This window comes from Strongylocentrotus purpuratus, unplaced genomic scaffold (genome assembly GCF_000002235.5).
Source record: "Strongylocentrotus purpuratus isolate Spur 01 unplaced genomic scaffold, Spur_5.0 spur5_scaffold_10, whole genome shotgun sequence".
NCBI lineage: Eukaryota > Metazoa > Echinodermata > Echinoidea > Camarodonta > Strongylocentrotidae > Strongylocentrotus > Strongylocentrotus purpuratus.
Window position 1 is genome coordinate 23,840,776 of NW_022145595.1, and position 60,408 is coordinate 23,901,183.

General features: G+C 37.6%; 3 protein-coding genes across 10 annotated transcripts; 1 reads left to right on the plus strand and 2 right to left on the minus strand.

Moving 5' to 3' along the window:
* The first annotated feature begins 3,872 nt into the window (after positions 1-3,872).
* Positions 3,873-27,173, plus strand: LOC100888728 (protein bicaudal C homolog 1). The gene is given in 18 exon segments (XM_011667272.2): positions 3,873-4,999; positions 10,893-10,972; positions 11,400-11,612; positions 12,249-12,482; positions 13,136-13,342; positions 14,270-14,401; positions 15,704-15,866; positions 16,450-16,620; positions 17,038-17,163; positions 17,166-17,942; positions 18,443-18,684; positions 19,215-19,345; positions 19,930-20,135; positions 20,749-20,915; positions 21,355-21,520; positions 22,036-22,214; positions 22,775-22,874; positions 23,189-27,173. Coding segments are annotated over 18 exon segments (3,444 nt in total). The 5' UTR covers positions 3,873-4,980; the 3' UTR covers positions 23,320-27,173.
* Positions 27,174-29,929: 2,756 nt separating this feature from the next.
* LOC594035 (peptide methionine sulfoxide reductase MsrA) lies at positions 29,930-34,133 on the minus strand. Its single transcript, XM_030979829.1, has 5 exons — positions 34,001-34,133; positions 32,849-33,063; positions 32,156-32,328; positions 30,839-31,096; positions 29,930-30,270 (listed from the first exon to the last, which is right to left on the minus strand). The coding sequence occupies exons 2-5, from the start codon at positions 33,008-33,010 to the stop codon at positions 30,039-30,041; spliced, it is 825 nt and encodes a 274-aa protein (XP_030835689.1). The 5' UTR covers positions 33,011-33,063; positions 34,001-34,133; the 3' UTR covers positions 29,930-30,038.
* A 1,557-nt stretch (positions 34,134-35,690) lies between these two features.
* Positions 35,691-57,959, minus strand: LOC594043 (heterogeneous nuclear ribonucleoprotein H3). Of its 8 annotated transcripts, none has more exons than XM_030979837.1 (11): positions 57,836-57,959; positions 47,682-47,811; positions 46,883-47,038; positions 46,092-46,232; positions 44,244-44,382; positions 43,252-43,433; positions 42,791-42,922; positions 40,281-40,447; positions 39,586-39,865; positions 38,519-38,647; positions 35,691-36,887 (listed from the first exon to the last, which is right to left on the minus strand). In XM_030979837.1, exons 2-11 carry the CDS (start codon positions 47,761-47,763, stop codon positions 36,769-36,771), a joined length of 1,527 nt encoding a protein of 508 aa, XP_030835697.1. In that variant the 5' UTR covers positions 47,764-47,811; positions 57,836-57,959; the 3' UTR covers positions 35,691-36,768. The 8 variants fall into 8 exon arrangements, with proteins under 8 accessions (XP_030835697.1, XP_030835696.1, XP_030835695.1 ...); XM_030979836.1 differs by having other exon boundaries at positions 38,525-38,647; positions 39,604-39,865; positions 42,746-42,922; XM_030979835.1 differs by having other exon boundaries at positions 39,604-39,865; positions 42,746-42,922.
* Between the last annotated feature and the right edge of the window lie 2,449 nt (positions 57,960-60,408).

Here is a 60,408-nt window from a genome sequence, read left to right on the forward strand (position 1 = left end):
CTGTATCATTTTGAGGAGTGATAACTCGTTGATTGTAATAATGAAAGCTCAATACATTATCGTTTCAAGAGTGGGTCCATCCCATTTTTATTTCTGGATTAAATCAAGAACTTCACATGATTCTTCTTCATCCTGAATAGCATCCATTACTTTGACTTCATCTCTGTAACATATTAAGGAGTGATAAGGAAAGCTCAGGATGTCATCGTTCTAAGAGTGTGTCTATTCTCTTCTTCTTGGGCCCCTACAGGTTACCACATTTTGTGATTGAATTTGAAAATAACTTTGTATGGATGCACCTTCAGTTTCTTTCAAAGCTAAAACGCATTGATAGTTACAAAACCTGCATTGTTTATGTTTGCTTTCTCAAGAAGAGAATGGTTACGTTTGGGTGAAAGCTTGCTTGCTTAGAACCCTTAGCAGTGTATGAGCATTTCTAGGATTGTGAGAAGTCTTCAACCAAATTAATGAAAGACTAACAATTTGTTCTACTCGACACCCACGGATCAAGATATCTAAGAAAGGAAGTCCTACCAGCATAATCATCTCCTAACAAATTCTGCTTTTGCGTACTTGAAAATGCAATATTTTGTACAGAGAATGAGACAATTGCTTCTCGGAATAGTATTTAACACTTCAGATGATTCCAATGACTCAGTATTTTGTGTAAGTGTTCACCTATGCCCTTTTCCTACTAAGAAAAATAAGAAATGCAATTTTATATGTGTTTGTTGTATGTAAGATGACTTAGATGCATATTATCTGGGTGGAATGGGATCTGCAACCTCCACAAGGATAGCAAGATTCTGACACATTCAAATTGTTTTAAATATACTATTTGATATTTTCAAATGGTCCTGAAAGTAATTGAGTTTTGTTTGAAATCTTATAGTGTAGGGAAAATATCACTCAAATTTTGAGGAAAATGATTAATATGTAGTAATGGAAAGTGACTGTTAACTTTCAACAAGTAAGAATTTTAATTGTGCCACAGTACAAATAGAATAATAATAAATAATCACAGATACAATCATAACTAAAAGGGGTAATTTCAGATTAATTCCTTATTATTGTCATCACCCATATAATCCTGCTTCCTATAACATTTTAGAGAGATTTTTTTAACCTTTACTTTCAGAAGTTAAAAGAATTACCTTTTATCTAATGTCTTTGTAAACAAATAATTGTCTAATGAATTGAAAAGAAGTGAAAGGCCTATTTGGCTTCTGCTGATATGAGTAATTTTGATAGTGGTCAGCGGTAAGGAAGATAAAAGAAAAAAGTTGTCATGGTTACAAATATAAACAAACATTGGCAAACTCGTAAAAGACAAAGCTTTTGAGGAGTATTCGTAAAAGTGAGTCAATACTTTAATAGCTTAAATCCTTTTCATTCTTTCTGCTTCATCCACCTATATTGGTCACAATGATCATGTGGTTTAGAATACAAAAGAAAGCTTTTTTAAAGAATTGGTAAAGGTAGCACTTCATTTGCGTTAAATAGAAGATGAATTGTGAAGAGATTAATGAAAGTGGTGAGGGAAGAATTCAGATGTATATATGGACAGAAGACAATTTTCACTTGTGATATCCAAACAGCAGTACAATATATATTAAAGTCAAACCTGCTTTAGCGCCCACCTGAATATATAAGAATTACATTTCTATTTCCCTTGAAACAATGATTATTTTTTAAATAAGTGCTAAAGGAAACCTGTTTAGAAAGACCACCTCCCTACAAAGACCACTTTTTGTGGTCCCCATGGGTGGTCTTTCTATACAGGTTTCACTGTATATCATGAACAGAGAAACTAAAGAATATTAAACTGTGGAATGAAGACAGCATTGATGGTTCCTTTTCTAAAATCTAGCTTACGATTAATGTTGGGTATTTTTAATCATTATAATTAATTAATATAGGTGTGAATGAGTGGAATATTGAACCTTCGAGAGTCAGGATGAGGGGAAGGGGCATTTCTTAAATTTTAATGAAGATAGAAGTTTAGGGAGTAGTCATTATGAAAAAGAGCAGAGTGACTAGAAAGAAAGCGAGGGAGAACTGAAAAATAGTGAGGGGGGGGGGGACTCAGGGACTGAGAGAAACAGAGAGAGACAGAGAGAGAAAGAGAGAGATTAGCATTTTCCTCAGAAGTTTCATTGTATCTCTGCCTATTGTAATTCCATACTACTTCAGTGACGTAAAGTGAAAGAATTCCCACCAACATCGGAGTGAAGTGGTTACCCCAAGAATGACTTCAAAGTTTGCTTCTTGCTTCAATGAGTAGAATCAAGTCATGAGTCATACATCTATCCGGTATCCGCCCTCATTTTTTTAATAAATAAAAACAAGAGTTGTATCCACCAAGGCCCCTACATTTTTTGTTGTTGCGATATTGATCTCTTCAACAGGGCTCAATTCTGGCTTTTGAAGTTAAAGCCCATTTCTATTTTTGGTAAGCATATAAAACACTTTGCCAGATTTGTTTGGTTTTAGTTGATAAAAATATGGAATCTGTCAAAGTGTATTATATGCTTACCAAACTAGAAATGGGCTGTATCTTCAAAAGCCAGAATAGAGCCCTATACTAACAAGCTATTGTAAAATCATAATCAATATCATCTTCTTCTTCTTCTCCTCCTCCTCCTTCTCCTTCTTCTCCTTCTCTTTCTTCTTCTCTTTCTCCTTCTCCTTCTCTTTCTCTTTCTCTTTCTCCTCCTTCTGTGGCATATCTTAATGGAAAAAGCATTTTAATGTAGGGTTACCATGATTTTTTTCTTTTTTTGGGGGGGGGGGGAGACAGTTACCATAGAGTCCTCTTTGTGCCACTCTGTGACTACCAGGAGTCCAAAATACTTTCCAAAATGGGTCAGGTATGGAACAGAAATCAATCATAAAAAATAACTTATATGGCTTTCTTTCGTGAAAAAGTGTGTTCCTTTTTATCATTAGGTGTGATGTTTATATTGGCGAGAAATTGAATTAACCTCACCTTCAGAACAGAGATGTCTCGATCTGCTCAGCATATAATTGTTATCCGAATTAATGGTACATAACCTTGGCGTTAGTGGGATATATGCTCTATTCTAAGTCTTCTTAGCCTTTATACTGTTCTCTTTTCTCCTAATCTTTTCTTTAGCCACCCACGGTTAATGTCTGTTCTTATATTGTTGTTCAATGTCACCCTTGTCGATCCCCTAATACCGTTGCACATACCTTCTTATTTTTTATGTGCGCCCCTATTTTTTTCCTTCATTTCTTTAGTTTTTTGGGGGGAGGGAGGAGCTAGGAGCAGGGAAATTGTATTGTATAGTAGGGCAAGAAAATGACAGATTCCAAGATGAACTAGCTAGATTTGAGATAGGAAAACTTGAAAAAATCATTTCATAATGTAATAATTCTACCATTACTTTTTCTTTTACATGACTTATGTACATATATATATATATATATATATATATCTTTAGTATGTCTCTGTTTACACTTCAACCTTTTTAATGTTCATATAACAGAATTCAAGACAAGTTCATGATACGTTGATGTTTATGTAACTTGAAAATGTAAAACATTTTGACATGATCAAGGAAGTTTCTTTAACTCTTTAAGGAGATTAACTGTAAGTATAAGTAGCTCACATGTCTTTTCTGTGGGAAGGTGTCGTTAGCTGCCTGAAATAAAGCAAATGACCCCACCATTAGTTAAAGAACTAAAGGTTGAATACCCTCCTAAGCGATTTCCATATTAAGCAATCGCCTACTGGAAATGGTTGGACCATGGGTGGACCATGGGTGGACCCTGTATTTAAGCGTAGGGGAATGAGAGGATTCAGGAGTTAAGGGGTTAAGGAATGAAATCTTCTGTGTATAGCATGGCTTGAGATGGGTTGAATATAAGAGGAAGCATTTCCAGTGTCTTTTTATTCAGCTTTGTCCACCGGTTGGCTTCCTTCGCAAATACGTGCGAGGAGAGTGGGTGATAGAGCAAGAGAGAAAGCGAGAGAGGAAGGGAGAGGGGAAAAGAGAAGAGTCTCTCTTTGTGATCATTGATGCATCCAATCACTTTCTGTGGTGAAGTACAGTGTATAGATTCACCTACAGAGGGTCATTGTGTCGTTTTTTGTTGGCAGAGACTTAAACCAGAAGCTTAGTGCTTGGGATAAGAGGCCAAGGAACGTAATGAAGAAGAAAAGCTCGGTGAATCTGAAGAAGAAAAGTAACTGATAAAGAGAGGGAGAGAGAGAGAGAGAGAGAGAGAGAGAGAGATGAGGCAGTGATTGGATTGTGAAGTTGCTGAGAGCAAAGAGATCTCTTTGCTGAGAGTGTGTCTTTTCACATGCATATACAAGGCATCAGGGTGCTAATGTTTGCGTTTCCTCTGAGCGGGGAGACACTGGATGGAATAGTATTGGGAGTATCGGTGGTCGTGCTTCCTTGCATAGTTTGTTGATTAACACAAGAAGGAGAGTACGTGGGGTAGAACTTTCCTAGGAGACCGTACTCCACACGATGCAACTCCTTTAGCGCTGCCTAGATCAAGTGTATTGTCAGTATTTTTGTTGGAAGACGGTTGCAATTCCCTGAACTGCGTGGAGCTGGGTCAGAGACACTTGTTGGCTTCATATTCTGACAGCGTGTCGTGTTTTCCTTCAAATATATCGAGAGAAGAGGAAAAAATGTTTTGTGGTCACTTCACAGCTTGAGTTCTCAGCGAGGAAACTAGGTTGGAGGGACCCGACCCTTGCGAAGCTCCTCCCAAGAATTGTCTCTCCAACAATGACAGTGATGTCAAGTTCAGATAGCTTGCAATCTTGTTTGTGGTGCTAGGATCTGAACTCATGCATAGGATTTCACAATAGATCCTATGCATGCAGTGTAGACCTCTGACAGTTTAAAGTGTAGAAAAGAGGAGTACGGTGGATTACTATTTGATATTGACTAACTTGGAAGGTTTACATTTGGAACTTTACCACTACCTCAAGTTTTGATGAACTCCTTTAGTTATGGTAAGTGTCTTCTTATTTAATAGACTGAAATCCTTTTGAATGTAGCATATTTTGCACATTATTAGCAAGGTGCAAGTTTCTTATCGAAATTGAAATAGCTATTGAATATTTATTGGTTCCCACTGTAGTCAACAAAGATAATATGTTGGTAACTTTTAAAAGAAACTTTTCATTCATACTCAAGATAGTAGTACAAATACCGCAGATCACACACAAAGGTATGTAAAAAAAAAAAAGTGGCAGGTATGGCCCACAGCAATGAATTTACCAAAGCAGGGCCTTATACAGATAAACATAAAACATAACGTTGTATAGATACGATACATAGTTCAAATGAAATATTACCTGAAAAAAATTATTTTACAAAAATAAATGGGATATAATAAGTATGTGTTTTTGGTAGGTATAATATAAGTATTACTGTAAAATATTTATGTATTGCTTATTTTATGATTGTTGTTAAAAAACAAGAAATTCTATTTTTTTAATGAATATTTAGCATCTGGATCTCCATACATTTAGTACCTTAATTCAGACTCAATTTATTTAACAATGTGATAAATATTACTATTTTGACCTAACCACAAAGAATAGCATAAATATGTTCTCCTTCAGATATATTTTGTTGCAACTGGCAGAAAGAACATTATCTTATGAACCAACTTAATATTGTCGGTTGAGAGCCAGAAGGGTGTTATTAACTCATATACCGGTACTTTAATACAGATTTAATGTCCTTCTGGTTCTCGATGGATTGTATGACTAAATTGAAAATAATGAGTTCTTCCGTCTACATATAGTGTTATTCCTACTTTCTCTATTAGTTTGCCTATATTTTCTTTCTTTCTCTCTCTCTCTCTCTCTCTTTCTCTCTCTCTCTCTTTCTCTCTCTCTCTTTCTCTCTCTTGAAGACATCTGTATTGTTGTAGGAGAAATAATAGGACACAGACTTGCTGAAAAGCAGTCTTTTTAGACTGATGTGAGTTTTACCGTGAATAAATAAATTCAATTCAATTCAAAAGCTTTTTAGTAAAATAGCTAGGAGTCACATAAACACTCACTAAATTACACAAATGCCAAATGGTATGGAAGAAAAACATGTTTGCCAGTTATGTGGCTTTACCAAATTGAAAAAAACATTGCCCGAATTGTGAAAATGTGAATAGTACTGGAGGTTTTATGCCATATCCATTTCAACCTGTGGTTCTTTTATGGACCTCCATGTTACTGGAAGAAGCACTGTTGTGGTTTCCTAGCTCAATGAATCCTGATAATGTCTTGAGTCATCCAGAAGACTTTGATTAGAATGACATTGATCCTTTGTCATGCAAAGAAGGCCAGAACATGGGCATGAGAAAGGAAAGAGACTGAGCGTCTTTTGCTATGGTAATCTCACCTGATTTCAATTTGTATCTAGTTCATCAGGCAGCTGAAACAGACCTAATGTTTATACTGTCTAGTGCTGTTTTGCTTTTTAAAAACAGAAAGGCTCTTCTATCTTCTTTAGATTAAGACATATTTATGAATTATGAAATGAGATCATAGAAAAATAACTTATTTTATGATGAAGATAAACTGTAATATTTCTGATTGAAAAAAGTAACTCCCAAATGTTCCTTGCAATATATTTGTGAAGTTGCTGGCACCATGTGGATTAAAAAGATGATTTGATAGATCATGAAATTATATTGAATTTTAAGCTTTGATTGTTGTAAAAATTTAGATAAATATGGCCCATTTGAATATTTGTTTTCCTCAAACAGGCTATTGTATTTTAATTTGCTTTCACAAAATGTGAGAGTATTATTGACAAACTTCAATTTGAATCCAATCTTATTTATTTGATATTAGTGGTTCAAATATAGAAAAATATTTTCCTTCCTTTGAAATTGGGTTCATGATGTGTAACCTTAGATATCACTGAAGGATATTGCACCATGATGAAGAAAGGCATTTTGTGATTGAAAACTCTACCATTTGTGATATTGGCCTACTTGCCTATAAAACGGAGGTAGGCAGAGTTTTTTTTTTTTTTTTTTTTTTTTGGGGGGGGGGGGGGGGGTCGACTGCAATCTTCAAACATAATTTCTTATTTAATTGGCCATGCTTAGTTATATGAGGTAAAATCTGGGAAGAAAATAATCTGAGGAAGAGAAGAAAAAAAGTAGTGATAAAAAGACATTCCACAGACAATAAGCATATACAAGGAAGCAACTTTGGCAGTTTGTTAATATGTCTGAAGATTTAGCTCGTGTTATCCTAAGTACTTTGCTAATGATGTCAGACTTTACTACTTTACACCCAAAATTGCAGGGGTACATCCAAATCCTAAGAGTAAGCCCATATTTAAGAGGTGATAGGCAAAACAGGTGAAAAAAACTGATCCTTTTAAACCCAATTTGTTGATTATTTCCTGGTCACTATACGATCATGGAAAAGGAAACTAGATTTGATTATTTTTTTCTCACTTTCATAACAAAGTGCTGTCCTTATCCTTTCTTTATCTCTCCGTCTTCTTTTATTTGACTATCTTTTGTTCCTAGCATGTTCCTCATCATTATATGTCTTCCTCGATACCGTTTCCTCATGTTCTTCCTCCTTTTTTGTGTAGGTATAAGAATTTTGCTTTATCATTTTTTGGTACAATTTCAAGTCATTCAGTGTTCCAATAACCAAATGGACTGACATGCATCGTCTTTGCAGGTGCCATATCCTTTTAGATATTCTAGTTAATTCAATTTCAGAATTTAGAAAAGATACTCTGTATTATAATACCAAGCTTGGCACATTATATGAACTTTATTGTGATTCATACTATAGTGATTTATTATATTGCCAACCTTGCACGATAATTATGATAATGCTATGACACATCAGAAATTTCAGAATGCAGTCCATGTTTTTTTCTACTTTGTTATGGGCAATCTAACCTCTAACAATTATTTTTACCAAAGATATTCAGGTAGATGAAAGTTATTTTTTGTCTTCTGATATTTGAAACGATTTGATATATATTATGAAATTAAATATAGTTTGATATAAAGAAACTTTACACTAATGGACAATAACAAAACTGCATGGTGATTGAAAAAAAATTCTCTGGAAAATTCTGCATTTAATGTTTTTCTACTTGATTTTGGGGACAGGCAAATGCAAGTTTGATGACAAATAACATGGAGCTGATTGCTCATTATCCTGCTGAGTCTGAACAGGAGCCAAGCAAAATGTCACAAGTTTAATTGTGAAAGTGCTTCAAAAAACTATGAATTTTTGTTGATTTACATAGTATAGTACAGTTGTAGAATTATCTGAACTGGCTCTTTAAAATGTATGAACAAATTATGGGATGTTAAAAATAAGTAAACCACAGCAGTTCCTGGATATATCCTTTGAATGTTGCAGTGGTTATAAATCATGTGGAGTTGATTTTGATGATTTGTATTTTTAGAAGTTCAGGGATGGTCCTCGGGAAGGATAAATTTATTTTAAAAGATGAATAAGCAAAGAGAAGGCCCATTTGTCCAGCCCCAAAATCAATTGTAAAAACTATTGTGTTTTGTTTTTTTGACTGCTATTCACACTACTGGAAAAACCACAAAAAACGTTGGAGTTTGCTCATTCTGGTTCAGCATGCATGCATGAATTGCCCTGCTTGCAATCACCTTGCTTTGTGCAAATGTGCACATGTGGCAAACAGGCAACCATGCAGAGAGGCAAAGACAGCAATCAAAGAGTGGTTAAATACAAATAATACCAAAAAATAAAACAAATGAAAGGATAAAATTATGAAATAGCAAAATTGGAATGGTTGCCCACATAAGGTTTTGTATCTTATCAGAAAATCAAATGTATAGATTCATACCCTTCGGCAGTAGGCAAGTACAAAATCAATTTGGATTTGTACACCTTTATCACATGCATTTTCATTTGCTATGATAGTACTGTACAATAAAAAGTTGTATAGGTAAATTCCTAATGATTTGTAGACTAGCCATTAGCAACAAAGAAAATACTTGCCATTCCATAAGGGTAACTCAATTGGCTGTAAACACATGGAAAACAAGCAGATTATGAAATGAAGAGCACTATTCTATAGAGTGTATGGTATCAGTAATACCATTCCCTTATTTAGAAGTTGGTTACTTAAGTAGACTATTAAGTCTTCTTTAATCCTCACCAAGTAGCTACAGGATAAAGTGAAAGGGAGAAGTTATAGGAAAACAAGATTGGAACCTATTTCCTTGTTTACAATAATGTCAGATGTAAGATTGTATCATTTTTGTAATATACTTGTGTTCTTTGCATTGAAGTCATCAAAAATGCCTTACAGTATGCATTTAAAGCCCATATTTATAAAGTTTTGTAAGGCTCCAAGGAGGGGGGGGGGGGTTATTTGTGGTTGAAATTATACTTTTTTTTAAATTACTTTAACATATGTAAGATTGTATCTTTTTGTTATATATATTTGTTACCCCTGCATTGAAGTCAGCAAAATATGCCTTATGTTATGCGTATAAACCCCATATTTATAAAGTTTTGTAAGGCTCCAAACTCCAAAGGAGGGAGGGGGGGGGGTCTGATCTGTATGAGACCTTGTGCTATACAAGGCATTCAAATCATGTTCAAACACAGCCTCCTCTCAGGGTCCATCCACCAACAGAAACAAAACTCACTTCACAGAGTCGAGGCAAACCAAAGTGTTTGATCACCGCTCTTCAAATCACTTGTTAGTTCACAGTGGACAAAACATGATTGTACATGATGTTCTTTGGAGCCAGACATGGTATAATTATTGAGTATCTGTGAATGTCCTTGGTGGAAGCTTTGCCAAAGATGTCACATAAAATGTTTTGTGCAATGGAAGTCCATTGTATGCAGATGAATTGAATGTTTAAAAGCAGATAAGCTAGATCACAAGAGGTGACGTTTTTAGCCTGATAGCAGGAAATAGATGTATTGTTACCATATGTAGATAATGTTGTGTGTAAATTCCTTTGTATTGTCATGTGCCTGGCAAAAGGGCGCAAAAACATGAATAGAAATTTTTGATTATTTGTGTTTGTAATTTAAGGATAAAGGAATAATCTAGAGAAGTTTTTAACATATTACTGTGAACAATTTAGATCCAGACTTTATGCGCTTCTAGTCGAAACACTTTAGAATGCATATTGCTCAGTGGCTGCCGGGCTCACAATCAATTGGGCAAAAAGAATATCCGTTTCGGTTTAATAAAATTTGGAGTGGACTATTAGGCTATTATTATTATTATTTATTATTATGTACATTCACTTAAAGTGCATCTATTTTAAGTCATTTAACAATTACTGAATTTGAAGAAGAGAATTTTTTCTTCTTCCAAGAGTGGGGATTACAACTCTGTTTCTTTGTCTTTATATGAATTTTTTTCTCATAAAAATGGGAACATATCAAGGGAACATTTTCAATTTCATGATGTTTAACATTTTGTAATGATCAAAGTATTCATGATTATATAGTGAAAGCGCATACAATCGTCTAATAACTAGGAGATTCATAAGAACTTTACAAAGTATTTTATCATGGAATCATTTACAGCATCTCCTCCTACCCCTTCCTCATTCCACTTTGACTCATTTCTGCTTATAGTGTTGAAATCAAACATTGATAATCATTGAAATGATTAGCAGTTTCATCAAGTCTTTTAAATTCATTACCATAAAGTTCTTTTCAGCTCTGGAAGTGTAGCTCCCCTCCCCCATTTTCACTTTTCTTTGAAAGGTTGAAATATTTTTTAAATTACTGTCGGGGTCAACTCAACGAGCTTTGACAAAATAGCATTATCTGACCTTTGTCATATTCTTAAAAGCTCTAAAGTAATCCCAATGAAATTCTTTCACTTGTGTTTCACTTTCAGACCCTCACATAAAAGTGGCGGGGAAACTTTTTCATGTAGCAGCTGCCAAGGAAAAAATCATGTCGGTTCTAGACACAAAGGTAAGTGATAAACCATTTAAAATTAGATTGAACAGAAATCCATGATGCTATTCTTTACATAACCTGTAATTCAGCCCTCGAGCCGCGGTTGAATAAACCATTACTACTACTAGTACATACTCCACCTTTTAGATAAACCTGTTACATATATTGGAAATTAATATATTCATGTATTTTATAATTTTAAAGATACTGCAAGAACTACGCACCAAGTGAATTCTCTCGACCATAAACCATTCCTGTAAGCTCAATGTATTAAAGTCACAGAGTATACTCTGAAGATTATGATGTCACATTGTAAAGATATCTTAATAGTATTAATGAAATTGAGGGACTATTGCAATTGATCATAACAATTACTCTTGTGGAGTAACATTCTCTAATCTGTAAAAACTATACCAATCACTCCTATATGTACTACTTTTAGAGTAACCGTGTGACGCTGAAGATGGACGTGTCGTACACGGAGCACTCTCACGTTATTGGCAAAGGGGGCGCCATCATCAAGAGGGTAATGGACGACACCAAGTGCCACATCCACTTCCCGGACTCTAACAGAGGCAGTCAGCAGGAGAAGAGCAACCAGGTCTCCATAGCGGGACAGATTGCTGGCGTGGAGCAAGCACGGGCTAAAATCAGGGTGAGTAATTACTGACATAGGAAAGGATGGTGGATGATGTATTTTTTGTCATTTTGTGTATTCTTGTAAAGTGGTTTCAAAGTTCATTTACCCTAAATCTTCATATTGTTATTCAAAGCCGGGGTAATAATATGATTGCAGGGTCCTCAGAGAGAACAGTGTTAATACTGATGAGGCTACCATGGGTAAACAAGACATGTTGTTGCTGTAAGTATGTATGCAGTGTGACTGAACTAAGATTTGTTTCAGCAATATGGACCTTGATGTTGAATTTGTAAGATTTGATAAACTAACATTTCACAGTGAAACCTTTTTTTAATTTGATGACAAAAAAGTAACACTACTCACCCATCAATCACCCTAAATCAGGATGGATATTTTTTTGAGTGCTCATCTTGGTTAGATGTGGACCTATCTTGTATGCAATGATTTTTGTTCATACTTGAACTTTACTGGAATTTGTTTCAACTTTTCTTTTATGTTCTGATTATTTATGGAAAAATGTACATGTTAATTAAGCTACTACATTTTGAAATATGAAAACAAAAGATTCTCAAAGAAAAGAAGTGTTACTATGAATTTAACATTTGAATTTGCTGATGTATTCCAGACTTTTCAAAATATTTTCTCCTCCAGGAATTACTACCACTAGTGCTAATATTTGAGCTGCCAATTACAATGGGGGCGGTCCCCTCCATGAACTCCCCCATCGTGCAAGAAATAGTACAGACCTACAAGGTTGCTGTCAATATGAAACAAAGGGGCCGGGGCTATTCCACTACAGTGACGGTGAGGGGTGCAGCTAACAACGCCAGAGGGATGAAGGAAGGGACAACCAGGTTAATGGAACATTTGACTGGGGCAGCAGGGGTGAGTAGAGCAATAGGTCAAGTAAGAGCTTGCTGAGAATTGGAATGGAATTGAAATGATGATATCAATGATGATAAAATGAGGAGAATTCCCACCAAAGTTACAACATGTGAATCATGATAATGATTGTTAGAACTAATCTTAGCCATTTTAAGGCTAGTCAAAGTTTATGCATTGATTTTCCAGGCTCCATTGAATTAAGCCAAATGAAGTTTCACTTCATCGAGAGTAATGTGTGTTTAATCCCTGACCTTTGTCTTAATTTTCCAGTCCTAGCCCATATCTGTTAAAGGGGCAGTTATCCCTTTATTGCTTTTATTGCTTCTTTAAAAAGCCAATTCAAAGCATTGGCCAGTAGCCATAGCCTATTTGGAATTGTATGCAGTGCTCTATTAAATTATGTTTCAAATTTTAAACTTGATCTGTTTGTTAATTTTGTCAGGGCACATTACCAATAAGCACACAAATAAAGATCACACAGCCGTACCACCAGTACATGATGCTTCTAAATGCTAGTTATTGGCAACAAAGTAAATTTTTAATATGAAAATCACTCGGGGGAAATTGTACAGTACTTACTATAAACTGTAATATTATAGATAACTTTCAATGCATTATTCACTGTTGATCTACTTGTCTGTTATGTTTGTCAGGGCGCATTACCAGTAAGCACACAGATTGAGATCTCACCACAGCATCATCAATTCATGATGGGACGGGGAGGATTAAACATCAAGCAGATCACTCAGTGTACAGGAGCTAGCATTCACTTTCCTGATCCTAATAGCTCTCAGAAGAAGAGTTCAGTCTTCGTCTCCGGCAGCATCGACTCTGTGATCGTAGCCAGGCATCTGTTGATGGTGAGTGCCCCAACTTCTCTGCTACTGCGTCTTCACGAATAGGGACCTTATTTTCAAGATAATGTCATTTGAACCAAATCCTAGATGATCAAACATAGAGAAATGCTGTTAAAAATGTATTATTGTTTTTGAAAGACTTGACAATTCTGACTAAGATAAATTCAACACTAACACTTTTTTTTTCATCCTATGAGTCTATAGAATCAGTTACATATTAAAAATAATATAAAGTTTGTGTTTGCACAAGCTAATGACCATTGCAAAAATATGTACAGACCATGACATGTCTTTTGAATAATATGGTATGTATTTTTGACAAAGACAGGAATATGATGAGATCAATTAGAGACACTTCATTCAAGATGCACCCAGATAGCTACTTTATGGCATTTTCACCCACAAGTTCTATCTTTTAATCTATAGTCTACCTGAGCCAGGTGGCTCGTGTATTAAAGCCTATGGGAATGATGGCATTCAGTAGTCAATGGGTTAAAGTGAGTGGTATAACACCTGGGGAGGGTTTCACAAAGACTAAGATCGACTTTAAGTTGGACTTAACTATGGCATGTCGTCCCTGCTTTCACCATTGTTGAAGGGAAAAAGTCTTAAATATAACTTAAGATTACAATGTAGATAACTTTTTTCTTCAACAATGAACTATCAACAAACTTAAATTCTATAGATTTGTGACGTCCGTTGAGAGACCAATGGTGAGAGCAACTAGTTGCATGAACGACCTGCCATAGTTAAGTCCAACTTAAAGTCGATCTTAGTGTTTGTGAAACACCCCCCTGATCTTGTGTACGGTGTTTCCTGGTTATCTTGCCATTTACAACAATAAGATCGATTGGCATTCTCATAGCCTCCATATATTCACTGCATATTTCACTAATGAGAAATTTTTATTGTGTGTTACCATGACTACAGGGATGCCTTCCGTTGGTGTTGATGTTTGATATGAGGGAGGAGGTAGAGGTTCATACCACCAAGCTGGCTCAGCTTATGGAACAGCTAGATATCTTCATCAGTATCAAACCAAAACCAAAGCAACCAAACAAAGTAAGTCTAACCTGGAATATATTGCTCTCTTTCCGTTATGATTTTGTTATGTCCATCTCAAGTATTGGACTGCAGGAGAGTTTTAACAAGTTGATATTTGTACAAAATGACTCCTTAGATATCATTTTTAGTGCCTATTTGCCATTTAGATGTACACACTGAAAGAGCACAATTCTTCAAAAGAAATGTAGTTTAATTCTTTTCTAATTCTTGAGGATCTAATTGAGTATTATGATTAATGGTTGTAAAAACAGGGAAGTTGGATTGTATAGTTGAAAGAGCTAGACTTCTGGCAAAAGTGGAAGGATGAAGTGTATCATAAACAAATGAACTTAATTATTTTTTTTAAAGTCTCATCACGGAGTTGTGATCCAAAAATATTCTCCAGACAATAGTCTTCAGTAGATTTGAACATTCAATTTAGTGATTTTTCAGCTGCCAAATACAAATATTGAGTTCTACATTATTTGCATTCCCTTTGACAACCAAGCCTTAGCATGATCCATAACATCAAACCTATGGAATATGTATGTTGTTCAGTGGGCTAAGCGTTGACTTCTGCCTGGAATACTGGACACTGCACATTCCTTTCACCCAGTGCAAATATGACTGACCAGTCCTGACCAGTCAGTGGAATGTTGAGCCTGTTTGAATAGACAGTATTGACTTGTGCAAACACACCCTCTTGCACAACATTCCTTAGCAACGGATACAGTCGAGACCTGCCCATGTGCCCATTGTCATTCAGAGATATGTCTGGGCAGGGAACTCTTTCTTCTCTAATTTGGTTGCATTTATGCAACATATGAGGGAAAAAAATAGTTTTTATGAACATGTTTGATGTAATTCGATTTTCGGTAGAACAATCGTTTGCTAAAGACTTCAGCCCAAGATATCTAGGCTTGTTATTTAATGCAAAGTTATCAAAGATACATAGTACATGTATCAATTTATACATGGTACATAATATCAATTAATTAATAGGAATGTATAAGTGGCTCAGTGGTAAAGTAGTGGTCTTGTAACCGGGAGGTCCTAAGGTTGAAACCAATTTGATGTGCTGGTGCATTAATCCTCATTACCAAGTCCCTCGGAGAGGACTTAAAGCCGTTGGTTCCTTGGTTGCTTAATTACAAGAAAACTCATGCTTTCTTAGTAGTCAGGTAAAACAAACAAACCAACCAACCAAAAATATCATGTTAAGTAACTTGGTGCTGAATTTTCATGTAGAAAGATGTTTACGGTAACAATTCTTTTATCAAATTCAAGTATTTTCATGTTTTCTTCAAAATTCTATCTCAGTCTGTCATCGTGAAGAGCATTGAGAGGAACGCTCCGAACATGTACAGAGCCAGACAGATCCTCTTGGGTCAAGAGTGTGAAAGTTGTGCTGTCAACGCCAATCCCTCCCGTGGCATGAATGGAACATGCCTGCCTGTACATGGATATAATGTGGGCACTGTTGGTAAGGACTGTTCCGTTATCTCATAATGGGGGTATTTGTAATGTTGTTTGTTGCTAACTGCCTTTTTGTGTTTTGTGCTCACTTATTGTATGCATATTACAGCTTCGAGTCATGGCTAACAAGGGGTGATTTATTGATAATCAATGTGGTTTTATCTAACTTTTTTGTTCACTAAATCAAGTTATCACGCCAAAATTCATGTAAAATCATTTATACAAAGCACTTTTAAATTTTGTAATAATTTTTTTAAATTTTACTCAATCCAGATATATAATATGTTGGTTATAAGCTGTAGTTTGAACATAAGCCGTTTCATGCTCAAAATGCACAAATAGTTTCAATGCTACTTGTATTTTCTGGATCCATATTGTAAATCATTTAGTCAAACTCATTCCCATACAATGTTGCTTTTCTGCTGTGATTGTTACTTTATTGCACTTGTTGTAGAAGTCTGTACTGTAGTCTCTCCTCCTTGTATAACTGATCGGGGGTTTGAGGGCGGTCACTGGGTGCTAAGTTCAAATTTAAAGTTTGCTGTGATATATTTTGTGGCACCCTGCACCCCTCTCTGCACCCTCTCCAGGTCTTCTGGGTCACCCCCACCACCAAGGCACCATGCCCGGTCTTACCACGGTCCTCCCCGGTCTTAACGGACTAGCTAACCTTAATAACCGCAATGCACTACACCTCACCAACACGTCCACCACACCAACTCAGTGGACGTTACAGAACATACCTACCAGTCTGGCCTCAGGTTTGAAACAGAGCTCTTTCCTTGGCATGCACCTAAAAGATTTATGATGGACACTTTGCAGTTCCGTCTCAATATAATATTTTGTGTGTGGTTAGAAAGTGATTTAGTACTACATGCAGATGTTCTTATATATGAAGAAATGTATGTTATTATATAAATGTATAAATATGAAGAAAAAACTGTATATTCACAAATGTGTTTGATTTTTTTTTATAAAGAAGCTTCAGTAATATCAATGAGTTACGTTTTTTTTGTAAACCATTGCTCTTTGCATTCTGATTATCTTTGCCTTTGACTATGTATTTATGAAGGAATCGTGATAGAAGTCGATTGGTGATATTTAACTTACATATCTAGGAACTTGATCCTCTTGTTCTGTGCAAAAAATTCTTCATGGATTCTGTTTCTGTTTTGCAGGTTTGACGAATGCAACAATGACTCCAGTACTTGTACAGCAGCCTGTGAATCCTCTCCTGCTGACATCCCCTAGGGGATCCATCAGCTTCACTGCCAATGCTGCATCCAATCCTATAGTCACCAACCCTCGATGTCACCTTCAAATCCCACCGCTGCCACCGTTCCAACCGCTGTACACACCATCCCTAATGTCACTCCCTTGCAGGCAACGCTGCCAACTAACCAGGTTGCTGGCAGTGTTCAAGCTGCAGCGGCCAACCCAACGATGGGTATGCCAACGTTACAGACTGCCCTTCCCACTAGTCCCACAGGTATGCCAGTCCCTCAGGGCTTAGGCTCTGCCAATCAGACAGTTCTGCAGCCTGTTCTTTCTCAAAGTATAGTAGGAAATCCCACCGCTGCCACCAGTATTCAACAGACACCATTACAGATTAGTTCTGCTGCATCCATGCCGCAACCATCGACAACCCAGACACAGGTGTTCCCTACACCTGCATTACTACCTCAACAGACACTTCAGGCCACCATGCAGCAGATGCAAGGTGCCCTCAACCAAGTGCGCGTTCAACAGCAACCTCCTCACCAGATGAACGTCAACACCAGCCTTCCACCTCCACCTCTTCCCCAGGATTTCTTCAACAATCTCAACATGGCCAGTACGGCTGCTTCATCAACGACCCAGCCACCATTCTCCGAAGCATCCTTGTACACGACAACGCCTCACAAGCCGCCTCCGCCCCCAGGGTTCGCCAAGCGCGATCCAATGACATCACAGCTAGCTCAGCTGGAGCTCAACGATATCACTGCTAGAAACCAGTTCACTAGTATGTGCAATAATAACAACCACATGAAGGATTTGATGATGCAGTTGAAAAGCATGCAAATGACACAAGTACCAAATACAGGTATGATTGATATCATCACATATGGCTAAATATATATATATCCATTTTGAAATTATATCTCATTATATATCATTCAAATTAATTATGTATTATTAGTAAGGCGTGAGTTACAAAATGTGTTCACTGGCTGAAATCCTTAAACAATTTCAAAATTCACTTAAGAGGCAACAAAATTGTTGTTAAAAATATATATTGCTTATTGAATCAGACTGCCATACAAGGGTTTCAATGCATTTGATATGATACCCAGATATTTCATGAATTCATGTAATCATTAAAACCATACCAAGCTATGGATAACTTATAATTCATCTGTTTGGAACGAGAAGGGTGTTAACTCAGATAGTTTAACACAGACTTAACACCCTTGTCGCTCTGAACAGACAAATGTATGGTTCATCATGCAAATCTGTTAATCTGTTAATCTGACTTTAAACATTCCACACTTTGTATCTGAGAACGTCACCTAATACTTTCTTTCCTTTCTTATGTCCATTCAGATACACATTACCCGTCCAACCATAGAAGTAGTCAACCCCTGACCCCTAGGGATGCCAGCTCCATTGACCTCATCACCACGGTAACGCCCCCATTGGGTCAGCTGGGTCAGTCCTCCGATCGGAACCTTGATCACAGCGGCAGCAGCAGTGGTCATAGTATGCCTAGAAGTCCTACAAGCTTTGTGGACTTGGTGCTGGCACAGAACAACAACTTATCTCCAAGTAGCAGTCTGAAACTTCAAGTGAGTGAAATACAATCTGTAAAAATGTTTGCAACAATTATGAATCTATTGACAAGAATGCTCAATTATAGAAGAAGTTTGGTGCTGATGCCAAAAAAAGATGTGATGTTCTTGTTGACTATGTTTACATTCACATTGTGGTGGGGAAAGTTGGCTGCTCAGAAATAATATCAGAATCAACAATGTAAGAATCCTCTAAGAATTTGCAATTTGTTATATCCATTTTAAATGAACTCGATTGAGAATATTTGAAATTGGTTTATTTTATATGCTTTATTGAAAAAAGGGCCAGTTTTTGCTTTCAAGCTAAACCGTCATTTTTTTTGGGGGGGGGGGGAGGAGGTGAGTTTATGAATATTACCGGTACTTTCCTTTTAGAATGATTCCATGTGTTCTGTGCTCATTCTGTGAGTTTGTAAATGTTGAAACACTGTTATCTTTTGTCGCAAGTCACGTTCCAAGTGCTCCTCCTATATGCACGCACGGAGTGAATTCATCAAATGTTTTTTTTTTTCTCACCCACCAATCAGAACACAAAGTTCTCACCAAACAACAGCAGCCATGACCTGTCCAGCATGCTGGGCGGAGGTCGAAGGTCACTCACTCCAGACGAATCGTCTGTCTCACTCTTCTCTAACAGCAATGGTAGTGTCACTCTCAAGTAAGTATGCACAACAGGTGATGATATCTAATCTCAAAAAGTTTTGTGTTTATTTGCAATATAGTTTTTACATAGTAGATAGTTACCTGTATGGTGAATCATTTATTCATGTATAATTGCAAAGAGAAATGCTACCCACAGGAAACACCCAGTTTCTGACCCATAGATTTGAATGAGAGGGATTTGTTTCTAATACCTCAAATTAAAACAAAATCCCACACAGTCAACTTCCTCTATTTTCCTTAGTGGGTTTAAGGTGCACTCTAAAAGAATCTTTATTACAACTAAGGTTCAAATATATCTTATGTGCCAAAGATACAGGTGTTGTTTTATACTGAACCATGAGTTTGAAGATGCTATATATAGCAACATAATGTGCACAAATTGAATGATAAATACACTTGTAGTAATATGATATGGTCTTAGTAACCCTGGGTAGCCTAATCGGTATTGATTTCTTCTTATTGAGGGCCCTGCAGTTATGTGACATGAATTAAAGCAAAACTTAGCCGAGCTACATATACATTATAAGACACTCGCATTCATAGAATTTCATAACTTTATACAATTTTTCCTTTTTGTAGTGGATACGGTACAAGGTCTTCCGAGTCGGGATGCGATTCCGACAGCTCCGACAAGCGAGCTCCAGGTTGTGAGAGGAGAGAGAGGAGACGGGAGAGGGAGCTAGAGCAGGAGCAGCAGGAGAACCAGGAGGGAGGAGACCCCAAGGAGCTCCAGTCTGCTCCATATGGAGAGGACTATGACCAGAAGAAGTTCCTGGCAACTAAAGGTATTGAGGATGATATGCCTAATGTTTCCTTAACCCATTGCCCACCGAAGCTGGGTGGCTCCTGTGTTAAAGTCTATGGGAATGGAAGAATTCAGTAGTGAATGTATTAAAATCAAATAAGAAAAGTGCATAGATGTATAATTTCACAGTTTATAATCATCACAAATATCTTACATGTGGTCATGGAGAATTTCTATTTGATGTTATGAATTGAATGGTAATCGTTCATTTGCAGGTATTGGCAAATGTGTTCCCATGACATATTTGATAGCACACAACTGCAGCTCAACATAATACCGTAATGTTAAAATGTGGGCAGAGGTGTTTCCTAGAATAGAATTTCTTTTTTGAAAAATTAATGAATAACTGGAGGCAGAAGTGTTATGAGATTATCATACAGAATTATGGGACGGGCCATATGTTATATCCTCTACAAAGAAATTTCTTTGAAATGGATGGATTTACTGTGAGCCATTTGGCCCCATATTGTAAATGAAACACACTTCAATAATAATATTAAAATTTCTTTGAAATGGATAGATTTACTGATAGCCATTCTGCCCCATATTGTAAATGGTACACACTTTCACCACAATGTATCTTTGTTGCTTAGCTATGAAGAAGAAGCCAGTGGTTCCAGAGGTTCGTGTCCCTACTGATCTATGGAGTGGTCTAGGATTCTCCAAATCAATGCCAGAGTCAGCCATCAGAGAGGCAAGGAGGACCAATGGCTTCTCTCTCTTCCAGATGGATTCTAATCCACTCCCTACAACATATGAGGTATAAAAGTGATCGTAGCTAACGTCTTTGCATGTTGATACTGTTTTGGCTTGTCTATCTATTCTCATATTTGCCCTTGTCTGTTCTTCTGTCTAATTTTTCAGATGTCTCAAGACACATCAACGTCAAACTTTACTACCTTAGCGAGATTACATTATTGAGTTTGAGAAGTAAATTGTAATCATTAAATACATTATTAAGTTTGAGAAGTAAATTGTTATCATTAATTATGTCAGTGAGGACGATTTACATAAAAAGAAGGGCTTAGTTGTGTACCAAGATCAACTTTCTCTTAAATCAATATAAACACAGATTACTAAATCTCTTCATGAGCTGTGAGGAAAATAATTGACTTGAATGAAGTATAAGTGAGATATAATTAGAATTCAAAATGCACCTTTCTTGAATATAAATCTGAATATGCAATTTTCTCTTTCAGACACCAAACCAAGAAGGCGGTGAACATTTAGAGGCTCCTTCCTCATCAACCACCACCTCGACCACCAGCACATGGCCTCCTGACAGGTTGAATGGGGATCCTCCTCCCATCGATGCCCCTAATAATGGCTTTGACTCCACACCAGGCTATGTCAAGAAGAAGAAAAGTAAGAACCAAAAATACTACCAAATTTTCTGGCGTAAAGGCTGCAACGATTCACATAATATGAGATGTCAAAGTCAGGGTGTGGCAGCGGTGGGATATCCTACTATACTTGACTGTACAGAAGCTGCATCTGGATTCCCTTGAGAAAGAACAGGCTGCAGAACTGTCTGATTGGCAGAGCCTAAGCCCTGAGGGACCTGCATACCTGTGGGATTTAATTAATTTTCAAGATGATGTTGATATTGATGATGATGATGATGATGATGATGATGATGACAAGGTTGATGAGGGAGTCCACTAATGTTTTAGCTTATGAATATGGTGATGGTTGATGGTAGTGACAATGGTAGCTATGATATTGACAAGGACGAAGACGATGTTGATGATGATCGTAGTGATAATGATGATGATGATGGTAACAATGATGATAATGATGACTTTGCTCCCAGTGATTTTATATATTCATTTACAAGTTCTCCCAAACTCAATTCTTTCATTTTTCATCCCTTCTTGCAGCTACATTCAGTGACGTAAGCTGCAGTAGCTACATTGAGAGTACAACGTTGCCCAAGTCAAGCAAGGGATTGTGGACTGCGAATGACCTCAACGCTTCCCTCTCATCCCGACCTGACCTCGGTGACATCTTCATGAACCTTGGCCTTGGAAAATATACAGATGTCTTTCAGCAGCAAGAGGTACATTAAGATTTCTCATTTACTTTTTTTTTAATTTTAAATATTTATTTGTTTTACATGACTGCTAAGAAAGCATGTGTATGCTTGTAAGTAAGCGACCAGGGGACTGACGGCTTTAAGTCTTCTTTGAGGAACTTGGTAATGAGGATTAATGCCTTACCAAAGAGCACTAGCACATCGACTAGTTTCCGAGCCCCAGACCTCCCGGTTATGAGACCACTGCTCTACCACTGAGCCATAGTGCCTCCTCCGTGTTTGTTATACCCAGATTGCACTAACATTAACATTCTTAATAACTAGTTTTCCTGATTTAGTGAGGTGGAAGGAGGCAATTAAACTACAATTAAGATTTTAAACATCTCACCAAAGTATTGCAAGAATGAATTGTAGCAAAGGCTTCAATTTTAAACTTTGCTAAATAACATCAATTTTCAAGTCTAATTTTAAACTTGGTTGCGTGGTACAGGTTCATGCTCTAAAGGGTGTCTAGGACATCTTTCAACCCACTTCCATTCAAAATGCATGGCACTGTATGTGACTTATTATCATCTCTTTTCCAGATTGATCTGTCAACATTCCTCACACTCACCGATAGAGACCTAAAAGAGCTTGGAATCACAACCTTTGGAGCAAGGAGAAAGATGTTACTCGCTATATCAGGTAAGATCAGTATCCCTATTAAAAAAATATATTATTTTCATCTACTTATCTCTTTGCCCGTAGGTGTGCATGTGTATGGTTTTAAGTTTTAATGCCTTCCTCAGATTAGTGGCCATTTGCAAATTACCTAATAACTGCTCATTTTGTTGATGAATTTATAATGAATCCAGGTACAGGTATCATAATTGATTGTAAGTGATATTTTTTTCCTCTTGTATTTTGCAATATGCGGTTTTTTTTATAAGGAAATAAATGAAAAGGTATAAAATGTAATATAATAGTAAAGAGAGATTTATGTATGCTTTGATTTGCAGATCTCAACAAAACCAATAAGGATTCCCTCACCACCCAGACATCCATTGCCAATCAGGGTTTCCATGGCAACACACCCAGCAACGGTTTCATTGCAGGACAGTCCAGTCAACACCCTACGTCGTGTTGGTAGTGAGTAGAGACCAGCTGGTTAGGGTGCCATGGTCGTCATGACAATCGTAGATTCAGCAATAACTTTGAGGCTCTCTAGCTTGGTGAGGTTCAGCAACATAAATTGCTCCATCCGGTGTGACAATCAAACCTGCTTTAGCGACAACCTGTATAAAACGACCATCTGTCTATAAAGACGTTTTATTTTTCATCTCCCTTGAAACTTGTTCTCCTTGAAACTTTGTTCTCATCGAAACCTGAACTAAAGGAACCTGTATGCAAAGACCACCTGCCTACAAAGACCCCCTTTTCTCTACTTGTCTCCCTTGAGTGGTCTATGGTTTCACTGTACAATATTGTTGTTTTCTTTTTCAAGTCCGAGGCTTCATCACTTAGTGGTACAGCAGAGGTCTCATAAACAAAAGGTTCTGGATTTGAAGCAAAATGGATGTGCATGAGTGCCTTTGGGTAATGTGTTGTTTGTTTTACAGTTCCTGTAGGTAATTGGTTATTTGTTATTCAAGAACATGACAGTTATTACATTTTGGCAGAAGCAACTTTTCCATATATTCAAGCATTTAGAAGCAAGTATTATATGCTTTGAAAATTGAAAATATGTTTCATATTTTTTTATTTTCACATTTGTTCTCAGGTTGTTGTTTTTTGTATTCAAGCTGAACTTTTATCTAAGTGGGCTGAATATATTAAAGGATTGAAACAAAGTTCCAAGAGTGCCGTATGGATTTTCAAAGATATGAGACCAGCGTGTGTTTTTTTCTTCCTCAAAGTGTGCCTTACATTTGCAAGAATATTAGACAAACTTATTTCATCATGCTTCCAAGACATTGGAGAGATTGTGACCTTAATTTTAAAACTTCTATATACATGTATTTCTGTATATGAGAAGTTTTAAAAAAAAGCACTTCCAATAAATGTTACATCACTATCACCTTGGTATTTTTGTACATTAGTTAAAGTCATCAGGACATTATAGATGAAGAAAAAGAGAAACGATTTGTTTTAGAAATTATCTGCCTTGTAGTTATTTTGATCAGTATACATGCATACAGGTTTGTGCACTGAAAAGCAGAATATGTATTCTATTTTCTTAGAATTATATTAGTGAAGACAAAAATTGTATTCATATAAATGCATTCACCACATTTACGTTATACACATTGTTCTCAAACTGAAGATTTGGGATGAGCTTGCTCAGAGCAAGATCTTTTTGACGATCATTTTTATTTCATTTATACATTCATAAAGACTACCTTGTATGACAATCAGTATTTTGTGTTTGGGCTTGGTATAAATTTCATGGGAATTGCCAGATAAAAACTAAAATCCATTTACTTTTAGTCACTGAAATTTGTTCTATATTTCAAATTGACTTCTAGCTATCTTTTTATGAAAATAGAAATGTAGAAATGCATCTTTTACTAAAAAAATTACTGCTCTTTATCTATTTATAAATAGGCCTACACCTATACACTATACCCTCATATGGACTTTTTTGAAGTATTTTTTATTTAATTACCTCAATCATTGGCATTAGAATTTGGAGATTCATTGAAATATACGGAAGTCGTGTTGGACAAAGAAACTTTAGTTGTGGTTGGAAGCATAAATTTGGACGTGACAAATTTTAGTCAGAATTAAAGGGATAACTTGTGTTTTCGTGTATTAAGCTTTACCTTTAAGAAAAAGATTCAATTGACTTGAAGATGCTATATTGTATTTTTCTAGCCCTCCTCCCTTTTTTTAATTGGCTGATTATTGTAATGTGTGCTGGCGTGCATTACTTAGTCCTTCCCACTTTTTAGACAAGAACATATTCAACGATGTCTTATCACTGATAACTTAGTATTTAATGCTCTAAGATGTGCCTATTGCATATATTTATACCACAAAGTGCTCTTTCTACATGTATGTTAAAGTAATAATTATGATACTTTTGTTCTTTAGAATGAGGAATGAGAAGTTTGTTGTAGATAGTAAAATGTTTGAACACTGATCATGAAGAATGAATGTACACATATTTGATTATTGCCAATGAATTATTGGTATTTATTTTAGATTGAATATTTAAGTTATTGATTGATAAATTTAATCTAAGGTAATTATAAACATTTGTGCTCTTTTGCAAGAGAAAAAAAAACTCTTTTCCCGCACAAGAAGTTAATAAAATTATTGTGCTCAATTAATGTAAACTGAGAATTGATATGGACTGAAGTACATATGAAGTATTTATAGTATTTATTTCACCACTATTATAAGAGTATTATCAAAGCAATAGTCATAAAATTGCATATTATATGTGCGCTACAGTTTTTTTTAATTTTCATATTACTGTATGAGAATTTCATAAATTTCATCTGAGGCATTTTTCATAAAACTTTTTTTCAATAACACCAACTGTTTTAAGCTACTGAAATTGTTGCATTTCATTGGCTGCAGAGAGCAAATATTACCTAGAATTCAAGCATTTATTTAATATTGATAACTATTTATTTTGATGAAATTGGGCCCTAGAGTCAAATAATTGAAAATGTCTGTTACATTGTTTACATAACCATAGTTTTGTGGTTTCTATTTGAATTACTGTTATGATTTTGAAATTTTGTTTCACACCTATGCCTGTTGTCCACATGTTTTGAGAGAAAATGCTTTTCACAATTATCGTTTGATAAATTCTCTTCAATGTAAGAAAGGAGAGAAATTAAGATAAAGAAGATGTATTTTTTCACATTATTTTATTAGCCAAACACAGTGAGAGCACTTGTTTTCAAAGATTTAGTTATTCTATTGCAATGGTTTTGCAAGGTTATTGAATGTAAATATAATTTAAGTGACATTTTATTTATCAAATGTTTGTGTGTGTAATCTTTCAGTATTTTTATGCGAGACATTCACAATTTCTTCACTGAATGATGATACAAACGTAAATACATGTATGTACATGTAGTATAAATCCATAACAAGTGTCTATTTTTTTATATTCATGCATTGTTTCATAGGAAAAAGATTTAAATTTTAAAGCAAAAAAAATAGATCAAGGAAGGGCATAAACTGATGGGTATCAGGCATAGTATAAACATTATGTAGGGCACTCAAAGGAAATATGCTTAGTAATCATAACTATATTGACAAAAGAGATGTCTAGCGTTGTACTCCCACGTTGCACCATCTTTTTTTCTATTTTTTCATGCACAAAACATGCAAGACAGATTAATGCATTGATGTTTTGCTCATCAAATACTTAACAAAATTCACCTGAATTGCCTGTGACACACTTTTAAAAGTATTCTTGTTTGCACATTTCTTTTTGACAAAAAATGGAAAATCTATTCATAAAAGCAAAAGTTATTATCTATTAATGGTTGTATGTACGTAAAGCAAAAAAATTAGAAACACAAGTCCCCCGAAAAACATGGTAAAGTTCAACATCTGATGTATTCATAATTGTCTTCCAATTTTATAACAATTTTAGTGCTGTGATATGTTCTTCTCTCACGCTTGATAAAACATATATCAAAATGGAAATAGTTCAAATTTACAGAATTTCCTTCAGATATGTAGTGTTATATATATTTTGTTAAGGTAATTTATAAGACTTATAAAACAAGAATTGCCAAAAAATACCACCTCCACATTTAAACCATTGAGTTTGAGCACATCGTACTTGTATCTTGTAAGTTTGAGTTTATTTCTTTTCAATGTAACAACTTGTTGATGTTAGTTAAACCATGATCAGTTGAGAGTTTCTGTTCATATAACAGTCAGTGAAGATTGTAGATTAGTATTCTGTAATGTAGAGTGACATTGAAAAATTTGAAGAAAAAAAATAATAACTTGGGTCTTGATTATAAATATGCTTCCAAAATGTTAATGGCTTGTAGGACATGGGTTCTATTGGTTGGTTTGTAGAAGAAAATAATTTATTTTAAAAGATTAACTATTAGTTTATAAGCTTCAGATATTATGACATGGATAAAATATTAAAATGTTAATAATATTGAAAAAAGACATGAAAAATAAATGCATACCGTACTCTCATTTTAACTATTGAAACACTGCATTCACTGAAGAAATCATGACAACAAAAACAAGCATTTTGAAATAAATGTAGCATCTTCAGGATGAAAGAAAAGTCAATAGGCCAGTTTCGTAATGTAACCAAATTTAATGCATAAGTCTTTGTGAAGTGCCTCAATACAAATTATTTCATTCACCTGATAAGAATAATAGTATTTCAATAGTTAGAATGCAGCTAAATATATTAAGTGTTGCTAGGTAGGTCAAGCCATAATGTTTGTCCAACCTGGCAACAACTAATGTATGCAGTTCAGATTCTGTCTATTGAAATACTATTATTCTTATCAGGTGAATGAAATAATTTGTATTGAGGCACTTCACAAAGACTTATGCATTAAATTTGGTTACATTACGAAAATGGCCTATTGTAACATTGATGATAAATATTCATAGCTTATTTTTAGTTGTGATGTAAATCTTTCATTTCTAAACATATCGGTCTTATCGGATCATCAAGCAAATTTTATAGCTTATACAGCATTCATGGATGTATCATGTTTTGTCATGGAAATTTGAACATTTGGAAATCATGGGGAACGAGATGACAATGAAAGCAGCATAAAAATAGACTTAAGTACTTGAAAGATTATAACCTTGTATTTATTTTTAAACCAAATGTGATTTCCATGTGGTTCAGTGTGTGATGATTTGTTATGCAAGGAGATTTGTAGCTGCTGCACAAAAGTTCAAGAACAACTTGACAGAAGGCTAGTATATCAAGACAAAATAACTGTTTGATGTTTTATCATATTATTATAATTATTATTACATGTACATGCGAAAAAATCTTTTTAATCAAATCAAGATTATATCAAATGTAAAAGTACTTTTGTTATATTCACTGTCTGTTTGAGAATAATCATTTGAATATCATTCCTATGTACTGTATATGTAATTTCACTTATTGTCGAGTCAAAACAATCATGTATTTTATTATCTATTGTACACTTATTTTTCACAAAATGTATTCAACACAAAGTTGAGCAAATAAAATTCACAAATGCATATTGGTATTTATTGTCATCACTTTGTCTGTAATCTTCTCAAATTAATTATTATGGATAATGTTTGAATATACATTTAACAATAAGGGAAGAACTGTAGAGAAAGAACAACAATGATGGAAATAAGGCACTTAACTTTTATGAAAAGGAATGGAAGAAAAGCATCTTTATGTAACCTACAGTAGCAAAGAGAAGGATATGAGGCAAGATAAGAACCGAACGCTAGCAATCCGTCAGTTTGTGCACAGATGTCAAGAAAAATCTATTATTGTCTAATTTTGTCTGATAGATTAACTAAAACAATTTTGGATCACACTGTTAGTAAAAGTTTAATTTCACAGACATCAAAGTTTGAAAACCAATGTAAAGTGAGACCTGCTCTATTTTATAGCTACTGCTACAGTTTGAATTGATCTGAATTTCATTCTAAAAATTCCATTAAAAAACTCTATAATTCACATTAAACAAAAGAGTCTAGACTCGCATAGACTGATTTATTTTCAGTTTGGAATTGGCTACAATGTATTACATGGATACAGAAAGAGATGTGATTGAGGTATATAAATACGCAACATAAAGATAAAATCTCCAGACAAAGGGGATAATAATAGATGTCAAGGAAGACGAGTAATCAAAAGACTGCTCACATAATAATATTTCCGTAATGATAATAATAATATTCCCCTTTTACATATCGCTTAATACATCTACGATGTCTCTATTTAAAGCGCTTTACAGATATACTATTACCCCGGTCATTGTATTCAATACTTGCCCACACACACTGTGTGCACAATCTCCACTCCCAGGGGAGCATTTTGCTCAAAACTGTACAGCACTTCCTATGAACTTGAAAATGGAACACCTTTCTCAATTCACATGAAACTATACAAGCATTTATACCATCTATTTCATCAACATGGAGGCTTTACTCAGAGGTGCCAACCAGTACGATTATCATATTTTGTACGATTAGAAGAGTGGAATACAATAATACAATATCTTTTTTTATTTTTTTATTTATTATTTTATTTTTTTAAATACCCATAAAAACCACGGAATCGCATTAAAACATGAACAAGTAAACCCCCACAGCCCCAACAAAAACTTTGCTTTACAATTTTCTTTTAAAATTTTGATGAAAGAGCAAACATTTTACTTGACTGTACGTACCTGTACATTTTTCTGAAATTTTACTGGCCTGGGGCCAACCGGCCATTGGTAGTGTTGAGTTTTCGTGAAAATCTGATTTTTCTCTCCAAAATCTGATTTTTTAGGATACTCAGTCTTATCTGTTTTTTTGTGTCAAGAGGTTGGCATCTCTGTTTACTTGATTTTAACCATTCGTAATTAAAGTTGAACATCACATAATAAACAAAAAATCTTCTGATGAGACGTTTTGGTGTTATTTTTGTTCAAACAATACTTCTACTTCTACAAAAATAAAAGGCCTATTTTCAAATATTAAGGATGTTACGGTGGGCAAACGTTTGGCAGTTTCAACGCATGTACCACTATATCTTGTTAAAACTTTTCCTTCTATTAAACAATACATAATCATTGTTACAATCGATTCAAGTTAAATTACATAAAAATATATGCACTCAGTGCCTTTGTTGCAAAATTATGATGAAGGATATCGTCAATGGCACGTTCCGCCATCTTTGTTCTCGATGAGCACACGCATAAAGTCAGCCTGAGATGTACTGAGTGCTAGACTCTCAACTTCGGCATTAAATCCCTCTACTGTGCCTGGTCCACTCATGTATCCTAGCAACCGGGAGGCGCGGGACGACGACAAGAAATCTGCATCTTTGAGATGGAGACTCTCGACGAGGGCATGCTGCTGACGGAGAAAGTACTTCTGATGGTAGCTGTAAAAGAATAGAAAAGATGAAATAGAAAATAAACATACTGTTTCAAGAGTTTGCAATCATTCACTTATAAAAATAAAATTAAACAAACCTAATTTGTCAATCAGGAAATGCTTTAAAAATACAATGCTTCATGAAATCCTTCTCCAAGTTCAACCACAGTTGCAAATCATATATTTAGTCTAAGCGATAGAGAAAATTTTGCTGCATGCATCTGACACATAGATTACAGGTTATCCAGGTTATGATATGACAATTCAAGGTAATTCGTTCATCGAAAGACAGCTGTGTTCCTATTAAAATTTTATATATGGGGATGATTTATTTATACCAAATTAGTTATTTTACTGCACTGGTATATAGAGCTATATCTATTAGGGGGGGATAAGAACATTGGCGAAAAGCCAATCATTCATATCTCACAAAATTTGAAACACTTAAAGAGCTACAGCTTCAACTTTAGATTTTCATCATATATTCTGATACAAGCCTTACATTTTCACTACATTACAAACTCCTAGCAAAGTTAATATGATAAGAAGTAGAAACAGTACAAAAGCTATCTTACTCTTCTGCGGGGTAAAATTGTCCTGCTGGTAAAATCTTTGTCACAAGCTGCGACCCCTCTCCTCGTCTCTTCTGTTCAGCCTGTAATGATGCCTCAGCATGGTGGCGCTGCACGTCGTCGTGATAGAAAATGGCTGACATGTACTGGGGTTTGTACAGCTCTGTCGGATCGTGATCCTGGTGGAATACTTTCAGAAGTGCCCCATAACTTGTCTTGGTTGGATTGAACTCTATTTCTACAGCCTCAGTGTGATCTCCCCTATAGAAGAGAGAAGGATAGGAATTATTGTTTATTTCTAATTTATTCATTGATATCAAAGAGAAAACTGTGGATTGCAGATTCTGGGCCATTTGGCTTATGGTAAGTTTGTGTTTGGTCTGCAGTCGGTTTCTTTGGTGTGATTGAGGTATTAAACTCTGTTAATTTTCTACACTCAGAAAACTTAACCGTTTCCGGTCAGGATTCATTCTTTAGAGCTAAACTGATCACATCTTGCCCTTCAAATTGGCAACAATAATATTTTTCTGTTATTGCTAAATTGTTCTCATAAAATGTAATGTCTCTGAAAACAATATTCATGAGCAGGAACGTTGTTGAAAACTGAAAAATTACATATTTTTGTTGAATAACAATGATTTTGAGTTTCTCAGTGTTCCAGATTTTAGGATCTTAAAGCTTATTTTCCTTTTCAAAATTTCTGAAATCAAATGCAAGTTAGTCATGTATTGTATTGTATTTATTAAACTTCATTGATGTACATCAATATTCTGTTTATAAACATATAATCACTTTACAATGTAATGTAACAATCAATATTCTGTTTGGGAACATAAAAATGGATACAGTATGTGCAAAAAAATTGACCTTTCTACTCATGATCATGGCTGCATCTGGCATATTTGTAGGGCTCTGAATAGAAAGTTATTGAGGCAAACCATAAAATGTGAAATGATTGACCTGAAAGGTTAAATAGAGCTTATATCCTTATAGCCATTCAACTATGAACATGGCGGACAAAGAAAGAGGACAAAATATACAGTTCCTCATTCTACCCTCAACAATTGCTGTGGTTGACAAAGGAACATCCCTTCACTGCTATTATGTAAAAATGTGTATAACAGGTGTCACATGCATATTCACCTGTTCTACACAATTTTACATAATAGCAGTGAAGTGATGTTCTTTTGTCTACCACAGCAATTGCTGCTCAGAGTAGAATGAGGAACTGTATATTTTGTCCTCTGTCTTTGTCCGTCATGTTCATAGTGTCAAGTCATTCAGCTAAACCGTAAAAGGATTTACAAATACAAAACTTACAATATTCTGTAATTGGGGTTATCCAGCTTTCCACCGGTGTAACCTGCCTTCACCCGGACCACACCCGGCAACGCTCCAAAGGATGCCTCTACTCCCCAGAAACATCCCATCCCAAACGTAGCTTTGGTAGTAGAGACGAGTGGCTCAGAGTAAGGCACGGTAGACGGCTCAATCTGGGTGATAAAAATGAAGAGAATAATTCAATTTGTAAGCTGCATATGGTAAGGGACAGAAGTGTCTATCCAAGATCAAGCACATCAATTAAATCAGATACAAGGTAGTCTAGGTTCTTTATGAAACCATCTGTTCATAGCCAGAAGGGGAATTAAATCTGTAAAAATTGTACGAGTTAACTCCATTTTGGCTCCGTTTTAAAACAGATAAAAACTTCATATAATTCAACATAACATAAGACAAATTTGCCCCTTTTCAACCCTCTCTGGGTCTTTGCCTGTCTGTTTGCTTGTGTCTCTCTTTCTCTCTCACACCCCTTCTCAAATGAGTTCTCTGTCCCTCTTTCTCTCTCTCTCTCTCTTTCTCCCCCCTCCCCCCATCCCACCTCTCTTCTTCACATTCACCTTCTCTCTCTCCCTATCTTTCTTTCTCTCTGTGTCTGTATCTCTCTTTCACTTATGACCAATGTTCAATCATAAATTAGCAATCGACAATACAAAATCCATCCATGACTATTACCTTTCTGTATCTCAGGAAACTTTCAGGATCTCCACATCCAGCACCATCTGTTGCCATGGTAACACTCCACATTGAAATTAGCACCCCCATGATGTATACCGTTGCTGTGGCCAATTTGCTGCCAACATTGTAACCCATCATTGTCATGGAAGTCTGCACCATACTTCCGTCCTAAAGTCGTGGGAGCAGGTTCTTCGTCACACCTTGCAGCAGTTCTGTGAAGTCAGAATTATATCAACATTAAAGGAATAGTCGAGTTCTGCTTTCAGACCGCAAACGCCTTGCTCTTATTCTTATCTATGACATATTTCTAGTGCCCTTTTAGAACCTCAAAATTGAAAAACTTATTCACTTTATATTCAAATACACCTGTAACATATATATGGGACACTTACAATCGAACTTTGAACTTTAGAAGGTCTAGTGAAAGACAACAAATATATTGAATAATTTTAGATAACACATGGTGCAACAATGTTACACGACGCTAATCCAGATCATTAAAATCTTCTTTTTTTTTTAATTGGACGAAATCAAGCTCTCCTGCTCAAACCATATTAATGTGACATGTTCTGACAATGTGAAGTATCTTGTTTCACGCCCATTTATAGCAAGTTACCTTTCTTTGGTGTGCTCGTTCACTAGAAGACTTTTATTCAGCCTGTGCCCCCCCCCCCCTCCCACCTCCTTGAAACCCAAGTGGCATACCATGTGGGCACCCAAAATGTGATGACCAGTTTTTGTTTTTTCAATTTTATTTCTCAGAAATTTTGGAACTATCACCTTTGACAAACATACTCAGTATGATACTGACATATGAAACAGCATGCTGACAAGATGTAAATCGCATCTGTTCTGTTGACAAAATAATCCCATTACCATTGATTATACATACACAAGTTGTACACGCAACATATGGCTCAGGAGCTAGGAGAGACACATTGTGACATTACCCACTCAATTCCCAGCTCCAACGCCGGGGCGCTCCCGGGATCTGGAAGTCGTCTACCAGTACCAGCTACAGGCGTATTCTAGCTGGTCTCTATTGAACTTCTATTGCACGTAATGGCGCACAGAATTTCATTTCAGAAAGTTATGAAGGGAATAGACATATTTCTCAAATTATATTTGAATGCGAGAAGCCAAACCTACCTCAAACTTTGTAACAGACAACAGTCGTTTGCTCCAGCCTCAAGTCATGCTCCAATGTGCTGTACACGTTGTTCAATTCGAAACAGGGCTGTGCAGATCTATATAATTTATGTAAACAAAACAATATTGTGCCAAGGTACAAATAAAAATGCCTCGTATATATCCCACATGACACGTAGTATACTTATGATGGGGCGGAAGGTGGAAGAAACAATAATAGGATAAAGGCCGGATGGTGGAGGCCAAGGTGGGAATAGGAGCGCAATATATAGAAAGTGAACAATTTTACACTAAGCTTTGAGATTAAGTAACCCCCCCCCCCCCCCCCCCCCCTCCCCATATGATCCTATATGATGTTCTCCCGCAATTCGACGGATATCGAGATAGGGATAAAAAGAGAGAGAGAGAGGGGGGGGGAGAGGGAGCTAGGAATTAAGAGAGAGAGGGAGAGAGAGAGAGAGAGAGAGAGAGAGAGAGAGAGAGAGAGAAAGAGATGGAGATAGAGAGAAAGATGATGAAGGAAGTGAGAGAGACAGAGAGAGAGAGAGAGAGGGAGAGAGAGAGGGAGAGGGAGAGAAAGAGAGAGAGAGAGAGAGAGAGAGAGAGACCGAGAGAGAGAAAGAGAGAAAGAGAGAGAGAGAGAGAGAGATATAGAGACCGAGAGAGAGAGAGAGAGAGAGAGAGAGAGAGAGAGAGAGAGAGAGAGGGAGGGGGTGGTAGCATGAGTAGGATTGTGGGCGTGTTTTTTTGATTTTTTTTGTTTCAAAATTTAGTTTCACTCTATGATTTGTTCCAGCATATGCTTACTTGTTGTAATACCTGTATTTTTAAACTTTCTTATAATTCAATTTGGAAAAAATAAACAAAACGTCAATGAAGTTGACTTGGCACTTTTTTGATCAGGTGATATGCCTATTAAATAAAATGGTCGCAAAGGTCATTCTTTACTCAATCTGTAGGCACTGCACATCCTCCCATCATAGTTTGCAATACCTTTGATCACCATTATAATTTTGCAAATTTATATACCTCTTTTTTCCTCATTGTTTTTAAAATCCAAGCTGGTACTTTAAACCGTTTTCTGTACTTTAAAACAACGGTGTATTTATTTTTACTTCTTCTCAGATGCCCTCTTCTCTTTCCTGTATCTTCTTCCAATCTCTTTCTCAGTTTCCTTTCTTTTCACTCTCCTTAATTCTACCATACCCTTTCTCATCTGTTGATTTTCAGACTACACACATGCATTTCTCTTTTCTTCATTTTTTCTCAGTCGTTTAATCCTTCCCTTTTCATCCCTCCTTTCCACTCGTCTTTATCATCCCTACACTTTCTTCACCTCTTTCTCATACTCGCTCTTCTTTCTTGGTTCTTTCTCTCTCTCTATCTCAAACAGATATAATAACGTACACTTCATCCATACAACCAAATACAAAATTGTATCACTTTGCCAACACACTCATGTTACCACTCATGGCATCGACAGGCCATGGCCACCCTAATATATACAATACAACTTATCAATCATTTCTTGGGGAATGAACTTTGAAGTTGATTCTTTACATTGGATTACCTAGTTAAAAACCATAGAGGCGATTTCCTGAGAAAATTTGTCTTTTGTTAGATCATATAATGTGGGGTGGCTTCTTCGTAGGTACACAAATCAATAAAACAAACAAGTATATCAAATCTATACATGTGCAAGTCAATTTAATTTTTCTTTTTTTTCTAAAACAAACACTGCACCAGATGATTTTCCACTTACTTTCCAATGTTTGAAGTAAAATCAAATACATGTTAGACTCTTGATTCAACATAAAACTGATCAATACTCCATTTATAAACAGAGATCCTCAAATCCATGATCAAAATGCAATATATACATGATAGGGGTGTGATAACAAAACACGTCTTTCCATCTTAATAATTGAAAAGCGAATTCGGAACAAAATTCCCACAAGCAACACTTTCGTAATTAGCGACATGTGTTGCCAATACTCTACAACATCAAGACTGTATTTGTTAAGTCGAAACATGGCAACTGAACAATAAACATCAAATAAATAAAAAAGATCTTGGTAGAAAGTACTCAAAATAAAGTCAGGCTTAAAATAGGTAGGTGTACACAAGGTTTTGAAAAAAATAAAAGTGGCTTACAATAATTAAGGTAGCAATACGTTGATTTACAATTACTAATAAAAGAAAAATATATTTACTTGGTCCAAGTGCAACAAACATTTACAAACAATTTGACATCAAAGATTTAATATTAGTCTAGTCCAGATTCACAGTAAGAAATCATTGATTATTAAGTTTGTTGTTTTTCTTTCAAAATTAGAACTCGACAGACATTCTTGAACCTTATTCATACATGAAGTGGGTGGGAAATTTTGAAGAGTATTCTAATCAATACAAAATTTTCTAGGTCCACACTTAAACTTACAAAAAGCTCACCTAAGAGTAAATATGGATTTGATTAGAAATGTATCCGATGTTCGAAATTTGTAATGAATGAGATTCGATCATGAATATCTATATACAGTGCTGGTTATCAAGTTAACAAGTTCAGCGTAGGGAAAGAAACACAAAGGATAAAGAGAGACAGATATTGAAGAACAGAACAAACAAGAAAAGTAGAACGATAGGAAGCAGGAGGTGGACTCTACATTGGGTAGTGAACAATTGAGACACAGGCCACTGGAACGATGGATGGCCTTTGATGTACATGATGTTGTCACTTGTAAAGACGACCTTTGACCTTTTGACACACTCTAATAGAAGCTGTTTCCTCCCCTGTTCATGCCCATGCCACCCATGCCAGTTCCAGTGCTAGCCCCGGAGCCATAAAATCCGCTCCCGCCAGAGCCTCCACCACCCATGCCAGAGTTGCCTAAGGAGAAGAAAAAAAGTATGAACAAACAAATAAATAATACAGCAAATCTGTTCACCATTTTGGTAGTATAACCAAATTAAAAGACACATAGAAGTAGGCTCTTGTGGAGAATTTTGATACCATTCGGGCATTTACCCAATAACAGCAGTTGTCAATCATTAGGATTAGCCTTCAATGTTATGAACAACAGGCTTTACGTAATGCTGTCTATTCTCCATATGGTAAAATCTGACATTTGCATTACCCGAAGGCTCTCCAAGAGACGAGGGGGTACTTCTTGATTGCCCTACGCGATTACTGTGTGCAGACTTGCACACCCATTAATGTTATTTCCACCAAGTCTGGTGTCAGCGAATTATGACCTTCTGCATACAGAAACTGAAGACCCACTCCCTTTAAAGGTAAAGACCAGTTATGGTCATGCGATTGCATTGTGAAAGAAACGTTGTGGAATCGATCAGAAAAGGTTGATCATCTAGCATCTAGCATCTGCAAGGTTCTGGAATCATCAAAATGATAAGAAATTTGGCCCATTCTTCATAGTTACAAGCACTATACACAGAAAGATGTTTATGGGACTACCCTATATCTCTCACAGACCATGAGAGAAACAAATTTACCAAATATATGAATTAGTAGGCGGTTTCCCGGCAAATTTTTTATCATCATGTATTAGTCAAAACATATTCTTTCACATGATTGGTAATGAGAGCTTCCATTTCATTTTTTGAAATTGGGGCGTTACCAATACTGGTCTTTACCTTTGAAGGTAAAGACCAGTTATGGTCATGCGATTGCATTGTGAAAGAAACGTTGTGGAATCGATCAGAAAAGGTTGATCATCTAGCATCTAGCATCTGCAAGGTTCTGGAATCTTCAAAATGATAAGAAATTTGGCCCATTCTTCGTAAAGTTACAAGCACTATACACAGAAAGATGTATATGGGACTACCCTATATCTCTCACAGACCATGAGAGAAACAAATTTACCAAATATATGAATTAGAAGGCGGTTTCCCGGCAAATGTATTAGTCAAAACATATTCTTTCACATGATTGGTAATGAGAGCTTCCATTTCATTTTTTGAAATTGGGGCGTTTCCAATACTGGTCTTTACCTTTAATGCCTACAACTTTGTGAAGTGCCTCCTTACAAATTATTTCATTCACCTATTATGTATATTTGTATTTCAATAGTTGGAAAGTGAATTGCATACATTATGTGTGATGTCTGATTCTTACTAGCAACAACTCTCATTTATTTGAATTCTTGCAAATTACAAGAGTTTTAAAAATCATACAATTCCTGGGGGTTTATTCACAAAGACTAAGATCGACTTAGGTTGGACTTAAACTATGGCAAGCCATTCATGCCACTGGTTGCTCTCACCATTGGTCCGAGTCTCAATTAAGATCTTTAGACAATATTTTTTCCTTCAATAATAAACTATCAAAAAATGTAAATTCTGTAGATTTGTGACCAAAATGTGTACGTCCCTTGAGAGACCAATGCTAGGAATGGTTGGAGGAAACAGTGGCATGAACGTACTGCCATAGAAGTCAATCTTAGTCTTTGTGAAAGACCCCCTTGGTTTGGCAAGACAAGGAAATGAGGGGATTACCCTTACCCTTACCATATCCACCACCACCACCGCTGCTGTTGCCGTTGCCAAAGCTGGTGTAGCCGCCACCACCCATACCAGTTCCTCCTATCTGGCTGCTATTGTAACCTCCACCGGCGCTGCTTCCGTAGCTACCTGTTAAGCACAAAGGGTGATGACAAAATGCATGAATGAAACTGAATAATACTCAGGGACATTTCAGATACAAGAGGGTAATCCCTGATGATGAAATGCTGATCGAAATATTGTACTTACATGAATGGAATGAGGCATTAGTTCTTTTATTACTTTTATTTTCTAAGGTGGAGGGGGAAGGGGTTGCAAAATGGCCTCTATGGGCCCCTACGTGCACTCACTGATTTGGGTGGTTTGAAGATATAATAATTACTGATCGCTCTTTTCCTAACCAAGCAGATATTAATTCAGCCACAGTTTCCTATGTTTTTATGTTTAATATGTTTAATATGATGTCACAAGACTTCTCTGGAGGAGCCTGTGCCTATTAAAACGGAAATAGGGCACTAGAGAAATGCTGCGAATCATCAATAATGACATTTTGCTATCATTAATGCAAATTTGCTTTATGATTCCAGAGAGAAATCCAGTTGTGTAAATAGTTATATCACGATCAATGATGGGTAAAATGATGAAAGACCATGAGGTAAACATCCCATACAGAGGCAAGATAAGGGTTTGTCTAAATTAATGGTCAATATTGTGATAACATGATCTGGTGTGCATCACACATGTTAACCACTAAACTGGATAGACCCTAATCCATCGTCCCTGCCAAGAGGGTGGTCCACAAGGGGTTCAAACATGTACCAGCAACAGGTGTGATTTGTTATTGTACAGGTTCAGAAATTTAATCACGACCCAAATTATTTAATTAAGTATTAGTCATAGAATGTGTTTAAAAATGCCTGAAAATATGGATCAGATTGCACCAGAGTGCATCCGAGAGCCTTAGAACGGACCTTGTGCTTTGGATACATCAGTTCATACTCTTCTTCCACGTTCAAACGTGACATGTTTGAATTTTGTTTATGTGGACCACCCCGCAATAAAGTCACCTTCTAACGTACTACTACCTCCTGAATATCCTCCAGAGCTCCCCATGCCACCACCGTATCCTCCTCCTCCTCCACTGCCAACACCACCGGCACCTCCGCCGCCGCTCTCGTCAGTGTTGAGGAACAGCTCGATGTAACGGGGACCCATCTCTGACTTGTGCTTGGTCATGGCTGCCTGGGCGGCCTCAACGGTCTGGAAGTCTGCGTCGGCTTCTCCCGTGGAGCGGCCGTTTACCTTCTGGATGACCACGTTGCAAGGGCTGGCTGTCTGCCCAAAAAACTGAGGTGGAACAAAGAAAGAGAGAGGGGGAGGAGCGTTACAGACAGGGTCTAAGGAATATTTTGTACGATATGGATCATGTATTCTGGATAATTTATGGAATGATATTGACAGGACTTACTATCAGAACTGGCGGTCAAAAGGATAATGTGAGAAAAGAATAGAGAAAGAGATGGGATTATACAAACACAAGTTCTGACACACACACACACACACACACATTCAATCAATTTGCAAACAAAAACAAATAACGACAAAAAAGAAGAGAAAAAAGGAATATGAAAGAAGAAATGATAGTGTGGTCTCTCACACCTTCCTCTGTTAACATATAGAGCAAGACTGGTGCCCCCCCCCCCCTACGATGCCGGTGTCATTATAATGTCTTGACCCACGCTATGCCACCATGCGACCTCACCTGGTGGATGTCTTCTTCCGTTGCTTTGTAAGGCAGTCCTCTCATGTGGATGGAGAAACCGGTCCTTGATTCAAAGTCCCCTCCAGCTCCACCGCCGTAGCCCATACCACCTCCACCCATACCTCCTCCTCCACCCATACCACCGCCGTAACCCCTCTTGAAGTCTCCTGGAGGAAGGAAGAGCGCAAAGTCAAGTGAACACTGTACATAAAGATCACTCAAGGGACACAAGTCATCAACACAAAAATGATTAAAATTTAAAATTTTCAAAAATGTACAAATTAGAATGGCCTTTTCTTTATAGAGGACCTGTAATTATAATATACCCTCCTCTCCATAACTATCTTTCACAGATGAAGACCTGGCCCTTGTTAATGAAACCGCCATTGCAGCAATCGGGCGATGGAAGAACTTAGTTTAATTTCATTTCATTTAATTTATTTATGGAACTTTACACAACTATCTTGATCTAAGGTAGCCTATAATCTAGGCGGAGTGCCGAGCTTTTTTCTTTGCTGCTAGACTAACCCTAAGCAGAACGTCTGATACGGCGAGACTACGAACCGTGAGTCGCGAAGCGGCTCACCGCCTATAATCACTGGTCTAGCTTTAGTCGTTGTTTTTTTATTATCAACCATGAATCCGTGGCAGTTTTTCGTACGAAAAAACCTCATGAATACGAAATGAACTCAACCAATCAGAAACATGTATGGAGAAGAGTCTATGCATATGCATATTATAAATCACGTGACATTACATCATTTTCTTCATCCAAGATGGCGGGTAGTTCATGGGATGACGATCTTCTGCGAGAAAGTTTATCATATGCGGCCAACAAACTAGGCATTCCTAATGGAAAATTCAGAGAACTGCAGGAATCCGCTATTCGTAGCGTTATTGAAGCCGGCAGGGATATTTTTGTTGCATTACCTACTGGTTTTGGAAAGAGTGCAATATACCAAGCAATCTCTTTGTGCTGTGATTTTCTACGCGACCACGGATTCTATGATCATGATGACTCGAGTCGTTGCCGTTGGCAGAACGAAAGTACCGCGGTAAAAACTACCGGTACCACTAGTGGCACTACTGGCACTACCAAAACAACGTTGATCTTTACCATACAAAGATATATGTTTTATTGTTCACATAAAACTACAATTTTTTAATTTTTTGATATTTCACAGTAGTAAAATGATCATTTTAAAGATTTTTTTGGTTTCATCTCCCCTTCTTCCTTTTTATTACCCCTATTTAGTAATGGACGAGCGCAATCTTTTTTCGTTGCGGTTTCTTATATCTGATTGGTCGAACGTAACATAGGTGTACCTTATTTGGTAGGGCTGTTGAATGATTCATAGATCCGCCATTTTGAATATATATGAATATTGATTAGCTAGACCAGTGATTATAGGCGGTGAGCCGCTTCGCGGCTCACGGTTCGTAGTCTCGCCGTATCAGACGTTCTGCTTAGGGTTAGTCTAGCAGCAAAGAAAAAAGCCCGGCACTCCGCCTAGATTATAGGCTAGATCTAAGGAGACACAAACGAACGAACTTATCTTGAGAAGTGACTCAAGGGTGAAGGCACTTGAGAGATTAAAAGAAATTAGTGATATTTTTGTCAACAAACGGGAGAGTTATTCGTCACTACGTCACAATCCCCTGACAAAATTTGCTTACCTGTAATGATCTCTTATTTCAAACATTCATAACTCTCTCATTATTCAATTTGAATTATTTTAAAGGCATTCATCAATTATGACAGATACATCTTTATCCCCCATGCATCAATCCCTAGAATGCTATAAAGGCCTACAACATACCTTTATCATTTGTATAATTATTATTAAAACATCTACAGCTGAGCTGACTTATAACACATATCCTCAACCCCTGTAAGCTTGCAGGGTAGGTCAGAAGAAAAATTATTTCCAATGTTTTCCTGGGGGTGTTTCACAAAGACTAAGATCGACTAAAGTTGGACTTGAACTATGGCAGGCCATTCATGCCACTGGTTGCTCTCACCATTGGTCTCTCAAGGGACGTCACATACTTAGAAAATTTACATTTTTTGATAGTTCATTTTAAGTCGATCTTAGTTTTTGTGAAACACTCCCCTGATGGAAGACTGATCTCTCTTCATGTCAAAGAGGTTTATCAAAAAGCTATCAATTCCAAATGTCAAGGTAAGGAACCTTTTCTTTCTCATAGAAAAAATAATAAATGAAAGCATGCTTTGTGCAAGTTGGCCCATTTTACACAACTAATGCACCTCTTCAACAGAGAAAAAAGATTTTTCTTCATACATGGTTTGTGCAATGCTGTTGACACACCAATTTTTCTCAGAAAAAAATATTTTTGAGGAAATGGTGTTTGTGCAATGCCCTTGATTCACCACTTTATGACAGATTTTTGTTTGTTGAGTACATGCTTTGTGCAATGTAAGCTATTTTATGCCACTGACGCACCTCTTGGCAGAAGCGGCTGAGGTCCACCTCCCCATCCCCCTCTACCTGGTCCTGACATGCCGCCACCGCGCCCTCCGTATCCACCTCCTCTTCCACCTCCGTATCCACCGCCTCCTCCGTATCCGCCGCCTCCACCGTACCCACCGCCGTAACCAAAGTCTTCTTCATAGCCATTCCCTGTAAGATAAGGTAAATGCCAAAATTAAGAGAAAATTTCTTTTATAACAGTCTAACCTTGAACTCAATCATCATAGTCATACCCTCCCAGGTAAAGGTAAATGCCACAAAGAATTATGACTTTTGTAAAACATTGGCCTGCGTTTTGTCTTGCAAACCAGCCCAACGTCTCCATATCATGGCAGCTAAGCTAAATCCTTGGTGATACTGTAATTATTTGTATAACCGGTAATGCTTCGCTAGCCATATTGTTATTATAATTATCATCATCACTAGCAAGCAAAGAGAAAATAGTATGATGTCGGTGACCGATTCTGAATCTCACTCACCTCCATATCCACCAGACCTACGCTCAAATCCAGAATTCCTCATCCCCCTTCGACCCATGCCGCCGCCCATGGGCCCTGAGCGGTCGTAAGGACCGGGACGGCCAGGGACTCCACGAGCTCTGCCTGGGTTGCTGTTGAAGCGTTTAATTTCTGACGCGTTGCACTGGAATACTTCAATGTACCTGGTATTGAAAAAGCATAGTGATATCAATTACTCTTTGCTCATGAAGTGAATCTTTGCTCCCAAACAGTTTTTTGACTAGGCATCTGAGGCAAAATATCTACATGAATAACATTTTAAGTTTAATTTTTTCCATTCTTTTACAAATAGTTTGTTTTTATTACTTAAGTATCTCATAACTATTGAAAACAACATATACAAACCATTGACATTCTCAGGTTCAATTTACAAATCCTTTTTTTACATATATATTATGGCAAGGCTCTTTAAAATGAAGAAGTATTGACGACCCATCACAACTATCTAAACCACCATTTCTTTTAATTTTAAAGTACTTTTACATTGTACACGTCCCATGACTTCTTCAAAACAACCCACACCATTTAGGTCTCTTTACAATATAAATTCAATACTCCATCTTCAGGATGCGATCAAACCTTCATTTTATTCAATCATCATTATTTCTTTATTGTCACATTTTTTTTAATTTATTGATTTTCTATGTATACTTGTTTACAATATGATTGTACAACAGCCTCTGAGGAACTAATACTGCAACAAGCTCTGCTTCTAGTTAGTTCCTCTTTTCTCGTGCCATTACTATATCTGTCTTGTTTCATTGTATATTTTGTGTAATATACTTCTTCATTGTATTATGTTTTGCATAAAAAATAAAATCATTTGAATCTTGACTGGGACAAATCCAATTTTTCTTTTATAAGAAGATTATGTGATTTGATAAGTATAGGGTAACAACTAGCATCTTCCTTAACTACACACAGCTACATGTACCACCAAAATCTCTTCCCACCTGTGACCCATATTGGCCTTGTGCTTTGACAATGCCCCCTCCGCAATGTCCTTTGAGACGAACTGCACATATGCTTCCCCTGTGCTCCTCCCATCGTAGTCTGTTGGCAATGTAATCCCATCTTCTGCAATCTGGTATTCTTCGCATTCACATACGATTTTTGCATGTTCATCGTGAGTGACACAAGGCATATCATTTCCATCCCACCCAGCCAAGGGCAAAGAAGGGGTAAACCAGTTCCACCCAGTTCAGATTGTCGCAAGTTGGTTACCGCCCACCAAGCCCGGCCAAACCAACCAATCAGGGATGGGGATGATGTCACCAGTTGTTTCACCATGCCCACCAAGCCCGGCCAACCAACCAATCAGGATCCACCCCCAGGGTTTGGTTGTAGAGTAGTAAGGCACCGCCCACCAGCCCGTCCAAACCAACCAATCAGGATACAGGATGACCGAAGAGTTGTGAAGCCACGCCCACCAGCCCAGCCAACCACCCAAAGAGGGGTAGGGTAGAATTCATATATAAAGGGAAGGGGATACAAGTACACACATCCAATAAGTATATAGTCATGCACCATAGTCATTTTCCATCATATCTTGAACTCTACGACTGAGCAAACAGACTGATAAATCTTTGATGTCTTTAAACGTACAATACTGATGTAGAGAAACCTAAATATAAACAATTGGAAGACAAGTTCTTATAGCATTTTCAATGACTCTGTTTACATAATTATTTCTCCATTGCCACCTGCCTCCGATATCATCTTTATGTCTTGTTCTTTGGGATTGTTCTTTGATTTTGATTGATAAAAACTTAAATTAAAACATTACATTAAAAAGCTATTCTCGTATCAAGACAGCAATAACCACAAAATATCCACAAGAATTGTATGATCTGCAAATATAAAAATCTTGAACCTTTATATGAGATAAAATATGATTTCATCACCCATTTGAATGACTTAAAATGCAAAAATAATTCATGGTATAACAGCATTTCCTTAGACCTATCTAAAGGCGTGTTTATGCTTAACTTTTTCTGGCCAGAATCAGGCATCTGTTACGCGTTTAGTTTAAAACACGGTTGCGTCCTTTCTCACTTTTGTAGAATCACCGAAAAACGGCGATCACGATCGCCGATCATAAACTCACAAAAAGATGCGTTTACAATTTGTAAACGCGTTTAAATGGGGTCAACGCACTGACCTCTAGTGGGTCTACGCATGGACCATGGTCTACGTATATGCGCAGTGCAAGTTTGCGAATCCAGCTACAAGGCCAATTAAGGCCACCCACGGAGAATTGCCTGGAGGAGCCAGAGAAGTGAGCATAAACAGTACACCGTGGAACTGTGATTACGATGAGCGTTTACGATGAGCATTACAAATCGCTCATTCTGCCTTCAAAATTTAAGCTTAAACGCACCCTAAAGGTCTGGTTACATATCTGAACTAGAACATACCACATTATAAGGGAGATTCAAAAAAAATAATTCCTTACCAAAGTTCAAAGACTCATTGAGTTTTTAAGTCTGTGCATTGTCAAAGTAATCCATGTAAATGACATATCTAATCTAAGCTATCATTATTTATAGATTATTTTCACTCCTGACAATTCATGAAGATGAATGATCATGAATTTCTTTCCCCTAACAAATTTACGTTTAACAAATATTGATAAGGCTCCATAACATTTAGGTCCTAGTACATCAGACCTATAATGTTGAATAAGGAATAGCCTTCAACTCATCAATAATATCATATGAATATCCTAAGGAACAAAATTATCATAGGGCTACTATAATTAAGCTAGACTTTAACCAAAAGGCAGTTTAAGTGTCACTAACCCTTGAAGAAATCATTGATGTCATCAGTTCTGCAGTCAAAGGGGAGTCCCCTGAGTCGGACACACCCGTCATTCTCTTCTTTGGCCTTGTCTCCGCCTCTCGATGTTACCCATTCCATCTCACTGTTCTTGGATCTGAAAACTGAAAAGAAAAATACAAAGAAATATAGATAGCATCCATGAAACCTATTTTTCAATTGTAAAAACTAGATGAGTTTGTGACATGATAACTTCATGATTTGCAAAGTGATTTTCACGACAAGAAACTTTTTAATATTGCAGAAATTAAACTGAACTGGGCATTGCAGCAACATACTTGATCTTATTCTTATTGGCTAACATTAGTAAAGTTCTCCCGTCAGTGTTGGCTTAAAGTACAGTGCCTTCCTTGCCGATAGCCCCCAATGGATTATATTACACTGCCTAGATTTGGTTGCCTAGTGGGCCTGAATGAGGCAAAATTAATTTCTACCAAAAAAGGGGATGACCATACAATTGGACCTAACAAAACCTTGCAAGACTCAAATCATGCTTCAAGTGTGTGTGTGTAATTGGGTTTTTACAGACGTGTATCAATTAGATATGATTATTTACGTCTGGGGACCAACCTTTAACGTCACCATCCAAAAGACATGACTCACTTTCGAACCTGGGTCCTCGGCTGAATCAGTTTGTAACTTCCATTGTTAGCTGGATTACAGGTGCACGCCACAACGCCCCGCTTTGTATCCAATCTTATCAATAAGAGCATCCTAATTGCAAAAATGTTCAAAAAGATACAAAAAATCTTACCTTCAATATATCTGTGGCCGATATGATTGTTGTTTTTCTTGAGGCCCTTGAGGACATCATCGTGAGACTCGAAGACCACAAAGCATTCCCCTGAAGGGCGTCCTCCAGGAAGGTGAACAAACTTGACGCCATCAGCACCTCCCTCAATCACCGACTCTGGGTAGAAATAAAGATAGTAGCAGGGTTTACACAATAGTCTGTTAACTTCATAGGTTTAGGTCGTGATTTCAAACTCCATGGTTATCTTGAAATTGGTGACCATGCACACATGCTTGTGGTTATGAGACTTTAAGTTGACTCAAAGTTACAAACCAAGAGAGATCTGAAAGTTAGCATGATAATTACGAGCAGCCAGGGGTCCTCACTCAAAGTTATGTGCCTTGAGGACGTAATTAACTTCAAAGTTATGCAAATTTGCATTTAGAATGAATGTTTTCTCTGGCCTGTAACTGTGAATACAATGTTGTTTCATATCCTTTTAAACTCTTGTTTAATCAGAAATCAAGCAGATATTAGTCAAGGTGAAATTCTGCTATCTCATATTGTTATTTCAGTAATGTAACTTGCTCATGTGCAATTCAATCTTTGACATCCATTCATTTTGTGTGGTATGCAACATGACTCATATGCAAAAGCCTTGCTTTTCTCTTATAGTGTCCTATGACAGCCCTCTGGAAACATACAGAGACATTAGATTATATTATGTTGTCGGCTGCTTGCAAGAAGGCCATAACTGCCATTGACAATACATAGCATAGGTTACGTGACCTTTCAGCACTGAAAGATACCAGATACTCACCACTGAAGAATGTGACGATGTCCTCTGCGGTGGCTGACCAGGGGAGTCCCCTGGCCCTCACAATGAAACCATCTTCTGACATGCTGCTGGGTTTGGTTGTGTGTTGCAGTCAATCGAGCACTGCTAAGGGCTGTAAAAATTTACAGAGAGAGAACAGGGATTCATTTTGAAAATGCAAATGATTTTAATTATTTTCACACCTAGATCCTTCTTACCAGTACTTAGAATATGGGAAGGGAATTATTCTGATATGTTAGTCTGTGAGTTTGGTATGCATCCTGTGTGTGTAATATGTGATGTGCTATGATGCATTGCAAACAATGGACCTGCCGCAAACACTGTAAGTTCAAGCTATAATTGGATCAGAAAATCAGGAGGAAAATCTGATGAATCTTTTTTTAAAAATCTGCCTCAAAAATGCTGTTTTGGACTTTTGGATAATAATGACAATCAAATAAAATACATTGTGTGCCTACAAAAAAGGGCTTAAATTTCACGACTTTTGGTTAATCCTAGCTAGAATAAAGGAGCCGGTTTTCGGCCACTTAAGACAAAATCCTATTTTTTGGACCCTTTACTTCCTATTTATTATCATTTTTTGTTCAAATCATGAAGCAAATATTATTATTTAAACAAAACAAGAATCCCAGAAAAAAATTACGGATTGCCATGACAATATTCAATTCAATTTTCACTGTTTCGGAGTCAGTTTTCGGCATAGCATACCAGTTTTCGGCCACATATACAAAGTCAATAGGAAGCGCGCGCACGCGCCGTGCATTTCCGCGCTGATCTATAGCACTAGCGGGCGGAGCAGATATCCCACGCCGGAGCTCCCCGGAGCTCGCCAGGCCGAAAACTAGTACTGCGGTGATCGGAAATTGGAATCTGAATTAGACAGAGATATTGTGTGTACGTTGCGGTGTGCGGCTGCATTGATTTAATACATGCAATGAGATACTTTTGAGCTTGAGACTAGCACAAAATCGGGCTCTAAATCTGAAAAATACTTGAAATGAAGCTCATTTTATGGTACCCATATTTCTTACAGACACGCGTAAGATAATCAATTTTTCAGATTCGGGAAGGACCACCGATTACATCGCTAAAATGTGATATTTTAGGATATATTTTTCATTGCAAATGTGGTTCTTCAGTGACACTGGCATGGTATGGTATGTGTGGGATATGTGTTATGCTATTATGCGATGTATTTTAAAGGGATTTTACCTTGCATCCAACCAATCGGCCGAAAACTGGAGCTAATCGATTACCCCCTCCTTTACTCTATGCATTTTTATAGTATTTGATAGCCCAAAAGTTGAAAAGTTTTGGCCCTTCTTCAGGTGGAGCTTGCTGATCGTGCTAAAGTAACCGCTTAATAAAATACCCCTCATTCACGTCTACTTTTATGGGTTGTCCATCTTCCCAAGGATTTATCCTTCATAACATGAAAGTCTCTGTGCAAAGTAAGTGTGAAATCATCAAGGGGCATTATCTGGAAATCCATTTTTCGGATCGCCAACGAGCGGATCGGAAATAAGAATCCTGCATTTTCCTTTTTTTCAGGACGATTTTCGTTCATGCAGATGATCCTTATTCTCGGACAAGTAAGCGCCCCTACTGTCACAACTTCATGTCCATATTGTTTGTACTAGACCTCAACATCTATTTCACCTTACATAATTGATCCACATCCAATTCTAACAATTTATATTTTCAGTTAGAATCGACTGTATCTCAACTGTCCCCCCTAGTCCAGGCATAATTTGATATGACCTCCCACTAATTGCAACAGAAAATGTTTTGACTGTTTTGTGCTCTTGGAGGTGTCCATTATAACATATCAAAAGTCTTAAGGAATCCTGGTGGGGGAAAGTGCCATGGCGGCCATTTTTTTCAAAATGGCCGCCATGTATAACTACTGTTGTACAATTCTAGGGATTACTTTTTAACAGCACCTCATTTTACCATGCGAATGGTGTCATATGAAAGACATTTTAATTCCCTACAAGGTGATACCTCATTCAATAGGTTTCGGGATGATTTACATAGCAATTTTGAGCCAAAAGTGTGATTTTTTACCATTTTTTTTCAAAAATGTGAACTGCGCCAAAATACGTATTTCTCCATATTTATTTGATTATTATGCTAACCGACTTGAAACTTGCTGAAAAACTGTTCAGCATCCTGGTTGATATCATATTTAAATTTCAAGTTTATTGCTTTACTAACTAAAAAGTTATAGCGCTCTAAAGTTGAAACTTTGTTATGAGCCAAAATGGCAAATTTGGTTGCTAAGGGCTATCTTCTCCTTAGCAACGGTAACATATTGGCGTGAGAAATAGAATATATCACGAGAAATTGCTATCACTAAGCAGATGACTACTTTTATAGGAAGTATGATGTCCAATGATGCATTTTCATCCTATTTTCATGATAAATATCGCTTAGTTCCCGTTGCTATGGTAATAATATGCCTGGCAACCGATATGAAACACATATTTTTGTTGTAAATCTAATATTTCCCATATCTCTGCTTCTAAATAACATAGAGTTTTGATTTTAAGTGCTAAACATACATTTCCAGGGACAAGGAATCAAATTAATTAGATTTTAATGAGCTAAACCTAGCCAAAAAGCCGAAACGGCAGCCATTTTCCAAAATGGCCGCCATAAAACTGATATTTTGCAATATCTCCGCTTCTAAATGACTAAGGGCTTTGATTTTCAGTGCAAAACATACATTTTCTGGGGTTAGGAATCCACTGACACAAATTTCAATAAGCTAAACCTGACCAAAAAGCATTATTCTGAGGATGTGTCAACTACATACCATGGAATGCCGTATGCCTGATGGACAACGTACATGTATAGGTCATAATTATTCAAGGACAATATCTTAGAATCCTGTGACGAAAGGAAGGATGCCTGGGCAGAAACAGTCAGAGCCCGTGTCCTCTATGTGCATGACCTTCATGCTGCAGATGCAGTGTACCACCAGGTCTGTAGTGTTAACTAATGCTGTGATGTCTCATGGAACAGACATACCTGATTTCAGTTCGGAGTTTGTCCAGGATGCTGCAGACAATGTAGACAACAACATCCGTACCCTTGATGGTAACAACACATTCCATGGCATGGTGATGATTGCTGCCATAACCCCAGCCACCAAGACCAGCAGACCTACCCTCAGGGCGCAGGTCACCTCCAGCGATATCTCCACGGTGGGACGAATTCCTATCCATGGCCACAAAGAAGAGAGCCGCGGTATGACAACACTGGCATACCAGAAGGTGGTCAACATGAAGGCAAAGGACCTACCAGCAGACCTTGATCTCCTGTGGAAGAAATCCGTTATGTTCACCTCACCAAGACCGGCATGGTCTGGACTGATGCAGCTAGTACATCATGATGTTTCTCCCAATGATCGACATGAATCCCAGCAATGTCACTTGCATCTATTCCACACTGAAGTTTGTGTGTGCATGAGCATGCTTGTCGCCATGGTGTTACACCCATCATCACCTTTGACCAACCATTATGGTGGCTAGCCCTCATGATCATCGAGACTGAGCCCACAGGAAGTGTTTTGAATGACATGCTTTTGCGCCTGGGAGGCTTTCACACAGAAATGAGTTTCTTGGGAAGCAATCTATGCAGATAACGCGGTGGTACACATGATGTCAAGCAAGGCTATTGCACGATCAATACGGGGACATCTACTTGTTGATGCAGCACTGAACGCCTTGATTTTGTCAGACGCACTTGGTGTGCCACTCCCTAAACCATCTGCAGATCCACATGAAGTGGAGGAGACCAATGAGGCAACAGTACCACCAGATGATGAGCCTATGACAAACGGAACTGGAAACGCTGATCTTGATGAACGTGCTGCCCTCTACAAGAATCTGACGGAAGGTTCCGTGTCTGCAGAGGAGTTCTGCCAAGCTGATGTTTTAACCAGAATTGAGAAGCTCCTCCGGGGCAAAACCGAATCCTTGAAGTCCTCTAGGACCGCCACACTTTGGCTACAGTACATGGAGATGGTAGACATTAGGCCTGAGTCATGTCGGGATTTTCATAAACCGGGTCCCGACGGCCTTGCACCGGTCGGGACCCGGTGTCCCGAAATCAGCTCGCAGGATTTGTCACTTGCCTCTATAAAAAGCGCATATCATCAGTATGTCCCTTAAAAGTGACATTTTTATCAGTCAAATAAATCAACACATGCATACCTTGGCACAGATTGGTATATTCTTCCATTTGACATTATATTTATCCATGATTGGCGATGTTTAGTGCCATTATCGTGCCTCTAAAAGTAAAAAAACTCGAGCAAAAATGTAAAGACTACAATCGAGCCGCCATTTTGATTTATGCAGGTTGAATAAATCTGGTCAAAAAATATGAATGTTAGAATAATAAAACGGCTTTCTAAAAATTCTTCTGTACAATATACCGATCATATAATATTTTAAAGACAAAAATAAATATTTATCTCTTATTTTAAACATCGCATGCTTTTTTTTAAAAGCTGAAAATTACTTGGTAATCACAAGAAGTTTCGATACGAATAGCTGTTGCAAGGCAAGTTCAGACTAGTCTCGGAAAAATGCGCAGTGCTCCTCGTTATCTGTAATGCGTGCCAGAACGAACCCAAACAAAGACGTGATCGTAACGAGAAAAAAATCATTAAAAACTACGAGAGCACAATTGGAAAGATATACTGCTCAAAATTACCATAATCAGATACATAACTTGGACAAAGAATTCAATAATCGCCCAAGAAATGCCACAGAAATTGTGATAATCGAGGAGTAACTGGGTACATTTTTATCGCAAGGGGCCTGCTGCAAATACTCGAATCCTTTGTTATACTGCTTTTTACCGTAGAGGGCGGTTTTTGCCTCGTGTTCAATTTAAACACGTTTAGATATATTACAGCAGGCCCTTCCGATAATGATTGTACCTATAGTAACTCATTAAATATCACTATTTATGTGGCTTTTCTTGGACAACTATTGTATTCTTCCTCCAAGTTATGTATCTGCTTACGATAATTTTGAGTAGTTGTCTTTCCAATTGTGCTCTCGTAGTTTTTAATGATTTTTTTCTCGTTACGATCACGTCTTTGTTTGGGTTCGTTCTGGCACGCATTATAGCTAACAAGGAGCACTGCGCATTTTTCCGAGACTAGTCTGAACTTGCATTGCAACAGCTATCCGTATCGAAACTTCTTGTGATTACCAAGTCATTTTCAGCTTTTAAAAGAAGCATGCGGTGTTCAAAATCAAAGAAAAAATATATATTTTGTCTTTTAAAAATTATTCGATCGGTATGTTGTAAAGAAGTACTTCTTAGAAAGTCGTTTTATTATTCAAACATTAATGTTTCTTTCAACCTGATTTATTAATTCTGCCGAGAGACCCGGCCAGTACAGTAGCTATAGCTAGCAGCTGGCAACAACAACCCCATGGGGCGAACTGCTTTGCAACCCATATTTATATCAGCAGTTCGGATTGATTCTGGATGAGCTAGAATACGATTGGTAACAATTAAATACTTAAGTTTTAGGGTGGATTGGTTTTAGTGGTGTGCAAAACTGCAATTTCTTACATATTTCATTATTTTTTTCGGAGCGCCGGTTCTCAAAAAACGAAACCGGGACCCGACGGCAACGGTCGGGTCCCGGTGTGATCGACCGTACCGACTCAAGCCTAGTAGACATACTACGGAAGTTTATTAGAGCAGAGCGTATTGGCAACTGGGCGTTGCACCTTGAAGCTGTATCAGAAATGTTGCCCTACCTGGCAGCCTCTGGGCACAACCTCTACACCAAATCAATCCACCTCTATGTGCAGCAAATGAGCAAGCTCAAGGATGAACATCCAGATGTGTACCAACGATTCGAAGAAGGGTTCAATGTTATCAGAAGAAGTGATCGCCTAGATCTCACCATCGAACAGGTCCTAATGAGGAGTATGAAGACCAGCAGTGGCCTGACGAAAGAGGCATGACAGAGCAACAGCGTCTCATATGGCTGCTCTCCATGCCTGCCTGTGCTGAAGTCAATAATGCCACGCAACAGCTCACAGGTGTCAACTATTACACTGGTGAACAAAACAAGGATATGACAAATGCTAGACAAGCACGTGACATGAAAGACACACATGCAGTTATCAGCTGTCTGAAAGAGAGAACACCCTTCAGCTCAGATCCGGGCTTGCGCAGCATTTCGACATAGGTACATGCAACCAGCAAAGTCAATGTGGATTCAGCAAAAACTGTTGGAACAGCAATCTTGACCAACATGGATGGACAAATTGCTGCTGACTACACATTCAAGAGGAAGGATCAGGCCATCACCTTTTTCCAGCGACTGACAATTGCTGCAAAAGCTACAGAGGCTCTACAGTCTGTGTTCAAATATGAGCTGTGCAGTTACCCACCAGCTCTGTTTGATTCCATACTGCTGCTCAGACAGCCACAGAAGCCAGTGCTAGCAGAAGCTATCTGGACACTCCTAACAAAGGATGCACCAGGAATCACAGGCCAAGTCCACTACCTGTTGGATGGTGGGGCACTAGTTCAGCGCATTCCATGGGCACGTGGCTCAACATACAAATGTATCTGCACGAAATACACAGAGTATGTCCCAAAGAAGTATGGACAGGCAACAGTTGTGTTTGATGGATATGATAGTACATCAGCAAAGGGCACCTGCAGCACACCAAAGACGTGCAAGAGGGAATGCTTGAGCAACGGTGACATTTGATGAAGATATGCAAGCTACAATGAAGAACAAGACAAATAAGCAGCACTTCATGGCATGCTCAGCACCAAACTATGGGCAAAGAACTGACAGACACATCATGCTGCAGGTAACGCTGGTCTCCTCATAGTGCAGAAAGCAGTGGAGTCTGCAGCCACCACTGATACTGTGCTGATCGAAGAGGACACCGATCTACTCATCCTGCTCATCTACCACACCAACCTCGACTCATGTGACCTATTCTTCCAACCCGAGCCAAAGAAGAATGTGAAAAAACCGCGTGTCTGGAACATGAAGTCTGTCAAACAGCAGTATAGGCCCCGATGTATCACAGCACATTTTCGTCATGCATGCTCTCCTGGGATGTGATACTTCTTCCCGCGTGCATGGCTTTGACAAGGGAGCTTCCCTTCACAAATTCAAAACCAGTGCGCACTTTCGTTAACAAGCAATTGCGTTTGACAGACCGACAGCGTCCACAGATGATGTTGTAGATGGAAGCAGGAGAGAAAGCCTTGGCATACCTGTACAATGGGAAGCCTGCAGAGTCACTCAACGTGGCGCGACATAAGCGGTTCTGCTAGAAGGTCGCCTCCAGCATTTCTCATGTGCAACCCCAAAGTCTACCGCCCACATCAGCAGCAGCGAAACACCACAGCTTTCGTGTCTACTACCAGGTCCGGCAGTGGAAGGGCATTGCAGCTGATGAGCTACGACCAGATGACTGGGGTTGGTGGGAAAGCAGTGGAGGAGTCGTGCCCGTACAGACGGACTTGCCACCAGCTCCGGAAGAGCTCCTCAAGATGATCTGCTGCAATTGCCAGACAGACTGCAGCAGTCTGAAGTGCACCTGCAAGAAGCAGAGTATAGAGTGCTCAGCTGCAAGTGGCAATTGTAGAGGGTCAGCATGCACGAACTCAACCCAAGTTGCATGTGAAAGTGATGACGATGAATAGACTTTTTGAGGAAGATTGATGGATCGAAGATGGTAGTCTGAGGCTATGGTAACTACATGCAGTATTATAATAATTATGACCTATTCATGTACGTTGTTCCATCAGGCATACAGCATGCCATGATACAGTTAACACATCCTCAGAATAATGCTTTTTGGTCAGGTTTAGCTTATTGAAATGTGTGTCATTGGATTCCTAGCCCAAGAAATGTACGTTTTGCACTAAAATTCTAAGCCTTTAGAAGCAGAAATATTGGGAATTATCAGGTTTATGGCAGCCATTTGGGAAAATGGCTGCCATTTCGGCTTTTTTGTCAGGTTTAGCTCATAGAAATGTGTTTCAAAGGATTCCTGGGCCCAGAAAATGTATATTTAGCAATGAAAATCAAAGCCCTAAGTCATTTACAATGTAGAAGCGAAGATATTGCAAAATATCAGGTTTATGGCGGCCATTTTGGAAATGGCTGCCGTTTCGGCTTTTTGGCTAGGTTTAGCTCATTAAAATTTAATTAATTTGATTCCTTGTCCCTGGAAATGTATGTTTAGCACTTAAAATCAAAACTCTATGTTATTTAGAAGCAGAGATATGGGAAATATTAGATTTACAACAAAAATATGTGTTTTATATCGGTTGCCAGGCATATTATTACCATAGCAACGGGAACTAAGCGATATTTATCATTAAAATAGGATGAAAATGCATCATTGGACATCATACTTCCTATAAAAGTAGTCATCTGCTTGGTGACAGCAATTTCTTGTGATATATTCTATTTCTCACGCCAATATGTTACCGTTGCTAAGGAGAAGATAGCCCTTAGCAACCAAATTTCCCATTTTGGCTCATAACAAAGTTTCAACTTTAGAGCGCTAGAGTAAAGTACCCGGTTTTCGGCCACTTAAGACAAAATCCTATTTATTGGACTCTTTACTTCCTATTGATTATCATTTCTTGTTCAAATCATGAAGCAAATATTATTATTATTTAAACAAAAAAAGAATCCCAAAAAAAAATCACGAATTGCCATGACAATATTCATTTCAATTTTCACTGTTTTGGAGCCGGTTATCGGCCGAGCGTTTCAGTTTACGGCCGCATGTACAAAGTCAATAGGAAGCGCTCGCGCGCGCCGTGCGTTTCTGCGCTGATGTATAGCACAAGCGGGCGGAGCAGGTATCCCACGCCGGAGCTCCCGGGTGCTCGCCTGACCGAATACAGGCACAGCGGTGATCGGAAGTTGGAATCTGAATTAGACAGACATATCGTGTGTGCGTCGCGGTGTGCGGCTGCATTGATTTAATACATGCGATGAGATACTTTTGAGCTTGCGACCAGCACAAAATCGGGCTCTATATCTGAAAAATACTTGAAATAAAGCTCATTTTATGGTACCCATATTTCTTACATACACGCGTAAGAAACTCGATTTTTCAGATTTGGGTAGCGGGACCGCCGATTACTTCGCTAAAATGTGATATTTTAGGATATATTTTTCATTGCAAATGTGGTTCTTCAGTGACACTGGCATGGTATGGTATGTGTGGGATATGTGTTATGCTATTATGCGATGTATTTTAAAGTGATTTTACCATGTATCCAACCAATTGGCCGAAAACCGGAGCTGACCGATTACCGGGTACTTTACTCTATAACTTTTTAGTTAGTAAAGCAATAAACTTGAAATTTAAATATGATATCAACCAGGATGCTGAACAGTTTTTCAGCAAGTTTCAAGTTGGTTAGCATAATAATCAAATAAATATGGAAAAATACGTATTTTGGCGCAATTCATATTTTTGAAAAAAATGGTAAAAAATCACATTTTTGGCTCAAAATTGGTAAGTAAATCATCCCAAAACCTATTGAATGAGGTATCACCTTGTAGGGAATTAAAATGTCTTTCATATGACACCATTCGCATGGTAAAATGAGGTGCTGTTAAAAAGTAATCCCCAGAGTTGTACAACGGTAGTTATACATGGCGGCCATTTTGAAAAATGGCCGCCATGGCACTTTCCCCCACCAGGATTCCTTAAGACTTTTGATATGTTATAGAGGACATATTTCTAGGTATAAAACAGTTGACAGACTTTCTGTTGCAATTAGTGGGAGGTTGACCCCTTTTTTTTCACGAAATGCCTGGACTACCCATCATACACAACTCAGTGCACAGTCCGTCCACGCTGGCACGCTACACATATCTGCACGGTACACAATCACTCACGTTCTTCGACAAATGACAATGCGACCGACTCAGTAATTTTATCAATTTCAATAAGCGATTACAATAAATTGACAATTCAGAATTAGTTAAATTTTGCTTATTTACATTGATGATTTGTGAGTTATCTACTACTGTGATTACAGTTGCTTCAAATATTGTCTAACTGACATTATAATGATCTGAATTCGAAGTTACTCACCAGTTAATGTGACGTTTGGCTTGAAAGAGGATAGTCTAAATTCCATCTCGTCCTAACTCAACTCAGACGTATACAAATCGGCACCCAAACAACACGAAAAGTTGTGGCGTGGTGTCTGGGCTTATCAAAGGTCAGTTTGAGAAACGCCCCCCTCTCAAAAAATGAAATTTTAAGAAACATAATTATATCATCTATAAATGCAAGCTTTGGAAGAAATTGCTTGAAATTAGGGGCGCGTTAATGATCGAGAGGAAAAGGGACACTTATTGAAAAGGATAAGACACCTTGATATAACAAAAGAAAATGAGTACGTGTCAAAGCACAGTGGGTAATTAGGTGAAAATGCCGGGGCACTTCATACACCTACAAAAAGAGCCACACAACAGGGTTGAAAAGGGACACGTATAAGAATGGGAAATGGGCATTTATCGACGGAAAAGGGGCACCCATCAGATTTTGATAGGGTCATTTATAAGAGGTGAAAATGCCAAGGGGCATTTACGAAAAGCCTGAGATAGGTTCCTTATTAGAAAGGGAAGGGGGCACTTATTGTTTAAAAGGAAATTATCATAGGGGCACTTATGAGACAAAGATGAAAAAACGGGCACTTAGGCCTATAATGAAGGAAAATGTGCTTTAGTTGAAAGAAAGGGGGCACCGATTAGATTTTGATAGGGGCAATTGTCAAATATTAAAAGGGTCATGATCGAGAAGGGGGAGGGGCGCTTAAAAGAAGGAAAGGAGTATCTGTTAGAAAGAAAAAGGGGCACTAAGTCTTGTCAAATTAAAAGGGGGCAGTTATTAGAGGTGAAAAGGTTCCTATCGGGGACGAAAAGAGCACTTATCAGGAGGGGAAGGGGCACTTGTCAAAGTAAAACGAGTATCTCTCAGATGTGAAAGGCAGTTATCGGGGTGAAAGGGGCACTTATCTGAAGTGAAAAGGAGTAACTTCTCGTACCTAAAAAGGGGCATTTACTATAGAGATTAAAAAAAGCGCTTATGAGAATAGAAAATGGACACTTATGGTTGACAAGGGGGCAGTGTGCATACTGTATATAAATTGCAATTAAAAATTCTTGTCCTATTTAGTCACTTTAGGCCCGGGCTTTAGGCCTAGTCCGTCAGTCTTTGACGGAAGGCTGAGAGGGGACATTGATTTGTACTGAATGGAAGAGCATTCCACGCCCTAACTTCATTGTTCATGATTGTGTTTTTTTTTGTTTTTTTGTTTTTTTTGTTATCCTGTTCGTACAGAATAATTTGATTTCATTGAAATAAAAGAAATAAAAGAATTAAAATTATTATAATAAAAATCCTAGTATCCCAATATTTCCGTTTATTGGGAAATTTAGATTCGGTTCCTCAGGAAGCCAAACAACAAGAAGAATATCAAAATCTTTGACATTCAGATGCCAACGGGCAAACTTGGCATTCCTAACCTGTGGACGTCTCTGCCAGTCCAAAATTGGCCTTATATTAGCCATCAGAGAACACATAGGAGACTCCAAAACCAAGAGTAGCATATAGCCGGGAGAAATATATCGTAACTATAGACTTCCTTGAAATCGAGACATTATAATCACCATCATCATCATTGTTAGTCAGTACCCAAAGCATTATTTTAATGGTTATACTTTATTTACTTTAGAAATTTTTTTACTCTTTATTTACCAATTCGCAATGGTTATTTATGATGACACGCACTTAGATAGCAATACGGTATTTAAGTACAAGTGTATTCAATTATAGAAGTTTCAGTCTTATATAATGCTAGTTATGTGATGAAAAGAAGTTTCGGGGGAGTTTAGTCAGTGGGGGAGTAATAGTGATAAAGAAAAGATGAATTATGTGCAACGTAGGAGAGAGGAGAGAGAGAGAGAGAGAGAGAGAGAGAGAGAGGGAGAGAAAGCAATGCATAATGGGGTATCAAACAGTTCGAGGGGGAGAGTGGGGGGGAGGGGTTCGCGTAATACGGTATTTAAAAGTGCCCCCATTTTTCAGATCTTGGCCTTAAACGTGATTATTATTTTCTTCAGGATTATCTCGCTGAAGGGGAAATTTTAAAAATTATATGTTTTCTGCCAAAATGACCCCGGTAAAAAAAGGGTATGGGTTTAGACGCTTGAACAGCTGCACACCTCCGTCCAAACCAAATATGAGTACCGCACCCCCCCCCCCATTCCCCTTTGGGAGGTTTGAATAGTGACAAATTCGAAACGGAGCACACTTTGGGGTTAATTAACTTGGGTTTTAAAAGGGGTACGGTCCCTGTCCTCCCTGAATCCGTCACTGTTTCTATATCATGTATCTTTTTGGATGTGAAATTGTCCCGGCCCCCCCACTCAGAGGTCGGAATGACCGCATGCGTGTTGCCAAAAAGTCCAGTAAAGCGTACTTTTCGTGCGACAAAGTCCGGCCCGAGAATTGTAAAAAAAGGGGTGTATTTGACTTTTCACCCGGAGATTTCTTTAAAAAGGGGGTATTTTTCTTTTTTTCTCTCATCTCTTTGGACTCCTGAGAAATTATTCTGAATTTAGGGGGGTACATTGAGCATTTTCCCTGATTTAGGGGGG

Bases quoted from the DNA above. Each gene is read 5' to 3' on its own strand.
- LOC594035 (XM_030979829.1), bottom strand. From the start codon at position 33,010: ATGGTGCAGACTTCCATGACAATGATGGGTTACAATGTTGGCAGCAAA. The intron at 32,329-32,848 runs GTAATAGTCATG...TTTATCACCCAG, and splicing joins GTTTCCTGAGATACAGAAAG to ATTGAGCCGTCTACCGTGCC. The intron at 30,271-30,838 runs GTAAGATAGCTT...ATTCTTTTACAG, and splicing joins CAATTTTACCCCGCAGAAGA to CTACCATCAGAAGTACTTTC.
- LOC594043 (XM_030979830.1), bottom strand. From the start codon at position 47,763: ATGTCAGAAGATGGTTTCATTGTGAGGGCCAGGGGACTCCCCTGGTCA. The intron at 44,383-46,091 runs GTTAGTGACACT...GTGAATGCGAAG, and splicing joins CATCAATGATTTCTTCAAGG to AATACCAGATTGCAGAAGAT. The intron at 42,923-43,251 runs GTGAGTGAGATT...CTTATCTTACAG, and splicing joins TAGGTCTGGTGGATATGGAG to GGAATGGCTATGAAGAAGAC.